Below are 71,901 nucleotides of genomic sequence, written 5' to 3'. Positions count from 1 at the left end.
TTCCTTCCTCTCTCCTCTCCCTCTCTCTCCTCTTCCTCTCTCTTCTCTCCTCTCCCTCTCTCTCCTCTTCCTCTCTCTTCCCTCCTCTCCCTCTCTCTCCTCTTCCTCTCTCTTACCTCCTCTCCCTCTCTCTCCTCTTCCTCTCTCTTCCTTCCTCTCCCTCTCTCTCCTCTTCCTCTCTCTTCCCTCCTCTCCCTCTCTCTCCTCTTCCTCTCTCTTACCTCCTCTCCCTCTCTCCTCTCCCCCTTTCCACCATCCTCTCCTTCTCTTTCCTCTCCCTCTCTTCCTTCCTCTCTCCTCTCCCTCTCTCTCCTCTTCCTCTCTCTTACCTCCTCTCCCTCTCTCTCCTCTTCCTCTCTCTTCCCTCCTCTCCCTCTCTCTCCTCTTCCTCTCTTACCTCCTCTCCCTCTCTCCTCTCCCCCTTTCCACCATCCTCCTTCTCTTTCCTCTCCCTCCCTTCCTCTCCCCCTCTCTTCTCTCCTCTTTTCCCTCCTCTCTCATCCGTCCGCTCCCTCTCTCTCCTCCTCTCTTCCTTCCTCTCCCTCTCTCTTCTCCTCTTTTCTCTCTCTCTCTCTCTCCCTCTCTCTTTCTCATCTCTTTCTATTGCTTGGATCGGATCCATCAGCCGCAACCTAAATACATAAGCGGAGAAATGGAGGCTGGATCCCCCGATGGCCGGGCTTAATTTAGCACATATTAATTCGGCTAAGTGGGGAGAATCTTAACCAGCCAGTCCGTGTGAATCTGTCCTTTTCCTCCTCTCTGGGCCCCCGGGACGACACGACATCCAGGAGCCGACGACCGCGAAGAGAGGGAGAGATGGAGGGAGCGGGAGGGAGAGAAGGGGGGATGAATAAGAGCCGTTTTCTCCCACACATCACGCGGCCGAGACCTTGAGCCGCTCGCTGTCCTCGCGTCCGTCTCACACACACCACACACACACACACACACACACACACAGCACACACAACCTGAACCTCGTCCATCAGCCGCGAGGTAAACGGGCTGATTTATCCCCGCCGAGGAAGCCCTCTGGTCTCCCCAGGCGTAAACCAGCCATCCCATTGATAAACCCCCGCCGCGTCCTCGTCACATCTGTCCCCACCCGTCCTGACACCCCGCGTCCTATCGCCGCCAAGGGCGAGGTAAGTGCAGCGGGACGAAAGAGAGAGAGGGAGAGAGGGGGAGAGAGGGGGAGAGAGGGGGAGAGAGAGAGGGTGAGAGAGAGGGTGAGAGAGAGGGGGAGAGAGGGAGAGAGAGAGAGGGAGAGAGAGAAAGCTAATCTCTACTGCAAATTAGCATTAGCATCAGCAGAAGCAGCCATGCGTGGTCAGTGGAGACCGACTGTGGAGAATCGCGGAGCAGCGATTTAACAGGACACCGCGTAGCCGGCCGCCAAGGTTATCTCTTACATCCTGTCCGGCCGCGCCTTGGGACCCGTTTGCGGTCGCGGCCCTTGTTAGATTTCAGAAGCGGTTTGTAACTGAAATGGAGCCCTGATTCTGGGGGACTGCGCACTCCGCAGCGTCTCACATCTGGGCGAACCGAGACCGTCTCTCTCTCTCCCAGCCCCCCTCGCTAGCTCCTAACGTTTTGAGCCGCTGCTGCCCCGCCCTCCCTCCCTCCCTCCCGGCTGGTTGCGCTGTCCCCTCAGCCGAAACGAACGGCGACTCATCGCTGGAGGTCCTGCTGGCCGAGCCGTGTGGGCAGCTGTGCTGGATCTAGTGTGTGTGTGTGTGTGTGTGTGTGTGTGTGTGTGTGTGTGTGTGTGTGTGTGTGTGTGTGTGTGTGTGTGTGTGTGTGTGTGTGTGTGTGTGTGTGTGTGTGTGTGTGTGTGTGTGTGTGTGTGTGTGTGTGTGTGTGTGTGTCCGCTGAGAGGCTGCTTTTCACTCGCCACGCTTGTCCTGCTGCCGCCCCTGCCCTCAGCCTCTCATTGGCTGTCTGCCTCACCGCTCCACATGGAGGAGGACGGCTACTGACACACACACACACACACACACACACATACACTACACTACACTACACACACACACACACACAATTACAGTACACACAAGCTCAGATTCATCACACATACTCACACACATCCTCTCTCTCTCTCTCTCTCTCTCTCTCACACACACCTCACACACTCACTCTCACGTACACGCACACACACACACACCCACCCACACACACAGACACAGTAACACACAGATGACATACTCCAGCATATGCCAGCCCGTCTCCCTGGCCTCCGCCCCCCCCCCCCCTCCCCCCCCCTCCCCCCTGTCATGCCTGCATGTCTCACCTCACCATCCAGCTACTTTGTAAAATTGTTGTCACTTTTTTGTGTTCTTACTAAAACTATCATGATGGAATATGGGGTCTGAGATTGGACCTCAAAAAAAATAGTTTGAGGTAAGTCATGTTCACTTTGGCTTCCTTCATCGGTGTGATTGTGTGTTTATGGTGGTGGTTTTTTCATTGTAGCGCTCACATACAGTAGCTATCATCTTATGCTTTTGAGCTTTTAGATCTGGTGTTTCATAGTGGCTGCGGTTTAGATGACTGCGTCGTGTGATCTCAGTCATCCATTTTGTTTCTGCTTGTTTCACAGTGTGTTCCCTGCTATCCTAATCCTCCCTGTCACATCCTGGTATTATTAATGCATGTGTGTGTAGTGTCTACCTTACTAGCTCAGAACATTTAATGCAATAGTAGTAATGCATTACAAACATATGTGTATTATAGTATGTAATCATTAGTTCTTGATTTCCTTTTCGGTCTAGCTTGGACAAGTAGGATTATATACTCTTACCTGTCTTGAATGTTTCCTAGAGGTGAATGTTTTAACAGAGTGAATTGGCTGGGAGGAGGAGGAGGAGGAGGAGGAAGAGGAGAAAGAGGGGAAGGAGGAGGAAGAGGAGGAGGGTGGAGGAGGGGAAGGAGGAAGAGGAGGAGGAGGGGAAGGAGGAGGGACAGGAAGAGGAGGAGGAGGAGGAGAAGAGGAGGAGGAAGGGGGAGGAGGAGAAAGAGGAGGAGGGTGGAGGAGGGGAAGGAGTAGGAGGAGGAGGAGGGACAGGAAGAGGAGGAGGAGGAGGAGGAAGAGGGGAAGGAGGAGGGACAGGAAGAGGGGGCGGAGGAGGAGGGGAAAAGGAGGAGGAGGAAGAGGGGAAGGAGGAGGGACAGGAAGAAGAGGAGGAGGAGGAGGAGGGAAAGAGGAGGAGGAAGGAGGAGGAGGAGGAAGAGGGGAAGGAGGAGGGACAGGAAGAGGGGGCGGAGGAGGAGGGGAAGAGGAGGAAGGAGGAGGAGGAGGAAGAGGGGAAGGAGGAGGGACAGGAAGAGGAGGAGGAGGGGGAGGGGAAGAGGAGGAAGAGGGGAAGGAGGAGGGACAGGAAGAGGAGGAGGAGGAGGAGGGGAAGAGGAGGAGGAGGAAGAGGGGAAGGAGGAGAAGGAGGAGGGACTAACTCATTTTATTGCTGGATTGATTAGGCGCTCGGTTTTCATTGATTGGCCGTGATTATTTGCTCAAGCTACTCTTAGAATGAAATCAATCAATTCACACATCTTTATTATTCTCTGAGGAAACTGTGGTTCAACCTAACCAGGGTACTTTACATCATTTCACAGCCTTGCCCTGATTCTCCTGCAGAAAGGGGATATTAGAAATTCACACAGATCTTAGTGTCTTATTGAAACCTTTTGCAGATATGTCACCAGGGAAGAGAAGGCTATGAAGCACAGAGCAGGATTCACCCTGGAAGAACCATAGATTCATGGTTATTCACCGTCATCACAAACATTCTCTTTAGCTCCTCCTCCTCTTCCTCCTCCTCTTCCCCTCCTCCTCCTCTTCCTGTCCCCTCCTCCTCCTCTTCCTCCTTCCCCTCCTCCACCCTCCTCCTCTTCCTCCTCCTTCCCCCCTTCCTCCTCCTCTCTCCTCTCCCTCCTCCTCCTCCTCCTCCTCCCCCCAGCCAATTCACTCTGTTAAAACGTGTTGTTCCTCCCTCTGCATATTAAAGAGCAGCTATAATGGAGCCGGTAATGATTTGAAATCACCATCGTCTGCAGAGCGAGGGTTCAAATGGAACCACTTTCAAGTGAATGAGCTTTTATAACTGTGGGGGCTTTAGTGAGGTAGAACTCAATTAGAAGATTTTATCATTTTATTGAAATGTCTGGGTTGGGCTGGAGATGCTTTTACCAGTAGGTTGTCCATTGTCTGTCTTAGAAAGTTTGCAGAATACTTATCTCTTTCTTAACTCTTCCTTGATGACTTAAATTTAAAAAAGATATTACTTAGAGTACATCTTTTATCTTTGTCTATGATGTTTTCACATTTTAGAGAGTAGAGAATGGGTAGAATCTGATGGAAAGGAACAGGAATAAGAGAGAGATTGAGACTTTGTTACACACACACACACACACACACACACACACGCACACACACGCACGCTCACACATGCGCACGCGCCACATATAGCCTATAACTGATGAAATGGGTGATTTGGGTTAATTGGGGGTCTTGGCAACCCCCTCTAATGCAGTGACCTGCTTCATTAGAGAAGTAACCTTCACCCCTCTAACTGACTCAGAACGGCGCCACGCTGGGGATCCCCCACCAGAGCAGTGTGAATCCCTCCCTGTGTTTACACGGGATCGCCACGAGTCCCCAAATGACAGCTTGCTGCCGTCACCGTTCAAACACGCCCCCAAACTCACCAATGTAAAGAGACTATTTACTATATACACAGAACCGGGAGCGCACGAGTCAACACACGTACAGGAAGTTTGCTCTCCTGTCCTGAACATGTTATGTCGTCATCAGCGCGCAGAAAGGAACGTTTAGGCCGGGCCTCTGTGGAGGCGCAAGGCGTGCTCTTCAATCAATCAAAGCTTTATTTGTATAGCGCATTTCATACCCTGAGGCAACACAACGCTCTTTACAGAGAACAAAGGAGGTGGGCATACGACCCACCCCTACATATTCCAGAGGGAAGCAAAAAACCAGTAATCACCCAGGGGCCAGATAAGTGAGCTGTAGAAGTTCTTCCCTGACCCCTCTCAACGAGGCGATGGAGCGAGCTCCTGGAGTGCTCTGTCTATTCTATTGTCCTGCAGAGTGTCGTTCAGAGCCTATGAAGCGCAGCTGTCTGATCATACTGGTGTATAATGTGTAACCGGACCCTAATGTCCCCCCCCCCCCCCCCCTACAGGATCATTCAGAGTTACGTGCTGAGAGAGGAGACGGGGGCTCTGTCCACCGAGGCGTCGGACTTTAACAAAGCCAACTTGGGCCGGCGGGGGGGCATCATGGCCTCCCTGTACACCTCCCACCCGGCCGACAGCGGCCTGACCCTCGACCTCTCGCTGGAGATCAACAGGAAATTGCAGGCCGTCCTGGAGGACACGCTGCTGAAGAACATCACTCTCAAGGTGGGTCCCCCCCCACCCCACGTCGGCTCCCCGAGGGGGAAGTCAGCTTGTTAAATCCACCCAGCTGGTCCAATCTAGGTATGAGCGCGTTCACGGTAAAAGGGGAGGTATTTGCACTAAATAACCAATAGTTAGTGTGGATATTAGTGTGGATATTTGGACACTGACGGGGCTAATAGTGTGGACGGCAAGCACGCATAACCACCACCATCCACCGCATTTTACACAAGAGGAGCAATACTATAGAAATATGAACTATGATTTGTATGTTCTCCGCATCACCCACAGCCTACATGAAACGAGGCAAAATGCAAATGCTTTGCCTGCATAGCCTACAGTCTGCGGGACTGTAAACGCAATAAAAAAAATAGGGTTCAAGCAGCTGACATTCCGCAATCTGTAGATGTATCTAATATCAGGGAAAGACAGGTTTTGTCAGTCTGTAAACAGAAACGGAGGTTTCCCCCTCCCCATTTATCTCTCTCTCTCTCCCTATTTATATCTGTCTCTCTCTCTCTCCCTATTTCTCTCTCTCTCCTTATTTCTCTCTCTATCTCTTTACCTATTTTTCTCTATCGCTCAACCCCTTATTGTTCTCTCACTATCTCTCCCTATTTCTCTCTCTCCCCCATCGCTGTCTCTCCCCATCTCTCTCTCCCTCTCTCTCCCTATTTCTCTTTCTCCTTATCGCTCTCTCTCCCTATTTCTCTCTTTCTTTCTTTCACTCTCTGCCTGTTTATCTCTGTCTCTTTCTGTATTTGTAAAACACACACACACACACACACTTTCCTGTCACTGTTCTCTTTTCAGATCATTGTGAATTTGTCTTTCTGGACAGTGTGTGACAGTTATTGTCTCTCTAAATTAGTGTGTTCTCCCTCTCTGCGTATCCCTGTCTGTCAGTTTGCATTCTTCACTGAATTAAATTGTCATTTTCTGTCACTCTGTCACTGTCTCTCTTTCTCTCTCAACTGCTGTGGCATGCCAAATGTTGTCAACACCTGCCAGACAGACAGACAGATGGCATCATCGGTCTGTCTGTTTTTTGTTTGTTTTCTGTCTGTCTGGCTGAACAAGTCTTAAGACCAATGACATATCGGGTACTAGTACTGTGTGTGTCCTGCATTCATGACGCCAGTGATCTAGAAATGTAAACACTTGCTTGAAATGTTGAAAAAATGCTCTTACTGCCAAAAACTTTCCTTCCAGCGGTCTGTAAAAAGTCTTCCTAAACAAACCTCACCATTTGCACACTGAGTATTTTTTAATTCGCTCACTGAAGTTCCATATGGGATCTTAATGTCCGATGCCATTTTCCAAGATAATTGATCGGTCAGCGGGCAGTGTTTCATACGTTTTGATCCGTAATCTGGAACCTGCCCCGGAGCAGGTTAGTGCGGCAGTATAAGTTACCATGGCGATATAGCACGGTGAAAAGTGATCCACCTTTGTGATACAGATGAACCAGGTTTGAACCTGAAGTTATCGCGCTAACCCTGTAATCCTGTTTGGTAGTACAGGGCTCTGGCATAGTGACATCAGGCCACGCCACGGGGCCACCACTTCCTGTCTCTCTCCCTGGGTGTTATTGGCATGGTAAACATGCATTTACATTGCCAAAACAGAAAGAGCCCCCCCTCCCCTATTTATCTTTCTCTCTCTCTCTTTTCCTATTTCCCTCTTTCTCTCATTTCCTATTTCACTCTTTCTCTCTTTTCCTATTTCACTCTTTCTCTCTCTCTCTCTCTCTCTCTCCCCCTACACTATTTCTCTCTCTCTCTCTCTCTCTCTCTCTCTCTCCCTCTCTTTCTCTCTCTCCCTATCTCTCTCTCCCCATTTTTCTCTCTCTCTCACTCTCTCTCTCCATCTGTTTATCTAAATTCCATTTTCAGTTCCTTGTGAATGTGTCTTTCTGGACAGTGTGTGACAGTTATTGTCTCTCTTTCTAAATGAAGTGTGTTCTCCCTCTCTGCGTATCCCAGTCAGTTTGCATTCTTCACTTAATGAAGTTGTCCTTTTCTGTCACTCTGTCACTGTCTTTTTTTCTCTCTCAACTGCAGTGGCATGCCAAATGTCTGCCAGACACACACAGACACAGGCAGACAGGCAGACAGGCAGGCAGACAGACAGACAGACAGACAGGCAGACAGACACGCAGACACACAGACAGTCAGGCAGACAGACAGGCAGACAGGCAGACAGGCAGGCAGGCAGACAGACAGACAGACGGCATAATCGGTCTGTCTGTCCTGTCCCTCTGTCTTTCCGTCTGTCTGGCCGAACAAGTCTCAAGACCACTGACATATCAGCTACTAGTATACACCCTGCAGTCATGACGCTGGAGATCTAGAAATGTAAACCCTTGCGTGATGTTGAAAAGCGCTCTTCCTGCCCCAAGCTTTCCGTAGTCTGTCTGATACATAGACATTCTAACTAGCGCAGGAATAAAGCTAGCATTCAGGATATAGGCTGGTGTTCAGTACCGTAGTGTTGAGGAAGTAGGCTTGTGTTCAGCACGCTTACTAATCACTTCTACTACTCTACCCTTCCTCGAGGTCAGCGATGTTGTTTATAAAACACAGCGGTATGTAATCTTATCCCCACTGACTTCACGGCGTTCAGCATCACCATATCAGGTCAGGGACTACCTCCAGGGAAGGGAGGATTCAGAGAAGAGAAGGGCCTTGATTGGTCCGTAGACATTCTAAAGGAAGTGTTCAACGCAACAAGCCAACTCCCTTTCAAAAGAGTTCCAAAACAATGTCGGCCATGTCAGTTTGAGGTAAACGGCATGAGTGAGACAGTCCAGTATATGGGTTAAGCAACACAAGGTAGAAGTGGGACACGGCGTGCCACGATATAATGTTACAGCTGCAGCATGCTACGATATATAATGTTACCGCTGTCGATCAATGCAATCCTGCGAACGGCATGTCACGGCTGAAAACGGTGGCCTCGATAGCTTTGAACGAGACATGGTATCAGTTCTTAGTGTGACCTCACTACCCCCTCACCCTAGTGGGTAATGAGGGAAAAAAAAAAATGTTAAAAATCGTCCAGTTCAACGTAGGCCGTGGCAGTGGTCGTCCCCAAGAAGGACGTCACGAGGAGCCCCCTTGTGTGACCTAGGTTTGACCCATTTCCTGGTACCAGACGGAGACCAGCGTATGAATGGAGAATGTACGGTTAGAGGACGAGAGGCAGAACAGCTTGTGATTGGAGGATGTTGGAGGACGAGAGGGAGAATTCCAGAGCAGTGGTTCTGAATCCCCCGGGGTCTGGCTGGTGATTACTGTCTGCTTCCAGGATGGGGACGCAATCAAGCAGTCTCAGGGGACAGAACAGCAGCTGGGCATCAATCCCTGCCACAAATACTGCCATGCACCCTCTCGCTCTCTCTCTGTCTTTCTCTCTCTTTCTCGTACTCTCTCTCTGTCTTTCTCTCTCTTTCTCTCTCTGTCTTTCTCTCTTTCTCGTGCTCTCTCTCTGTCTTTCTCTCTCTTTCTCGTGCTCTCTCTCTGTCTTTCTCTCTCTTTCTCGTGCTCTCTCTCTGTCTTTCTCTGTCTCTCGTGCTCTCTCTGTCTTTCTCTCTCTTTTTCGTGCTCTCTCTCTGTCTTTCTCTCTCTTTCTCCTGCTCTCTCTCTTTCTCTGTCTCTTTCTCGTGCTCTCTCTCTCTGTCTTTCTCTCTTTCTCGTGCTCTCTCTCTGTCTTTCTCTCTCTTTCTCTCGCTGTCTTTCTCTCTCTTTCTCGTGCTCTCTCTGTCTTTCTCTCTCTCTCTTTCTCGTGCTCTCTCTCTGTCTTTCTCTCTCTCTCTCTCCTGCTCTCTCTCTCTGTCTTTCTCTGTCTCTTTCTCGTGCTCTCTCTCTGTCTTTCTCTCTCTTTCTCGTACTCTCTCTCTGTCTTTCTCTCTCTTTCTCTCTCTGTCTTTCTCTCTCTCTCTCCTGCTCTCTCTCTCTGTCTTTCTCTGTCTCTTTCTTGTACTCTCTCTCTGTCTTTCTCTCTTTCTCGTGCTCTCTCTGTCTTTCTCTCTCTTTCTCGTGCTCTCTCTGTCTTTCTCTCTCTTTCTCGTGCTCTCTCTGTCTTTCTCTGTCTCTTTCTTGTGCTCTCTCTCTCTGTCTTTCTCTGTCTCTTTCTCGTGCTCTCTCTCTCTGTCTTTCTCTCTTTCTCTCGCTGTCTTTCTCTCTTTCTCGTGCTCTCTCTCTGTCTTTCTCTGTCTCTTTCTCGTGCTCTCTCTCTCTGTCTTTCTCTGTCTCTTTCTCGTGCTCTCTCTCTGTCTTTCTCTCTCTCTTTCTCGTGCTCTCTCTCTGTCTTTCTCTCTCTTTCCAGCTCACAAAAACTTGCTTTGACTCCTTTTCTCATTAATTTCATTGCCTTTTTCGTCTGCGTCTCTTTCTCACACCCCGCTCTGTTTCTGTCTCCGTCCCAGGTCTCCTGACCTAGAAAGAGAACGACTCTGAGAGACCTCCCATAGAATCGTACCAACATAGAATATTATACTGTTTAAATGAGTCAGTTTCCTAATGTTTCTCTCTCTCTCTCTCTCTCTCTCTCTGTCTCCCCCCCCCCCCCCCCTCTCTCTCTCTCTCTCGCTCTCTCTCAACAGGAGAATCTCCAGACCCTAGGGGCGGAGATCGAGAGACTTATTAAGCAGCAAAGAGAACCAGATGATGGGGCGAGAAGGAAGTGACACGTGCCAGATGACAGGAAGAAGAAGAAGTGCTGGACCAAGTGAAGAGGGAATAAGGGGAGTCTCCATCCATCATGTTTATGCCACAGCGAGACTCGAAATGAGACACACACACACACACACACACTCAAATGCATCCATTGTACATCCTCGAACCTTAAACGAGGGACCGATTTGAATGTTTAAGTGCCAGTAGCGCCTGTGTTCTTCTTGAAGACCCCCACGAGGTCATCTTCTGTCCGATGAGGGAGGGGCTTACAGTACTTCACCTGAACAATCAGTGGTCCGTCCACGTCGTCTCCATCACTAATAGGATTGGATGTGTGATCGTCTGACCAATGGGTGGCTGCGCTGACCTCCATTCAGCTCACCCACTATGCTCCTGGCCAATAGAAATGCAGTGCATTCGACTCACGCTAGAGCAAACAAGTTGGCCGGACAGTCCTGTTTGACCAATCAAGAGAGGAGACCGACCCCATGGAATGAACAATCCTGGACATCCATCTTAAAAACAACACTAAAAACAGAAGAATACATGAACTTGTACACCAATCTAATGCCAATGTTAAATCAACTGTGCAAAAAAAAAAAAAAGAAATTCAACAACGGCAACCAATGAAGCTAATTATTTGGTACCTGTCCCAAACCAACTCTGTGTCATCTTAATGCACTTCCTCGAGCCGGAGAGTTTGAAGTCCTCCAGTGTCTACGTGCCGAAGGGATTTCTTTCGCTTTGTTAATGTCTGCGTACAGCCCAGGCCAGCATGCTGGCTTCCCTGTCCTCCGGAAGTCCTTCGTGCCAATCGCTGAACGTGTTGTTTAATGACCCGCTGGCGTGGGTCATTAACTAGACGTCTGCTCCGTCGCTGCTCACACTCCCTGGATGCCTTTGCACCATGTCCTCGTTTCCCCCCACTCCAGAAGCCCCTGTAGCAAAGGACCTAGATTTGAAATGTTACAGGACCCTTGAGCATAACTAGAATTCTTTTTGAAATATTGACACCCAATTTTTCGTTAAATTTGAGTTTTTAGTGCCCCCCCCCCCCCCGAGTGGGGATTCTCCTGTTCAGTCTACATTCTGCGTATCACTAAAGACCACCTCTGCACTTGCCAGTCAATGATTGAACATGATTTATTTATTTTGTACGTTGTTCTTGCCATTTATTCGAAATACATTGTAATGAAATCTGAATGTTATTTTAGAGTATTGTTCTTTTTGGAGGTCATGTCCAAACCTAATTTCTCTTTATTCTTTTGTCCAGTCGCCAAATTTCTATTTATTTGATTTTATCTGTGATACAACCCAGGCCCTGTAGTGCATGGAGGTTAGTAGCTAGTTTAAACGGCTCTGAGGGGGAGAAGGGTACCGCTATCCTTAATGGCGTCATCTGAAGAGAGCCAGTGGAATGAGCCTATGTAAATATCCGGGGTAAAAGTGCAATTCTGTTGTAGTTATAGGTTCTTTCTCCTGTGTGTGTGTGTGTGTGTGTGTGCGCGTGTGTGTGTGTGCGCTTTAACTGGCGTGTAAGCCTGTGTGTGTGCATGACTGTTTGGGGGGGTGGGGGGGGGGGTTGCGTTAAGGTGTGTGTGTGCGCGCGTTTGTGTGTGTGTGTCTGTCTTTCTGTCTGTGTGCACGTGCGTACTCGTGTGTGTCAAAGGTGTTGACCCTGAGGACTGTTGCCCGGGCGTCAACATTTCCATGTTGAATGAGATCAGAGTTGACACACCTGCAGCACAGTGGCTGACCCAGGCTGTTTGGAGTGCACATATATCATATCAGTCACTAACATGAAACTTCCTGAGGCGTGGCTGCATTATCGTACACACACATGTACACACACACAAACACACACACACACACATACATACACACTCCAGTATGAAGGACACACAGACAGCATTCCGATGAAGGACCAGCTGTGAGTGCGGTCTTACAGTACTAGTTTCTGCTTGTGTCCCTGTATTTATTCATTCAAACTAAACTATTGTGAGGAAGTCGCCCACTCTCTTTGATTTGGAGGAATGTGTGTGTCCCTCATTGGTTCATACGAATCAGATGGGTTTGGGGTAAGCATGTCCAAGAGCAAGTTAGGTATCTGCCTATGTTTCTTACACCATCCCCTTCAATTGAAAGTGAACAAGTGCACATTACAGAGAGCTGGGTGGAACATGACATTGTCCAGTAGGTCTACAGTCCCCAACCTGAGCTCGATATCGATTCTGTTTTGAAAAAAGGAAAGTTAATTGACATGCTCTGTTGCTTGGCGACCACGGGAAGTACAGTATCTATGGGCCAACACTAGTTTGAGTACACTTCAGTCACACGCTTCCGTACTTAACCTTGAATTGAACACCTTGAACACCAATGTTGCATCAGCCGCTTGACACATATCAGTCCACACGCAGCCCATGGGTCGTCGGCGTATTCTGTTTGGCGCCGAGCAATCGAAAATGAATTACAAACTACTGTACGTGATTACATTAACATTCTGAAAAGGCTGGCGAACTTCTCATCATCGTGCACTACGAGCCCCGACAGCGTGGGCCGCCGGCCTCCACACCTGGCAGTTGTTTTGAAGGCTGCTGGGATGAACGCGTCATTCTGAAGTGGCAATACTAAACCCATTTGTGATTTGAACTAGTGGTGTAGTGCTCTCTCTGGTGAATGTATTTCCCTCATGTTGTGCATTTTGAAGCGTGATTATAAAACACTCGCCCTTGTTTTGTCCAGAGAACAACCACAACATTGCAAGAACAACAATGCAGTGTTCAGTGAAAAACGACAGGCTGTATTTGCCTGGGACGCCGGTAACTTCTAAGTCTATCAAAAGAGAAATATGAAAAACTAGAGTGTAGGCTATGTTCAACCAACCTTACAAAAAATGAAGAGATATTGTTTGACTATTTGAAAATTGATGTGAAGTGACTAAAGCAAGATGTCTGTGTTCTCTGTTGACTCGTCGGCTGTCTGATATGCTACCAATGCTCTGTATAATTTGGAATATTCCAACTGTGATTATATTATACATTTGTAGATATAATATTCTATACAATGGTCAAATGTTTTTTTTTCAAGGAACGCTGATCCTGGAGTAATTCTGTATATATGGTGTTGACAGGGAATAAAAGATCAATCTCTTTTTCTCTCTACATTCTTGTCTTGTGTTGTACATGTATTTTATACCGTTGAACTAACTGACAACACTGCATGTACCCTCCATTTGACACAAGAACTGACCGGAACATTCAGGTCAGGTAGGAAAGTTTTTTTTTTTTTTTTGTCCATTTTATACAGTTAATAACGTATCTTTCCAACTACAACACACATCCACACCCATATCAGGTGTGCAGGTAATGTATTTTAAATATTTACAGACATGAGGTATGTTTTCTTTTTAGACAGTGCAAACAAATGTGTGACATTACAGGCCCCATGCACAGTATACATACAACAAACCTATACTGGTAGTAGGGATACCGAACCCTTGCCCTTTCCTTCCACCCACCGGTCGAACGAGGAGCTAATGACACCTTTGGTCCAACTTGGCAGAGGTTTGACTCCTGCTTAGTCAACTCTGCCTGATAAGAGAACCAAAAATGTAATCTCCATGTTTGTAATGAATTGTCTTTTAATTAGACGTTAACTGTGCTTAAGGTATTCTAACTAAGTCAGATTTATTTGTCACGTACACATCATACATAAAACCTGCTATCAAAGGAAGGGTTGGACATCAGCACCTACTTTAGGGTTCAGAGTTTGTACCTTTATACCAGGGTTCAGGGTTATACCTTGCATACCAGGGTTCAGGGTTATACCTTTATACCAGGGTTCAGGGTTATACCTTTATACCAGGGTTCAGAGTTTGTACCTTTATACCAGGGTTCAGGGTTATACCTTTATACCAGGGTTCAGGGTTATACCTTGCATACCAGGGTTCAGAGTTTGTACCTTTATACCAGGGTTCAGGGTTATACCTTGCATACCAGGGTTCAGAGTTTGTACCTTTATACCAGGGTTCAGGGTTATACCTTGCATACCAGGGTTCAGAGTTTGTACCTTTATACCAGGGTTCAGGGTTATACCTTGCATACCAGGGTTCAGGGTTATACCTTTATACCAGGGTTCAGGGTTATACCTTTATACCAGGGTTCAGGGTTATACCTTTATACCAGGGTTCAGGGTTATACCTTTATACCAGGGTTCAGGGTTATACCTTTATACCAGGGTTCAGGGTTATACCTTGCAGACCAGGGTTCAGGGTTTGTACCTTTATACCAGGGTTCAGGGTTTGTACCTTTATACCAGGGTTTAGGGTTTACACCTTTATACCAAAGAGGGCTTCCCTTAGTCCTGAGGGGGGGTGGGGGCATTTCAGTCGAACAGTTCAGTCGCAGGACAGGGCTTCTCATCACACGTGTTTTTCCAAACAACCCCTGATTTTGTAGGCCTACATTTATACCCGCACTGTCAAAGAGCAATAATACTAGCCAGCTTATAACCATAACAAACACAGCAGTGTTTACTCTGTACTTTCCCAAGCGAACATCTCCTCCTTCCTTTCCGGCCCAGACACAACACACACACTCAAGTTCTCTAGAATACAAACCTTCTTTCCCCCTGGTCATCGTAAAAATCACTGGTCTGTCAGTGGATTGGTAACAGCGGTGAGAAGCTAATGTTTTCAATTATCCTAGCGTGACAAAAATGTCCTCAAGCCAGGGGACGAAGGAAGGTCGCATTTTTGGAGAAATTAAACGGGGGCAATACACAAACAAATTCAATATTTATACCCATATTGTACCTACATGCAGGTTGCAAGCTTATTACCAAGGACTATAATGGTGACGGGGGGGGGGGAGGGTGCTTGTACTTGTACATCAAGCTGCCTCACGCTAAGGAATCAGGAGATGGGCTCCTGCCCTATGGGCCACTGGGCTCCAGAACCACTGGTCCTCAAGGCTACTTACTTCATAACGGTGACTTGCTCCTTCCAGTCTTTCAACGTCATGTAGGCCTAGTTCCTCTTTATGTTCAGAGCTGTTAACTTCCTCTTAGACAAAATGTTTAATCAACCTACTAACCTTTTCAACATGTCAATAATCATGCACCGCACAGTACTGATTACTGAGATGCTGAAAAGGTTCAAGCTTTAAAGGAGTAGTAAAGGGAAAATGCATGTTTAGCCCTGTTTTAAGGTTACTTATGATCATTATATGTCAGAACGCTAACTAACACCCAGGTGAGTTTCTTGTCTTTGAAATCGAGAGTTTAACATGTTTTTGAATGATTTTTCAAGATGCCCACCCACATCCATTGTATGACCAAAACGGTGGTAGAGCAATTATCAGACTTTCTCAAAAGTGCTAGTTTTGTCAACGTTTTGATCTGAACCATTGTATATGATCATAAGTAAAACAGGGCTAAACATGCATTTTCCCTTTACTACTCCTTTAAGAGTTCAGCATTCAAAAGATGTAATAATATTGACAGTTTCTTGGCAGCTGTCCATTATGTGCTAAGTTCCTCAAACTAGACGTTGAGCTCTTTGTAGTTGGAGACTACAGCTGTAGTTGATGTCCTGTTTGCAGGGGGCTCAAGCTGAGCTCAACTAAAAGGCAACCACAAGCACTGTACCCTTATACTGGCTTCAAGCCTAACCCTTATAAATACTGGATTAAAGCCTAGAGCCCATACAAAGAGCATGCCTAGCCTGTATTCTGTCTGTTCTGTCAAGCCCAAGACTTCGTCACAAATCCCCTTTTGAAGCCAAGTGTTTTTGGATGATGTTTTAACCAACTACGACAGATAGTCACCACAATAATACTGTCGTTTTTCCAAGTTGATTCAGAATGTGCGGAGATGGAACTCCAGTATTTTTAGAATGAGAAGCGAGTCTTCCTCCAGGGGCGTCGGAGCGTGCCCAGTTCAAGCATCCCATTCATCCCGATGGGGTATTGCGTAAACTGACAGAGACTATTTCTGGCTCCCTCAGATAAGCGACTCTGACTGTCTTATCAGCCTGGATGACCACCTCTGAATTTATAAACCTCTGCCTGTGTCCTTCTGACATGGAAACCATGACAATACGGCAGCACCCTGGGTAAGAGAACACACACGCACGCATGCACACACAGACACACACACACTCCACTGGTTTGAACACCACACACATATGCACACAATATGTTTCTTCTTAAGGGAGCAAGAACTGTATAAATGCAGAACTGTTATGAGGTTTTTAATGATGAACATTGTTCCTTCTGCTTTTACATTTGATATTTGCCTTATTTTATACCAGTAATTTATATAGCTGGTACCCCCCCGCCCCCCCCATTTCTCCTGCTACATCCCTGCTCATATCACACAACTCGCACATTCCGCCTTAAATAGCTTTTGCTTACTGGGAGAAGCAATACAATATCCATTTCCCAGGAGAACTAATAAAGCAATTATTTAGATTTACAGAGTTATAGGAAATCAATTTGACCTTTTGACCTCTGAGCTTTTGACCCCTGTTATTGCTGTAAACAGGAATGAACTGGACACCAACTATATCTGTTGGTGTGTGAGAGGGAGAGCGTGTGTGTGTGTGTGTGTGTGTGTGTGTGTGTGTGTGTGTGTGTGTGTGTGTGTGTGCGTGTGTGTGAGCGTGTGTGTGAGCGTGTGTGTGAGCGTGTGTGTGAGCGTGTGTGCTGGCGTGTGTGAGCATGTGTGTGTGAGCTTGCGTGTGTGTGTGTGTGTGTGTGTGTGTGTGTGTGTGTGAGCGTGAGCGTGTGTGCTGGCGTGTGTGAGCATGTGTGTGTCAGCTTGCGTGTGTGCATTGTTGAAATTGAATAACTGTATTCGTCTTATCGACAGCCAGGGCGTATGGATGAGCAGATGGAGAGAGAGGCAGGCCAGGTTCATGTGGGGATCTGCAGATGGACAGACAGGTAGCCCAGAGCCTGCTGCCTGCGTCACCTCAACACTGGCGTGATGAAGCAGGAAAAACAAACGCTGGAATTTTATCTCGTCCAATAGCGTCCTCGGGATGACATCGAAAAAAAAGTGTTTGCCGACTGATGGCGCTCCAGGGAGATTGGAGCTCTCCACATTCAGACGTGTAACAGGCCACTATTTTTTACCCCCCATCAACCTCTTGAACTTGTTCTCTCTCTATTAATACACACGGCTAGTCAATTGAACAGGTAAAATTAGCCAGTGCTGTTTTATATTTTTAAGGGTGCACTTGAAAGCCAGCAGGGTGTACTGTAATAAAGTGCTTGTGTTGATTGCCTACAATACAGTACCTACACCAGATGGTGTTTAGGGCAGGGGGGAGTTGTTGGCAAAGCAGAAACAGTTGGCTGTCTAGAGAACAATACAGTGTGTGGGCTTAATCATATTTTCTCTACATGTTAAAACCCCCACGAGCGGCACAAACTGCAGTCCCCGTTGTAAGGAAAAAAACAATTAAGCTGATTTGATGAGGAGAGTAGCTACAGGGGTGAGCTGCATTAGTCAAATGACTTCACAGTCACAGCTGGGCACTTTTGTGGAGAGGTAAAAATCCCCCTGGCCCTGGTTATAATCAATGAATGTGCTTATAGGGAGATTTAAGCTTCAGAAAAAAGAAGCAAGAGCAATTGTCTGTGTCTGAGTGCCTGAGAGTGTGTGCGTGTGTGTGTTTGCGTGTGTGTGCTTGTTAAACCCAGATGTCCCCACAAAGATGGTGAAACAAGACAAATGTGTCCTGTTGGGGCTATTTTGATGAGCCCTTACGGCTTAGGGTTTAGGGCTATGGTTAGGGGTTAGGGATGGGGATTAATGGTAATGTTTAGGGCTTTTCTGGGGTTATATTAGGGTTAGCGTTAAGGTTAGGTTTAAGGTTAGGGTTAAGGTTAGAGTTAGGGGTCAAAGTTTATGTTTAGGGTTAGGTTTACGTGTGTGTGTGTGTGTGTGTGTGTGTGTGTGTGTGTGTGTGTGTGTGTGTGTGTGTGTGTGTGTGTCAACAATGACCATTTCAGAGTCCCTCTTTAAAGTGGTGCAGCCACTTCTATACAGTATGTGACAGTACGTGACATGTGTCCATCTGTCCATGTGTGTCCATCTGTCCATGTGTGTCCATCTGTCCATGTGTGTCCGTTTGTGGCATGAGATTTAGCCAATACCGTTGCCCACCAGTAGAGGGCAGGAGTGATTTTGGGAGAAATCTCAAGATTTCAAGATTTCTTTATTGTTCATACAAGTATAAGTCAGTAACATGCTTGGGTTCTCGCTACTCAGCCTCGCACCAACAACAGAATAATAATTCAGCAAGACTGTCTGTAGAAAAGAACAGACAGAGCAGCACACGTAAAATGAAAATCAGAGACAAACATTCTTTCATAATTTATCCTGGCCAGTTGAGACAGAACAGCGTTGTGTCACCTGTTCTTTTCTAAAGACAGCCTTGCTGAATGAATTACTCTACCTTTGAGTCCAGCACCATACTTGTTGTGTATTAATTCAAGGTGATTGATACTGTAAGTGATTAATGGAATATGGAGCCACAGAACTAATTGTTATTGTGTAGTAATAGGGGTGTTGTCCGGTTTTGATAGCGACTATATAACATTCGTGCGCTCTCTGTCGTGCGCTCCCCTTGAAGATGGATTGGTGCATGTTCTGGACCGCTGAGAGGACCAAGTAATAAAGAATGCTTTTCTTCAAATACGTACAGTTCTGTCTCCGCCTCCACATGTGTGTCTAGGACATAACAATACTCCTAGTATTCTTGAAGCGCGCCCTACCTCCAACCTATACAATAGGACAGTGCATACAATACAAGAAAAGTGAAAGTATGGTGCGTAAAGTGTGCGTCTGAGTCTTCACAGCCTGAGTCTGAGTGTGTCTGTGTCACAGGCAGGCAGGCAGCAGCCCATGAGTGTCCATTGTTCAATTATCATAAAAAGACATGCAACGTATGAATGTGAATGAATGTTGGTGGTGGTCGGAGGGGCTGATTGGGAGCCACGCTTCTGTCAGTCTGCCGCAGGGCAGCTGTGGCTACAGATGTATCTGACCACCACCGGTATGACTGTGTCTGAATGAATACTGGACTCTGTAAAGCTCTCTGGGTATCATGAAGGGCGCTATAAATCCAACTTGATTGATTGGTTGCTTGGTGGAAAAAGCTGTCGAGGAGCTTACAGGGTTTCATCTTTGTTTATTGGATTGAAGATAGTTTCATATTTACACTTCCTAGTTCCTCTTCCTGTAGTCTTCAACCCGCAGTGAAGTGAGACCAGAGGCCGGAACTGCAGTCACATTCATACAGCTTGTGATGACCATGTAACAAGAGTCTCCTACTTGTGTATCTTGGACTGAATTAAAACAAAGCAGCTAAAATAGAGCATAAACATTTTGTTAAAACATGCTTCTCTCCTTCTCTCTGATCACTGATGTCTGCACAGCCGAAATCTCTATCGATATGCATGCAATTTATGTTAATTATTCTTCAAATGGGTGATCGATGCCTCCATCTGTGAGCCCATTCTACCAAACCGCTCGGATACAAGCTTCCTGCCAAACAAGTAATATCTAATAACCAGGTGGTCCTTTGCCAGGAGCCCGTCGACGATGCTTGCTATGACTGTTGTTTTTAAAAGCAAGGCTTTCACTCGAATATATTAGCTTGGGCAATCATATTTAAACAAGGTTCATTAGATTAAACAGCACAGCTCGATTCTATTCCGCTGTTTTGGACTACTTTGAATGTGCGAGGGAGGGTCTCTTGGGAAGGCGGCATTAGCTGAGCACAAAAACAATACTGTGCGGCTCAAGAGCTGATTAATAAGGCCCAGCTGTGGGCGGAGAGAGAACAGTTCTCCCTTAAGAGCCACTCAACGCTGCTTGTGCTGTTTAGCATGCGGTAATAAGCTTCTCCACAGCGGGTATAGGCTCTGTGCACCAGCTCCACTACTTCCTGAAAGTCACTTGGCATCTTTATTTCCTGTCCTATATGATTGGATTAAGTGATTAATCAGGTGTGAGGCAGACCCAGTGCACACCTGATTAATCACTTAATCCAATCATATAGGACAGGAAATAAAGATGCCAAGTGACTTTCAGGAAGTAGTGGAGCTGGTGCACAGAGCCTATTATCGTGGAAGCATCTATTGTGATAGAGAAGATTATTCACAACATCCATGATGAAATGTATCATCCCTACATTTTGAATGGGTGAGCAGCCACCTGTTCATATACAGGGAAAGATGACCCAATGACCTTTGTAATGACCTGTATGTAATGGGTGCCTAGAAACCAGTATGTAAACCTGGAGAGTCTGTGACCCAAGATGTTGACAAACTTTCTTTCTTTTTTGGATTGTGTGTGTGTGTGTGTGTGTGGGGGGGGGGGGGGGGGGCAGCAATTTGATATACTAGATAATTGTTAATTGATGTGAAGTGTTGGAGATGTGTTATATCTTGTCACATACCTAGATTTGATGACTAGACATTTTGCCACAACAATTACCGGTAGGTCATAATCTGTAAATACAGTACCATCTTGCATTAGGTCTACCGTTGCATTTCAACATGCAACATTATAGTCAAGTTTGTGGACTGTTAGTTCTTTGATAATTTCTTTGAACAACTGGCTACCTTCAGAGAAAATACACAATCAAATATTTAATCATGAGCAGACAGTATGATTGATGAAATGCAAAGCTACTGGGTAATTCATTATGCACAATCTAAATATTTTTCTTGGCACTAAGTTGCAGTGAAAACTGTGTGTGGCAATTAACCCCCCATTCTTTAGTTTCAACTGGTGCTCTGAGGGGTGGAGTTATGGAACTGGAAGCATTATCAGATTCTCCAGGGCTAGGCCTTCTGTCTGGATGCCAGGACCTTAGGGCTAGGCCTACTGTCTGGATGACAGGACCTTAGGGCTAGGCCTTCTGTCTGGATGCCAGGACCTTAGGGCTAGGCCTACTGTCTGGATGACAGGACCTTCTGTCCATGATTATATTCTGAGGAGTAAACAGTGTAAACTAAATCTGACACAATGTATGAAGAAAACATGTTGCATTTCACAAAAATTATACTAGCCTATAGGTATATTGGATAGGGTATGTTGGATAGGGTATATTGGATAGGGTATATTGGATAGGGTATATTGGATAGGGTATATTGGATAGGGTATGTTGGATAGGGTATATTGGATAGGGTATGTTGGATAGGGTATATTGGATAGGGTATGTTGGATAGGGTATATTGGATAGGGTATGTTGGATAGGGTATATTGGATAGGGTATGTTGGATAGGGTATATTGGATAGGGTATATTGGGTAGGGTATATTGGATAGGGTATATTGGATAGGGTATGTTGGATAGGGTATATTGGATAGGGTATATTGGATAGGGTATATTGGATAGGGTATGTTGGATAGGGTATATTGGATAGGGTATATTGGATAGGGTATATTGGATAGGGTATATTGGATAGGGTATGTTGGATAGGGTATATTGGATAGGGTATATTGGATAGGGTATATTGGATAGGGTATGTTGGATAGGGTATATTGGATAGGGTATATTGGATAGGGTATGTTGGATAGGGTATATTGGATAGGGTATGTTGGATAGGGTATGTTGGATAGGGTATATTGGATAGGGTATATTGGATAGGGTATATTGGATAGGGTATATTGGATAGGGTATGTTGGATAGGGTATATTGGATAGGGTATGACACCAAAGTCCCACTGGCATCACTTGTGTGTGCTGAAATTATTAAGTAGCATGGATTGACGAAATATTAAAACACAAGATTTCCATAGTTTCTCCTCAAACGTACAGCTGCTGGAACACAATATAATTCTAACTATTCCATAAAAATAATGGTTAATAAAATATAAAACAATTCAAATTACATAAATACGAATGTATAACAAACCCTCTGAATAATAATTCTCATGAATATTAATTAAAGGAACTGAAGAAACACTACTAAAATGAAACTTTATTGCACACTAGACAACTACCACCATAATACAATAAGGTACAAATGCATGGACAGAGAGAGAGAGAGGCAGAGAGGGCGAGAGAGACAGACGGGGGGGGGAGAGACAGACGGGGAGAGAGAGAGGCAGAGAGGGCGAGAGAGACAGACGGGGGGGGGGGGGGAGAGGCAGAGAGGGCGAGAGAGACAGACAGGGGGGGGAGAGAGAGGCAGAGAGGGCGAGAGAGACAGACAGGGGGGGGGGAGAGAGAGGCAGAGAGGGCGAGAGAGACAGACGGGGGGGGGGGGGAGAGGCAGAGAGGGCGAGAGAGACAGACAGGGGGGGGAGAGAGAGGCAGAGAGGGCGAGAGAGACAGACAGGGGGGGGGGGAGAGAGAGGCAGAGAGGGCGAGAGAGACAGACAGGGGGGGGGGGGCACAGATAGGGAGGGGGAAAGAGAGAATTAAAAAGCGAGCAGAAAAATAACAAGCACTTCTGTGTGGAAGTGCACATTAGTTCACCATCCTTCTCTTAGTAGTCTATCATTCATATGTCTGCCTATCTCTTCACGTATAGGCTAATCTGTACAAAGCGCTGAATAAATACTGCTTATTTAACATAAATATGTTTAATATAAACTATTTATTTATTTCGTACAATATGTACTTTACGTAGACAAAAGCATAGGTAAAACAGAATATGGATAGTCTTATTGAAAATGTATTTACATTAATGTATCAGTTTAAACATCAAGTGCACGGTTAGAGCTGCGCCTTTGCAACAATTTTAGACTGCTTCGAGTTGACTATGTTTGAACATACTGATGACAGGTAGCTTGCAGGAGTGTCATACTGTCTCAGAAAGGCATATATATTGAATATTTAATACATCACTGTTCTTACCAAGTTGCGCACATTGACGGTGTGGTGGCTGGTCTTAATTTGCGCACAATTACGCACAGATGATTCTGATCGTTGCATCACCGGATTGAAAAATCCTCACACCTGCGCCTCAGATTGGGATAGTTTAGCGCTCCCCTCCAGGCTGCTGTCGCTATGGTCCAACCCATTGCACTCCGACCATGTCCCCAGGATCACGCTTGGCTCCAGTGAGTTCACAAAGCCGCCGGAGCAACGCGAAAGGTCGCAAGAGCTAACGTGAAGCCTCCGGTCCGCTTGTCTCGGGCAGCAGAGCCTCTTGAAAGCCTTTCTGAAATCTGGACTGCGACAGTAGATGATGGGGTTGAAGGCAGAGTTGACATATCCCAGCCAGTTGAAGAACACGAACAGGTCTTTGTCCACAACCTCGGAGGAAAACACTCGGACGACGTTGACGATGAAGAAGGGCAGCCAGCAAAGAGTGAACGTGCCCATAATGATGCCCAGCGTCTTGAGTGCCTTTTGTTCCTTTAACGCAAGCATTTTCGAGGGTCTCTTTTTATTTGTTTTATACTTGGGGTCACCGTTGAGGTTATTGTGAAACCTCCCCTCACACTTGTCGATCTTCATCAGTTGTTTTTTCGCCTCTCTATACACTCGGGCATAGACAAATATCATCACCATTAAAGGAATGTAGAAAGAGATTATAGAGGAAGAGATGGCATATGCCCGGTTGGTAATAAAGTCGCAGCATTCCGGATCCTCATAACAAGCTGTATCCTCACTGTCCCGCGACCAGTGCATTAAAATGGGTAGGAAAGAGACCAGCGCGGAGATAGCCCACACGCTGCACACTATCACTTTCGCCCTCGCTTTGGTGAGCAAGCTTTGGTATCGGAAAGGCGAAGTGATGGCGACATACCTGTCTATCGCAATGACACACAGCGTCTCGATGCTGGCAGTGACGCACAGAACATCCACAGATATCCAGAACTCGCAGAAGAAGGATCCGTAGAGCCACGCGCCTCGGACCTCCAGCGCAGCGCCGAATGGCACCACCAATAAACCCATGATAAGGTCCGCGCTCGCCAGGGACACAATAAATACGTTGGTCAGCGTCTGTAGTCTCTGGTTCTTGGCGATAGCAACTATGACCAATATATTACCTATAACAATTATTAAAACTATGAAACCCATAACCAATCCCATTCCGACCATCCACTGTTCTGATGCGCCAGCGCCCGGGGCGTTGACGTCCACCGTCCCGCTGTTTGTGCCATTCTCGTGTAATAATAAGTTCATATATGACTGACCATCCCCCATGATGGGCAGTGCGATGCACATGTATTATTCCTGGTCATCAAGGCCGTTTGCGGAGTCCCTGGTCCTCGTTCCCCTCGCGCGCCATCTGGATACGGTGTCCGGTCTGCTCGAACGGTGAAGTGTCGGAGGAGTGACATCATCGGTCTGAGCGACCAATTGCAAGACTACGGTTGTTTTGCAAGCATATCATTTCATATAACAATGAACTTCTGAAGACGACACGCTTTTGCCACAGTGCATAAAACAACTGAACTGGAACTTGACAATGTATGTAGTCTATAAGACTGAATAAATAGACAAGTGTTACGTTTTTATACAGCAACATGCCTTATAAACACTTGTCTATTTAGTCAAATCTAATTTTCACCATGTCTCTATATATTTCCAAAGACATAGGCTTTCTGGCTCCAGTGCGAGGTTAGGATGGCCATCAGGGCGCTGGTTTCCCTATTAAAAGCTGAACAGGCCGATCCAGAAAGAGGTCTTTTTTGCAGTAGGAAGCTGTTACCGGTGATACGATCATAATTGCCCCTCCGCGGCGGGGACAGAGAACATCAGGCGGTGGCTGGACTTCCCCCCAGTCAGTCTACCGCATCTAGCCTACATTCCTGGTGTAAGTGGCACTGGAACAGTCATACACTATGTCTACAGACAGAGACGTCTTTTACTTTGGAATAATATTAAACTAAAACAACCAAATTCAAGTCACAGCAAGAAAAATGTGTTCCCACTTGTAGGTAATTAGAATGTATATCTTTAATTTTCCCCCCACCCCATGAAATTGAGCGGATGGGGATTCATGTGACCCCTGTACCTAAGTGAGTGTGGCGTAGCCTACATTCTGCGTCCATGCATCCGTCACACATGTACCACCAGAATCCACCACTGGGGGGCACTCACCACAATTCATTTTCCCATTGCCAAGTACATTTTGATTTGTACATAAACTATGCTTGGTGTCTCAGTAAAAGTCTAGTCTATTCTACTCAGAAGCCTGTCTACTTTCAGAGCTTGAGGTGTTTAGGTGCGTGTTCATAGACCCTATAGAATGCATTGAGCAGATCCACTATGGCGACAGTAACACTATCCAGACAGCAGAGGGAGGCATAGACCGTGTTTCAAGAAGGTAGGCTACTCCTGAGAGGAAACAAACTGTCATGGACACATTTTAAATGAACAGTGGATTATTATACAATCTTATTGAGTTTTTTGTCCTACAGAAAATTAAAATCGCTTGAGGTTCTTTTTATATTAGCCTATTTTATTCACTACTTACTTTCAAATAAATGTTTACATTTTAGACCTAACAAAAAATATGATGGGCCTAAGAAAATGCCGGCTTTATAGATAAATGTAAAGTAGAAAAGTGCACTCCTCTCCCACACTTCCACATGCTGACGAGATGCATCATGGGTAGGGGATGACAGATCCACTGGACACTTGTTAAGCTTCTTGGATGATAAACAAGGATAAACAATTCATAAAATCCAGGGAATGGGGAAGTTGAGCTTAGATCTTAAAAATATGGAACCAAAGAATTTTTCTCATCCTACAGGTTCTCCCAATCAATGTATCAAAACCGTAGCAGGACTGTTGCCCTGATTGAACTTGGTTACATGACTTTAAAGGTGCCACCATGGGTGCCACAGATTGTTTTGCGACAATCAGCGGCCATTTTGCCAATTCTGAAAAGTACTTATGCAGTTAGTTACTTCTGTCTTATGTTAGCTACATTGATCGCTTACACAAATTGTTTAATGATATCATTGAGCTAAAAAAACACATGATATCCATAGACGAATAGAATAGTTAGCTACTACTGTGTTGTTTAAGCACAACGTTGCGCATGCGCACTTCGACTGAATGCTGCGTCCCGGGGGCGCGAGTTTTAAAAGGTAATAAATGTCAATGTATTATCTTTCTGAGTAGACTGTTTGGACGATTCAGCTTACTTTTAGTAAATCTAATTGGATAATTAGCACCAGACATGTTTGTAAAGGTCCAAATATCGCGATGTATTGCTTTAAATTAAAAAAAAATATATATGTGTAACCTTTTAAGACAGAGAATGAGCTCAGAAGTCAAGCACTAGAGTTCATGACCTGACCGGACTTGACCTAACATTAGAACGCCCCATGAAGGGCCACTGTAGAGATGGAACTGTGACCCAAGTTGAATATCACGTTAAACGTGGAAAGCAAGGGGGGGTTGGTGAATCGCCCCCATACGACTGATAACTTTACCCAAGATCTGAAGACCCAAGTTAGCTTTCGAAACAAGTGCCTTAGTGCTTGGATCAATTGATCAATAGACTGGAAACTTACTGGATATGAGCGATAGACAGTTGAATAAAACTCAAATGACAGACAAAATGTATCTTTTTTTCCAGGAGGTCCATAACCACATCTCTATCCACCACTAGACGGTCACTGGTATCACTGGTTCCACTTTTATTTTCAGAAATCCTCATACAAACCCCCCCCCCCCTTGCAATGCTTTTAAATTGGAGAAAAAACAGACCCCAGACACAGTCCCAAGGTTGGTTTATTTAAGATGTTCCCCCAGCTGTGTATGGTGGGCGTAGGGGCTTTTAGCATTTGGGCTATTCAGGTTAGAAATAAGTGGTTGGGGGGCAGATGGAGAGAGTGGTTTTAATAAAAACGAAATCATTTTGTTCCCTGTATTTTTCTTACCGAACCAATCTTTGGCAAACATGATTGGGTTTTAATGACCTAATTATCAGGAAAGTTTTGGATGTATTTACTTCAAGATTCACTGGAATACAGCCACTTTGCCTCAAAATATCTTCCATGTCTGTAAAACAGGGCTCTTTTGCGAAGAGAGACAAAGGTCTGTCTAAATAAAGGAGACAAATGTATCTCTCTGCATGCTTGCTCATGATAACACGCATCTGTGATGTAATTGTGTGTGAATGATAATCATTCTTGGAACAAAAAAAAAGTGAATTCTCGGAATCTCAGATAGGGATGATATGAACCAAATGGTCGCTCCTGGTTTTGTGCTGGGAGGGACACATTCTGTTGCCGAGAGTAAAGAAGGAGACAGGCCAAGGGAGACAAAACAAAACAAACCCTGGTGGAGGAACAGGATGGAGATGGAGCACATCAAAGAGTGTCTGGCTTTTCATCAGCTGTCTTGCCCTCTGCTTCCTGTCACAACAGACACACCCACCGCAGACTGGTCACCAGGGCTACATGTGGGAATGTTACATGATTCAACACAGGGCACCCTCTTACACATACCTGATGTGAGATAGTGTTGGGCACAGATACACACACACACACACACACACACACACACACACACACACACACTTCACAGTAGAGAGTCCGTCTGAAACAGCTGTGAGAATTCAGGCACGCTGGGTGATGGTAATGCTATCTCCAGTAGACTCCCACTTGCCCTCTCACTCCGATATCACCTTAATGGAACTCACTCGACCGAATTACAGAGACTGGAAATGTTGCAAGAGTGGATAAAGGTTTTTGCATTTGTGATTTTCTCCTCCACTAATCCTCCTATGGCGTTATCTGACCTCATTAAACATCCTCTGAGATTCTCCAGACTTTTTGTGTCTGAGTTTTAATAATTTCTCCCAGAAATAACTGAATACATTTTTAGTTTTCAAAAGTTTTATTGGAATTTAAAGGTTTGACTCCTTTTAATACAGATGACTATTTGAAACAATATTTGATAGGGATGCACAATATTATCGGTGGCGATAATTACTGGCCAGATAATGGGAAATGTATATTATTATCCTATGTATTTATCGGCTACATGAAAATTAAGCCAAAATGATCAGCTCAATAATACGAAGCCAGTGTTGCTATAGCAACTCAATCTTTGACACTATGACTGTAGATGTAGCCTTAATTTGTTCGCATGAAAGGAGGTCAGATTCACTCTTGGCTATAGACATTACACATTGTGCACTATTACAGATTTTGTTCTCACTTTCTTTTGTAGAACTTCACTAGACATCAGAAGTGTTGTGTTAATAATAGTGATGTCAGGTAGATTTGGTTATAGATCAGCACTGTGGAATATAAAATCATCCATCTTTGCTCACTACATCTTTCTTACCCTCAGGTGTGCATAACCTACAGGTTATCAACTTCTTTTTCATACAAAAACGTGTTATCGGCCATGAGAAGCAAGTAAATATCAGTTATCGATATCGGTTGGAAAAATGCATATCATCATGCATCACAATATTTTATAGTGTTTATAGATTAGATACTTTTCATTATATGTTCTTAGTTACCCACCAACTCTTTTGTACTTGTATATTTCATTTAGTATTTTATACACTGCAGTATGTGTGTATGTTCCTGTCTGTCCAAGGCTTTTTACATAAGGGTGGACAGGTCTGGGATGTTGCTTGGCAGCGTACAGTAGCATAACATTTACACTCCAGAAACAGAGCCTAGCAACAAAATGTGTGTTAGAGACACTAGCTTTAACTCTCCATAGGCCTGCAAAAAACAGGCCAGTGCTTTACATTTGTGTGTACGCGTAGTGTGTGAGTGTGTGCGTTTGATTGTGCATAATCAGTATTGTGTGTCAGGTATTCCATGTGAAGAGATCAACATGCACATTCTCAAACATGTTTGTGGTGCTGGGAGTAGATCCATTTAGAAAGACCTTTCAAATGAAAATGGCATACACTTTTCTCTGCTTTATTCTGTCAACGTTTCAGTTTCAATATCCATCAAGACAGTCGTGACGTTTCAGCTTAGACAGTCCTGTCCTGATAAAAGTCTAAGCCAAAACGTTGACAGAATAAAGCAGAGAAAAGTGTCCACAGGATTATGCAATTTTTATGCATACTGATACTGCAGATCAGATTCTTATTTGGAATAACTGTGCAAAAAAATAAGAGTTGCATACAAAATACATAAACATAGAAAACCATTAACACATGGTAGCAGTGTTGAGTCTCCCAAGTGGAAAACCATGTAAGTCAGTCATCCATGGACACAGATGTCCTGTTTCTGCGTCCTACAGAGCTCCTCACTTCCACTGGGACATGTCCAGCACTCCTAAGGTTCATGTCGCATGTCCAGTAACCTCTGCGTGTTGCTGAGTGCACCTGCAGTGAGCCTGAAAAGGTACTGTGAGGTGGTTTTGCCGTTCATCTGTGTAGAATTCCCTGGATTGTCGTTTTCTGCATTCGTCTTCCTGCAGTGCGGGTCTCTGGCACACTAGGCTAGCACACTAGGCTAGCACACTAGGCTAGCACGTTCGGCTGTCCAACACCATGTCTGTAGTCATGAATCAAAGCAAAGAGAATCAGAAGTCCACACTAGTTTGGTTAAATACCGTTTATTACTTTTCCCTTATCTCATTGCATTGTTTAGAGATAAGACGATGGCAATCATATTCATAACAATAGCATTTCTGGAGACATCTCAATTTTGGCAAGAAAAAAAATGGTTGAAACAGAAAATCACAAAAAGCTTGAAACATGGGTTCTTAAGCTTTATATGGAGCCCTTATGAAGCCCATCAGATGCTATGTCCTATAGATATGTCCTATATAGATGTGCTATAGAGATGTCCTATAGATATGTCTTATATAGATGTTCTATAGAGACTCTCCTATAGAGAGCCAGATGCAACCGCTGAGGTCAGCTGAGCCGTGAGCCACCGTTTACAGTATAAAAGAGGCACTTTGTTTATCATTTCAAGTTATTGTAAGAATCCAAATATGTGACGAAAGGCAGCATGCTGTCACTGGTATTTCACACCTTTCTGACGCCCGTCCCTCTAGATACTACAGGTTTGTTTAAGGTGTTCGGCCATCATTACTTCAGACCAGCAATAGGCACAACGGTGCAGCAATATTTCCAGGAGTTCATTAGTCAAAATGAATACAGTAAATTCAATGTCGGTAAATATATTATTATATTCAAAATATTTTATTTTATATCATATTTTAAACAAAAAACCTAACCTATTATATTCAAAGTCAAACTCATTAAATGTTGTGAAATAAATTAGTGAATTTCAATTCTTACTTTGAATACGTATTTGAAAATAACTAAATTGCTATTGCTGAAATGTCATGGAATGCATTCCTTCCATTCTTTGTGTTTATAGCTGTTCTTCTATGCAGCTCATGACTGAAAACATATTGAAGCCAAGCAGGTAAATGTGCGTAAACCATATTTTGGGGACCCAGAGACTTATATTAACTTGTTGAAAATGAGCATAATATGGGACCTTTAAGAAATCATTTCAGAGTGTGTAGAACTGTGCTATGTAAACTTAAGTGTGACCTTACATGCCCTCACTCAAACACACAGAGAAGAGGACTAGATTGTAAACTTTGGTGACATCATCTTTCAAAACAGAGATGGAGGGCCAAAAGCAGAACAAGGACATCTGGACAGAGCTAACCATACCAAAGAAAAAAAGATCAGTGTAAACACCCCAAAAAATGGATCCTTGTTTCTTTCTTTCTCTGAGATATCCTCACTCTGTGTGCTATTAATCCAGCCATATTAGACCACTGATAAATCAAATAAGAAGGCAGAAGAAGGACATTAAAGGAGTATTTGAACACAGCCTGGTTCCAGTTCTACAGTCCACTCAGGCCCAGAGAGAGGAAGGAGCTGAAGGGATTTGGTTTCAAAGGGCATGAGCCAGTGTCACAGTGACTTCTCCCTCTCCAGGGGCGGGGCCTATCCGGAGGGACTGGGAGAAGGAGGCGGCTTTCATCATACAGGCCCCGCCCCCTGCCAGACAGCAGTACACCCATACGCTGAGGGTGAGAGAAGGGCAGGGCTCCGTCGCCCTGGTAACCGTGGGGAGCTTGGTGGAGATGGAGAGGGCTTGAGAAAGATCCAGAATGTCCCCAGTAACCACCTGCCCCTCAAGCAACCACTCATTACCTACAAAGGACAGGAAATACACACACACACACACACACACACACACACACACACACACACACACACACACACACACACACACACACACACACACACACACACACACACACACACACACACACACACAACTTCATTTCATGTTCCCTTACAACAGGACAGATCAAATCAAACTCATCATAACTCATTACCACTGGCAAATTCAATCTGAGCATAATCTTGGAGCTGGCGGCAACATTTCACTCTACAGTTGAAATCTTGAATCTTCAAACAGTTTGTTTTTCCTAATGAGGTCTGCTGCTGATGAGCTGGGAAAGCAAACCAGCCAACTAGTGAGGGTGGGACAAAATATCGCCGTATCGTGGCCTCTCACAATACAATTATTGATACACGTCATAGTTATATCTGTAGTCCTTCCTTTAAACATTTTAACTCATGCTTTCTGAGCAGTTTGGCCTTTTGGCACTTTATTTTACACTGGAATATGTTCTGTTTGTTTCATTGTTCACCACAACCGGCAACAACTATGCTGCAATGAATGAATGAAAAACATTATTCTTCCTTTTGCCTTTATAGTGATATTTTATTTCAGTTAACACAAATATTGTGATGTATCGTTAATTAATTCTCTTACAATGTATTGATTATCGGAGAATCACTGTTTTGTGATACCATCGGTATCAGGGAAAAATATTGTAATCTTGTCGTATCGCGAGTTACCGTGTGATTCCCACCCCTACCAGCTAGGCTATATAAAAGTTCTCCTCCCTCATCTACTGCTGTGAATCATAATTGGAATGCTTTAATTGATCACGTCAACAGGAAAAACTGGTCTACTCAAGTCCATGATATGAAATCTTTTCTGTATTGTGTGTGTGTGTGTGTGTGTTGTTTTAAGCGGTGTAGCTCTTCTATATGTGACGTGTGTCCGTTCGTAGCATGAGATTTAGACCAATCCGGAGGAGTAATACCGTAGCACACCAGAGGCCAGTAGAGATTGCTCATACCTAACCCTTCACCACCTGGGTGTGATTTTATATGTATAGATGTTGGTTTCCCCATAGCACAGGGGCACATTAACACTCCCCCAGGTACAGTACTGCACGCCATCTTACATGTATATAAGGAGTGACACAAACAACAATCCTCCATCAAATCCGTCCTCAAACCTACTGTATGTGAAAAGTCCGACACCTCGCTATTTTTTGACAGCCTGCCAATCAAACTGAAATGCGAAATAAGAGATGCCTGACGGTACAAAGTGGTGTGATTACAGGGTGTGCTGGACTGCTTTTTTCCGCTTTTTGTGCACTGAGTCACGTTAAGACTCCGCCCACTCGGGTCAGAGCCAGTCGAGGCCAGTGTACCGCTCTCCGGGCCACCCACCTGCACCCACGGGTGTCTCTAGCCAACTCAGGGGGCTGAAATGCAAAATGTAGCCAATGACATAAGAGTAAAAAGGATTACAACGACAATATGAAGCCTATTTTCAACTTGTAGGCTAGACATTGTGGGACTTCATAAAACAAACAATGCAAACTCCAGCAATCAAAGTTAGCCCTACATCTGAATTCATCACGCTTGTCCCCTGCTATTTTCACAGAATACAAACTAGTTGCCATCTTCCTGCGCTGTGCAAAGATGGTCCACACCAGGTTAAAAATTGTAGGCATGGCAACAAGTTAGAAAATGGGTATGAATTCAAAATTAGTAGCAGAGTATTAGTAGCATTAGTAGAACATGAGTGGAGACCTATTTGTTTGCATGGTTGTCGAACAAATCGTCATATCTCGAACACTACAAGTCACACAGCTTAGATACTTACACTGTCCATGTCAGCACACTCGTGGGAACATTTTGATATATATTATGTGAATGTGCTGTTAAAACTGTAGGAGTGACAGGAATTGACAAAATCTGTGAACATTTTGAAAAAACTACCACACTAAGAACTGAACATTCCACACATCCACTTCAATGTTTAAAAAGCTACAAATCAAACTTAAATTACATAAAAATTATAAAGTCGGAATACATCCTTAAAAGAGCTAAAGGTCTTGAACATTTTAAACTTTGAAGGAGGTTGCTAGCACAAAAAAAAGACGAAGGAGATTATTATTATTATTATTATTATTATTGGCCGCGTTTCCCGAAAACCTTCTAAGCGCTAAGAAGCTCTTTAAGTCTTCTTAAGGCTCCCGTTTGCTTGTTTCGGGAGCCTTAAGAAGATTCAAAGAGCTTCTTAGCGCTAAGAAGGTTTCGGGAAACCCGGCCATCATCTGATATGAATCCATTAAATGCTAATTATAGATTAGCGGCCATATGCAACTTAATTTCTTGACATCCCTGCCCCTGCACTGATCGGATCAATGCATTGTGTTTATTTTCAGAACTGCAGAATCACTGAAACCGCACTCCGAGCATCCTTTTATTGTCTCCCATATGGAAACAGTCTAAAATTAGAAACCCAACCTCATCATTTCATTCGAGGACATTACTCATAGTTCGTCTTTGTGTGCATGCTGACAGCTATGCAACACAACGCTGTGGAATAGCCGGCTTGTTAGAACTACATTGTATTCAAAGTATTGAGAGTTGTATTTGATGACTTCCTAAACAATAAAATGTTCCCAAGTACTCAAAACTGTGTATGTAGGCTAAATAACCAATTCTGAGTAATAAATAAGTAAAACATATCCACGTATAGTGAAATATTCAAGACTACGAGCGATAATGAAATGTGTGCATGCAGGGACAGGGCAGTCTATGGGAAACAAGGTGTGCTCTCCCTCACCCTCGGCAGACAGAGCCCAAAAGCTGGGCGCCTCTTCGGTGAGCTTGGTCCCCTCCGGCAGAGACAGGGTCACCTCCATGGTGACGGTCTGCCCGGGTGATGCCGCCACTGGTGCCATGCTGATCCTAGGGGCTGATTTGGGAAGTTTGGGGAGTGTAGGGGGAGCGGAGGGTCTAGCCGGGGCGGAGTCTACAGTCTCTGTGATGACAGGGAACTGAGGGGACGGGGACGGGGACAAACACAAAAAAGTTGAGTCTAAAAATGATCATCTGTGTCAAAGCTATCAGTCCAGGACACAACAAAGCTTAGCGGCAGTCCCATACTTGAGAATTCATTACTCGTATTCTGACATCAAACACCTTTAATACTTTAATAGTGCCATTCAATCCGTCTCAATTTAATATAAAATCTTATCAGGAAAGCCGCATATATTTAAACATCAAAGCTATCGAAATGAGAGATGAGAGAACACAAACACACAGGCAATGATGGAAAGACTGATTTTGTGCTTTCAAGTACTCAAAGTGTGAACTAGACGCAAGAATTGTTTTAGCTTGTGCCAAGTGTTCAAAGCTTGGGACACACAACTATTACGGTTGTGTGTAGAACACACTCACTCACTCACGCACACACACGCACGCACGCACGCACACACACACACACATCCACACACACACACACACACACACACACACACACACACACACACACACACACACACACACACAAACACACACAGAGCTCACCAGGGACACGGTCTTGGTATCCAGGTCTAGGATTTTGATTTGATGGTTGTTGGTGTCAGCCACATAAAGCACCTTGCCCCCCTCCCCCACGCAGAGCCCCCCAGGCTCGTTAAAACTGGACTCCAAGAAGCCCGGGCCCAGCGTGTCCCCAGCCTCCCCCGTCCCGGCCAACACCCCGCACTGCTTGGTCTCCGGGTCCACCACTTTGATCTGAAACACACACACACACACACACACACACACACACACACACACACACACACACACACACACACACACACGGCAAAAAACATTCAAAATACTAAATAGTTTGTGCTGGCTTCAGATGTGGTGGCAGTAAAAAGCCTGTGTTAAAATTACAGAGTTGCTGAATCTGAATTCCAGTTCACCCCCTGAATCAAAATGTAACGTGAAATATGGACATAATGGTTATGGGTATGTAAACATAATAATAAACACATAATTTAGTACACTTGTTATAGGAATGTAAACATAATAATAAACATAATTTAGTACACGTCATCCCTTTAATCAATCCAATGTTGTTTATCAAAGATGAATTAACAGCTCGTCCCCCTTTTAAACTGGCCTTGTGGTTGTAGGAGTCGGCCACGTAGAGCAGCCCTCGTTGGGGGGCCCAGGCCACGCCGAGGGGGTGCTGCAGCTTGGCGTCCAGTCCCTTCCCATCCACATCCCCGAAGGCGAAGAGGTTCTGCTCCCAAACGGCACATCATGAACCACAGAGAAAGTACAAGCATTCAGTTCCATAAAGCTGGATTCAATTCCCTTCAGGCACCTATCTGAGCCTGTCTGTTGGCAGGAGTAACAGAGGTTCTGTCTAGAGGAAATTGCAATACAATTTGTTAATGGAATCTAATCTAAAATTGGCTTATAAAAATGCATGAAGTTGAAACTCTTCATCCGACAAATAAGCAGCAAGAGTTGTCGTTCCAAGTGACCCCACATTAAGGTTTTCCCATACAAATTATGAACGGTTTCCAAATCCATAGCCTTAATATGAGCCTCTCTAAAATGTTGGCACAACATTTGTGTGGTGTGGAGTGAGTGTAGGGGGCTGGGTAAGAGGACAGGAGTGTAATACATGTCATATTGGTGTTTGGTTTCTGTATAAGTGGCGAACCCTAAAGCCCTTTCTCATCTCTAAGTGTCCAAGGAGTTGGGAGCAGATTGGAGTTGGACAACGCAATTTTACATTCAATATCTTTTTGAGGATGTTTCTAATGTTATAATTCAAATGATTGTTGACCAAAACATTTCCCAAATTCTGATGGTAATATACACCAGTATTTACATGTTCTATAAGGCACATCCACTATGGTAAGCTTGTGATACATCATATTAAAACAAGGAACCAGCCTGTACACAAAGTTCTGTGAGGTGGGCATTTCCTTATGAAGTCTGCTGCGGTGAGCGCAGAAAGTAAACTAGCCAAGTACGGTATATATATATAAAGTTCTCCTCCCTCATCTACTGCTGGGAATCATAATCGGAATGCTTTCATTGATCTTGTAAACCAATAAACCAATAATTTCAATTTCACTCAATTATGAAACCAATCTATTTTCATTGTCTGCCTCATAAAATAAATGTCATTCAAAACTCCTCTGGTGAGCTAAACTCTTCAGCTAAACTCCTCTGGTGAGCTAAACTCTTCAGCTAAACTCCTCTGGTTAGCTAAACTCCTCTGGTGAGCTAAACTCCTCTGGTGAGCTAAACTCCTCTGGTGAGCTAAACTCCCCTGGTGAGCTAAACTCCTCTGGTTAGCTAAACTCCTCTGGTTAGCTACGCATGTTTTGTTACTAGTTGCCACTGGTCCAGTATGGCGGTGCGGTTCTCTTTGGTTCTCTCCTTCCCTTATAAAGAACCTGGGCTGAGTTTCCCAGAGGCATTGTAGCGCTACGTTCATCGTAAGCTATGGCGTTCATCATAGCGCTACGATGCCTCTGGGAAACTCAGCCCTGGTCACTCGGGTGGGAGGAAGACCAGGAAGTGTTTCTGTGGAGAACAGAAACCCTAGGCTGACTAGAGGGGTAAGGACTGCTCGTTCAAGCACAGAGAGATTGCCTGGAATGACTCGGCCTGCTCCCGTCTACCGTCTCAAGACCCAATATGGAGACACCTTAAGCCAGACCCCGGTCAAATAGAGTTTACAGAATACTTGTCATGCGTGCATGATTTTGTTAATCCAGCACGATGGACCGATCCAGAGAGTGCGAATTGAGGTCAACTCCTGTAACGGCATCACATTCATATACTTTCAAATAAATATTTAATACACAGCATTTGATATGAGCCAGATCTCTGTATACCATGCCCTCCTGCTGAGTTTAAAAGCCGGGCCTTAGAACAAAGAAAAATATTATTCCTCCCCAATCTACTGATGGGCCAATAGGACTCAAAACCTTGCCGTTGGACTTGTTATTAAGGAAGTAAACATCTCAGTCGGATGTCTTCCAGTAACTGTATCACCTGAGCCAATAAGAGTAATTTGTCATTCGGTTCACAGGTAGCAAGAGTGCCTGTCCAATGTCACTTAGGTGTTGTTTGATGTGGTTTAATATTTCACCGTGCTTATGTAACAGGTGTCTCTTGCTCACAATGTTGTTTGCCTTTGTTACAATTCTGTCTCTGTAAATGCGTTCCATACTTGGAAGCGTGATCCCTAACTGCTTACTGGCTGTTGTGACAGTCTTCCTGACAGAGCCTTTCTGTGCTTCGGTGGCATTACCAAACCAGCAACTGATACAGAAGGTCAGGACACTTTCAATAAAAGCACTGTAAAACATTTTGAGCATCTTGTTGTGAACGTTAACGGACAGCAGTTTCTTTAAGAAGTACATTCTTTGTTGTATCTTCTCCGAAGGTCGGACCACAGGTCCAATTTCAGTTTAGCATCTAGCACTGATTTCATATGATATCAGGGAAAGCCAAAGAGGGTTTTATTGATCTGTAAAAAGTCTTCCTAAAAGAACCTCTCACTATTTGCGCACTGAGATTACTCTTTAATTCGCTCACTGAAGTTCCATATGGGATCTTAACGTCCATATGCCATTTTCCAAGATAATTGATCGGTCAGCGGGCAGTGTTTCATACGTTTTGATCCGTAATCTGGAACCTAACCTGCCCCGGAGCAGGTTAGCTTGGCAGCATAATACCATCCACCTTCGTGATACAGATGAACCAGGTTTGAACCTGAAGTTATCGTGCTAACCCTGTAATCCTGTTTCGTAGTACAGAGCCACGGTCTCTACTCAACCCATTCTCCAATCTAATCTGACGCGCCCGATCGTTTGTTAACACAGAACCCATCTGCCGTCCTTGGACAATGTTTGGAAGAGGACGGGCACTTTCAAAATATACTTGGCATGGTGATTGGATGAACCATCTGCCTATCACTGTATGACGACGGGCTCATCGTCATAGGCTGCCGTCACACCTAAACCACGCCCGTAGCTCTCACCGGTAGCTCTTCCTCATGTACCAATGATTGCATTTTGATCGGCGCACACACCGATTTATGTTGAGCCTGGCCAGACTGATCCGTGTGTGAATAAACAGAAGGTGAGCTTGCGAGATCAGGAGGGTCTCACGAGGCTAACCCGAATGCCCCCCCCCCTCCCCAAACCTCCCCTCCCCCCCGTAAATGGTAAATGGACTGCACTTATATAGCGCTTCTCCACCTTAGCGGCACTCAAAGCGCTTTACAATGGCCTCTCATTCACCCATTCACACACACATTCACACACCAATGGAGGCAGCTGCCATGCAAGGTGCTAACCTGCTCATTGGGAGCAATTTGGGGTTAGGTGTCTTGCTCAAGGACACTTCGACATGTGGACAGTCGGAGCTGGGATTCGAACCGCTGACCCTTCGATCATTGAACGACTCGCTCCACCAACTGAGCTACAGCCGCCCCGCCCCGTGCATAAAACCCATCTCTAACTTCAGCTCCCTCTTTAGTCCCTCTCTAGTGGCTCCCTGGCTCCCATAAACATTCACAAGAATGCTTGAAATGAAGTGTTTGATGCTCAAATGTTCCTGGGGGCGGATCCCCAGACCTCCCCCTTCCTATAATGTCCCCCACGGGAGTCTACCACCAGGCCTGAAAAAAACAACCTGAGGGTAAACACTATCTTCATTACAAGACTTAAATATTTTACGGCTCCAGTCAGATTTTTCAACGTATTTCTTGCCTAAAAACGTCTCTTTTGATAGCAAAGGTTGCCGACCCCTGCCCTAGACCCACCCCTCCGGGCGCCACGAGTACGCAGACGCAGACACTCACCGTGGGGTCTCTCTCGCCGCCCACCAGCGCTTTGACGGCCCCGTCCTTCAGGGCCAGGGAGCGCACCGTGCTGCTCTCGCTGTCGGCCACGTACAGGCAGCCGCGGGGCGCCTCGGGGGCGGCCGCCAGGCCCGAGGGCTGAGCGAAGCCCGCCTTGCGCGGGTAGGCGTTGTTACGGTTCTCCTCGCTGCCGCTGCCCGCCCAGCGCACACATGTGCCTGCTCTGGATTCACTGGAGGGGGAGGAGGAGGAGGAGGAGGGGAAGAGAGGGGAGGGGGAGGAGGAGGAGGAGGGGAAGAGAGGGGAGGAGGAGGAGGACGAGGAGGAGGAGGAGGGGAAGAGAGGGGAGGAGGAGGGGAAGAGAGGGGAGGGGGAGGAGGAGGAGGAGAAGAGAGGGGAGGAGGGGAAGAGAAGGGAGGAGGAGGAGGAGGAGAAGAGAGTCGAGGGGGAGGAGGAGGAGGAGGAGGGGAAGAGAGGGAAGGAGGAGGAGGAGGGGAAGAGAAGGGAGGAGGAGGAGGAGGGAGAGAGGGGAGGGGGAGAAGGAGGAGGGGACATCGTAACCATCACTTGATCGGTCTATTACAGTTTTCAAACCTAAGAGTGTGCCAGGCTAGGTCCATTAAGCACTGACACTCTAGGTATTTTAAATTATTTCATGTAGTGTTTAGACCAGGGGCCCCCAATATGGGATCAGATCTCCTCACTGAACTGGACCAGCTAACATAGAGAACAGCAGAACAGTTGTCGTGTGTCAGTTTCTCACCTCGCTTTGGGCAGCTTCCCCTCCGCCAGGAACAGAGCCCAGATCTGGTGGGTCCCTGCCATGGCTATCCACAGCACATTATCCTCCTCACCACCTACACACACGCACACACACACACACACGCACACACACGCACACAGAAGAGATAACTCTTGGTCATAACATGTTATTAATCAATATATTGAGCAGCTCACAACTCATAAAACTCATAAAACCCAACTCCTAGTATAAGCTTATCAAAGCACAAATCCCAACTACAACTTTTTTATTGGACCCGCTAAGAACAGTCACATCTACACCATTAAATATGGAGGAACACTGGGCACAGTTGGCACCTCTAGCACCTGAATTATGTCCATCTCTGAAGCAGAGAGCTTTGTACTGAGAGGGGGGGATACGGCCCACGGCAGTAGACTTAAAACATTCATGACCCCTTCATGAATATGCAGTGACTCCACGTAGATGTACGTCCGTAGATTTAAGGGTCCAATAAATGTGACCGTTGAGAGAAACATGAGAATTTAAGACCTTTTCACTCAGCAGCTTGAGATGCATGTGTACGGTTAAGTTGCCTGCCTCAAAGGTAAAATGACCAAGCTGTGGCTCTGCTGATTATGTGGCTTGTAAATGCTGCCTTAAAGGCATGCACCCATGGCGGGTACTGTATTAGACCACAACAAAAGTCAACATACAGTACTCCATACAGTATATTCCATATATTCCAAATATCCTGGTGTATTGAGCCAGCAGGCTTTGATAGACAACGTGTGTCACACTACTGGATATGAATTCTTCCATGACAACAAGAGAGGAGGAAACGGTGCCGAATGACAAAAATGTTAAAAACGAATTGAGAGCAGTTTTCTTTTTACATTAATTTAAGATAAACATACAAGTTAAATAGCAGTGTCACCTCAACTTGCCACACACCCACACACACGTACTGTATGTACACTCAACAATAATTGAGCACACATTTTCATGCGAACATACGCGTACACACAGACACAAACATTTAAACCGAATGCTCATTCTGCCTGATGATGCCAGTCAACTGGAATGTTTCGCAGGATAAGCAACAGGCCAAGTTTGACCTTAATGGAACAATCAGCGTGTTTGTGTGTGTGTGAGTGTTTGTGTGTGTGTGAGTGTTTGTGTGAGTGTGTGCTTCAGCTCCTCTCTCTCTCATTTATACCACCTGCTCAGTGAACACACGCACGCACACACGCACGCACGCACACACGCACACGCACACGCACACACACACACACACACACACACACACACTGCCTTAGGCTGGACAAATAGGCCACAATCAGAATGCCTTGACAGCATCACATTATTACGTATATCAAAACAACCGACATGAGAAGTAACAACTTCAGAGATAAAGGATCTGAGAAAGAACCTCAAAAGAAGAAACTTCACAGACTGATAAACTAGACTGGGAGAGTTTGGGGTGAATTACAAAAAAAATATCAAAAATGAAAAACAAACTCCCCAAGGCAGAATAATACAAGTGAACTATTATTATGAGGAATTACATTTTATGAGATGAAAAAATAAGGAAGAATGTGAGCATAATTTTGAAGAGGGCTTTTTGATTTAAATTTACTTTAACACGCCCTCAGAGGAAATCCTCTGGCAGCCAAATCATCCCATAACAAGCGCTCATCCAAATCCTCAGGTTAGGAGGAGTGAGACCTTGCGTCTGTGTGCTTCTCAGGATGTTGACCCCACCGAAAGAACAGACGAGCATTTTCCAAATAAGCTTGAGAAGAGAACCAATCCTATATTTCACCCCTAAATAGTAAATGGACGGCACTTATATAGCGCTTTTCCACCTTAGCGGCACTCAAAGCGCTTTACAATGGCCTCTCATTCACTCATTCACACACACACTCGCACACCAATGGCGGTAGCTGCCATGCAAGGTGCTAACCTGCTCATTGGGAGCAATTTGGGGTTAGGCGTCTTGCTCAAGGACAATTCGACATGTGGACAGTAGGAGCTGGGATTCGAACCGCTGACCCTTCGATCACTGAACGATCCACTCTACCAACTGAGCTACAGCCGCCCCCTACTCCTTGAGACTGCGCTAGACTAATGCGGCTTTACAGGAAGCAGCTCCTGGAGACATGGCTAGATTGGCCCCACTGGGCCTCATCTATTCCCATTTATTAGTGCTTGTACTCACCTGCTGTGCCAAGGGCCACATCCCAAGGGGAGCTGATTGGCTGCTGGGGTCCCATGGCCCCACCCTCCTTGTCTGTGCCCTGAACCCCCACACCAGCTACAGTGCTCACACGCCCCTCCAAGAGGTCAATCTGAGAGAGAGAGAGAGAGAGAGAGAGAGAGAGAGAGAGAGAGAGAGAGAGAGAGAGATTAAGAGTCAGTGAGTGAGTGAGTGAGTGAGTGAGTGAGTGAGTGAGTGAGTGAGTGAGATGGCTCAAATCAGTGCCTCAGTCCGGTACAGTCACGAGAACTTTGGATGTCCCAGTTTTGCCGTCCTTTCCAAGTGTCCCTGCTTTCCTCATAACCCAGATGATACGGTTCTATTCCGAAGTGGCTGGAATGAGGCTGTAATTGGGTGGATGTGTGGCGAGTCACCTTGCGTATCAGATGGTTCTCAGTGTCAGCCACGTACACCGTGTCACCTTTGATGGCGACCCCCTGGGGAGAGCAGAAGGAGGCTTCGAACAGGTCGCCATCTTGTCTTCCACTCTCAGGCCCTGTGACGTCATATGAAGTGAGGTTGTTACATCGGGGTGCATCATCAAATTTGTTCCCAGTTTATATATTCTAGGACGTGTTGGACAACAAAATCCCCATAGAGACAGATAACAAAGCTAAGTTAAAAATGTGGACTTCACTAATCAAATCAAACTTTATTTGTATAGCGCATTTCATACACAGAGGCAACACAATGCGCTTTACCGACAGCAATGGTGGACATAGATCCTACCCCTACATATTCCAGAGGGAAGCAAAAAAAACAGCTCACCCAGGGGCCAGAAAAGTGAGCTGTATAAAATCTTCCCTGTCCTCTCTCAACGAGAAGATCGAGCAAGCTCCTAGAAAATGCTTGTCTATTGGCTAAGAACATTTACGGCGCAATAAACATGGCCTAATACTTTATAGGAAAGGCATGACGATCAGTAGAGCATATAAATAGTTAGATGTTGCCTACTGTACATGGTAGGCCTACCGGCTGGATTTCAAAATGGGTCAACTAGCATATGCATCCAATTTTAGGCTAATCTTGAAAGGCTGTGATGTCTCAAGCAGCTGCTAAGCTTTGTGGAATGCTTACCCAGCTTCCTCTTATAACATGAAGTACCTGCCCAATAATACACGCCACCAGCACTCAATTCTCTCTCACAGCAATCATAACATTATGGAACCTTAATCCTAACTTGACCCTAACCAAAGCCTTGCTGTTTAATAAGTATGTAAGTAAGTATCCTTGAGAACCAATGTTTCTCAAGCCTAGCGGCCCATAGGACAGGAGCCTATCTCCTGATTCCTTAGCGTGAGGCAGCTTGATGTACAAGTGCACCCCCTGGACATGACGCTAGTATGTCGCAGGGATTTACCCCTAATCCAACCCTTGATGCTGAGTGCCAAGCAGGGAGGCATTGGGTACCATTTTTTATAGCCTCTGGTATGACTCGGTCGGGGATCGAACCCACAACCTCTCAATCTCAGGACGGACACTCTAACCACAAGGCCACTGAGTAGTCAATACAGCCACCGTAAATCTTATTAAACTGTAACCCAAACCAAACCCTCGTTCTTAACTTCCTCAAACCCCTCTTCTCAAACTCCAAACTTAAACTAACCAACTTACCTAACCTAAATAACAAACTTAACCTAACCCAATCTCTACACAACCCTAACCTAACCCCCCTCTCGTCCTCACCAACCCATACCTCCTACGGCGTGAAGCACCTCTCCAGTGTTGGACACCACCAGCACCCTGTGGTGCCCGGTGTCGGCGATGGCCAGCCTCTTCCCGCCGGCGTCCGCCGCCACCTTCCCGGGGAACGAGAGGAGGGTGGGGGGCAGGGTGTCCCTGTAGAGCCTGATCCCCACCGGGTGGTCCCTCAGCAGACCCAGGTCCCCGTAGTGTCGGAGGGCGGCGTCGGCGAAGAGGGAGAGCCGGTCGCGGTGGCCCTCGCCCACCAGGGACAGGAGCAGGTTTCCGCGGGGCCCCAGGAGGACCAGGGTGGGCCAGCACGCCACCTCCAGCTCCTGCCACAGACGCGCGTCGCCGTCGTTCACCACCGGGTGGCCGATGTCGTAGCGCAGCACGGCGCTGCGGACGTTGTGCAGGACCTGGAGAGCAGCGGGGGGAATTCTAGTTTATGACTATTCATTTATTCCTTCGTTGTAGGGCTGGGTATCGAGTCGAATTTCAAGAATCGATTCGATTCCGATTCACAAGGTTCGGAATCGATTATCACGATTCAATTCGATTCAATTCGATTTGATTCAATATCGATTCGGTTAGTGTTAATAAAACCTTCTTTTTTTTTTTTTTAGCTGTAACCTTAATTACATGACTGCCAAGTTATGCAACACATCAATACTAGGGCTGGGTATCGATACTGATTTCCAAAAATGAAAGAATTAATGAACTATTCATTCCTTCATTTATTCATTCATTCATTAAATAAAAGATCGATTTTGGGATTCATGAATCGATTCTGAATCATTTGATTCAGAATCGATTAATCGATTTTTTAAACCCAGCCCTACTTCATTGGCATTGACTGTTTGTCGACGCCGTTGGCCGCTGGTTTTCCTGGGGTCTGAACACCCAACATTCAACACACAAAGTAGTAGTGTTGGTAGTAGTAATAACAACATAGTGTTTGGATTTGGGGGATTTTACTGGACTGGGTGTTCTGGCCCAGTCCAGTATTAGCACAACCAAGTCCATACGAAAACAAAACAAACAACTTTTATTGTCATACAGTGGATTTTACACAGCATACGGTAATGATGCACACACAGAGTGACAGTTGTGTCCACTGATGGAATTCTCTGCTCTTAACCAATCCTGTCATCCTTCCTCCAAGGACAGCGGGGAGCAGACAGTAGGCAGCGTGCATGCTGGGACGCGCCACGGGGACCAACCAAGCGCTCCTGTCCGTCTTCCGTCAGGGACGGACACCGTTAGCGTTCTGTTCTTCTGCATGTTTTTCATATTGGGTTCTTTTGGGAGGAAACCCTTGCGAACACAGGGAGAGCATGCAAACTGCGCACGGAAAGACCCAGGACCTTCTTGCTTGCTTAGCCGGTAGACAAACATACTCCTGGAGCTTGCTCGATCGCCTCGTTGAGAGGGGTCAGGGAAGAATTTTTACAGCTCACTTATCTGGCCCCCGGGTGATTACTGTTTTTTTGCTTCCCTCTGGAATATGTAGGGGTGGGATGTCTGCCCACCTCCCTTGTTCTCTGTAAAGCGCATTGTGTTGCCTCTGGGTATGAAATGCGCTATATAAATAAAGCTTTGATTGATGATTGATTGATTGCTGTGAGGCGACAGTCCTAGGTACTACGCCACCATGCTGCTGCGCGGGAGCCATTTTGGGGGTTCAGTGTTTTTCTCAAGGACACTTCAGCATTAATGCTCCAAACTATTGTTTTCATATCGGCCTTGAATCTGCCGATCTCTAATGTTAATGTACCCTGGTGTCACTTACTTCCTGTTTCACTTAACAATTGAATCAGTATGGATCTCTGACCTTACTCCTGTAGACAAGCTCAAGGCTGAATTAATTTCATGGACTGGCCAGTCAGCAGGCTCTGACACGCCATAGGGTTGGTCGAGCTACAGTATGTTGATTGACATGTGGGCCCTCTGGTTTACATCATGTGATTCCTTGTTCTGATCGGAGGTCGATCCAACTGTCTGTGATCTATGGCCATTGAGAGTGCCCAGAGACTCAAATTCTTTCCATCAGCCAGACTGACTAGGAAGTGAAATGTGAGCTTATCGATCAGCCTTGTTGACCACTGCCCTGTCTGGACTGCACTAGAGCTATAGCCTGAACAATACTGAGATCCAAAGTCCAGATGTGTCAAATACTGGTTTTAAAGAAATTAATTTATAATAAGCCGAAATAGGCTCACGTTTATCCTCAGAAGGACTACAATGGTCAAAGATTAGATTCTAATCTAAATGATAGGTGATTTAAAATAAGTGTGCACTACAGAGGTTCATCAACTTCACTTGTTTTTGTTAATTGTAGTAAAATCTACAGAAATTTCTTTCTTTTTTTTTTTTTTATAATTGAAACTCACCTTTTCATTAGGAAATTTGGCAGAGTGGACACCCACAATCACCAGACCATCTGAGAGAGAGAGAGAGAGAGAGAGAGAGAGAGAGAGAGAGAGAGAGAGAACATGTGACGAAGGCAGATGACAAACAGAACTATATCTGGATTTATGTACTGTTCTAAAGTCCCTTGGGATCTCTTCATACTTATAATACCTATTAAAATGTCAAGAGCAATATTTCATGCTTTGCCGTGTGCACCTAAATGTACCCGAATGAGCTATGATTTGTCTAAGTGTGAAACACACTCCTGAATGGGAAACATAATTAAAAAATAGCTTTACCTGGTCACGCAATCTGTACAGGAAAAGTCTGGCCTACAGCTACGGTTCTTTCCAGTTCAAGAGTTTGGTAAAAAAATAATAATTATGGATGGAACCTCATATTCTAGAATCATTCGAACGGTGTGAGTTATGGCGTTAATACTGCAGAATCATTCAACCCAATGGTTAAAGCATTCTATTTGTATTTTATTTTATTTAACCTTCATTTATCCATGGAGGGAACCAATCGAGACCAAGGTGACATTTGCAATGGTGCCCTGGTTACAAGCATTCAACAGTATTTAAAATCATAAAACCATAAAAGATCATAAAACACAAAAACATACATCCAGTTACAAGCTCAGCTGACAAACGATCACCATTCAAAACATGCACAGAACTCAACCTCAAACACAATGTTAACATTGTTATCAATAAAAAGAGACAAAAAAGAGACCCTAGCCTGTTGAAGGTTTTTCTCATTTCATAGGGAGACCAATTAGGAATCTAGATACCTTAAGCTCTGTGTCATCTTAGGACAGAGCTAAACTCCTAACGGCCACACAGAGCAGATAGTTAGAGCTGAGGCTGAGAGAGAGAGAGAGAGAGAGAGAGAGAGAGAGAGAGAGAGAGAACAGAACGAGACTTTCCACTCTGCACCTCAACAGACCCTAAAAGTCATCACTATCAGACAGGACACATGCTCATAAAAAGTTCCTAGATGTAGGAAAGTGTGCGAGATGAAATCACATATGTTTAATCGCCTGGTCTCCGGTTCAGCGTACAGTCTTAGAAGACTCACCAATATGTAGATGCAACTAATGTGTGACCTATTGTTGGGGGCAAGTGCCTTGCTCAAGGGCACAACGGTAGGCAATTATTGACATCACTCCACCCAGCATCTCTCCAGACACCGGCTACCACTGATTAGTTTCCGCTGTGTGTAATGCCTTTCAGGTTTGAAGCTTAAGCTATGTTCTTTACTTCTTTATTTATTGTAAATAAATTGTATATATCCCACGTATATTTTGTATATCATATTTCTCATTGGTGTATGTATTCTATGCTTTTAGTTTGGTTGTCTTTAGTGCACTTTCTCTTCTTTTTTGTAATAGTAGGCTACACATACCAATATATCTATTATAGCCGAGTATGCATTTGTTATTGTACAACTCATTTGTCAATCTATTTTAGCTTATGATACTGTCTATATCTTGTAATGTGGTTCTGTATAACCCGCCCCCTGACGTCACTAGCCAATTAGGGGCGCGCACTATTAAAGGTGCGTCACCCATGGGTGCGGTAAGACTTTGACAAACGCCGCTTGAGACGAAACGTCTCAATAAATCACCCAGCATCGAGAGCTTGAGTGTGCGGCTTCTTTTCCTTTTCTAGTGTATTTCACCGTTACCGGCTCCTCTCCGGTGTGCATTTTGTTTTTCCTCAAAAAAGTTTAATTCAGATTCAGATTCAGACAACTTTATTGATCCCACGTGAGGCATTTCATTTGTAGCTTGCTCAACTAACAAAAACATTTGAACAACAACAACAACATACAACAACAATATTCCATGCTATACACAGTCCAGTAAAACAGGCAACAAGGTTGTTGTCGGGAACATTTGTCAAAAAGTCAAAAAGATAGTTCTGTCAAGGACAGTGTATAGGCTACTTAAAGTGATTACCGTCTGAATTAAGAAGTCTGATAGCCGAGGGAATAAAAGATTTAGAGTGACAGTTGGTCTTACTCAAAGGAACATGATAACGGAGGCCAGGATGTAACAGCGAAAACTGCTGAGACAGAGCAAGGAGAGGTTGGTTAATGATGCTCTTCGCCTTCTTGACCACCTGGTCCTCCCAGAGAGAACACAGGTCTCTCTGTCTGAATCCAGTTATTTTGGAGCACACTCTGACTATATTCTGTAGGCTGTTCTTATCTTTAATGGATAGACCTCTGGCAACCCCAGGGTACGGCCGTTTTCAGCATGGGTTACTGTACTTTCCAAGAGTTCGTTAGCTTGTTTGGCTCCTTCCTGTTCTAATGTGGTCGCCACTCATTCCGTTGTGTTTTGTCTAATGAAACTGAAATGTCAAAGACACTTTTTTTGCACCAATTTCCTGTTACTTACAGTACCCCCGGGACATGAACACACAGCTTTTGATAGATGGAAAGGACAGGAAAAAGCATATTTGCAGCGTTCCTTTGACCATTAAAATTCATAACCTGTGTGTCAAAAAGTACAATCACATTTGGTGGGAAAGGTAACCAATTTAAAGTATAACACAACCTATTAAGCTCCATTTTTACTTAGAAAGTAAAAATGTACTTTCATTTTCAAAAATAACAAGCTTTAAGTTTTGTTTGTTCATTTCATAATTACTGACCACCTGTCTGCAGAGGTTTAAGCACTGGCTGCATTAGGGCCTACACATGTAACAAGACGAGGGAGACATGGAAGAGAAGTGGATAGAAACTCCACGGACACTACAGGGGGTTGGGGGGCGGGGCCATTCTGTTTCCTCGGACGATCTTGCTGAAGAGCTAACGATAGGCACTGACAAGACGTGATTACGCTGCTTCCCAAGCTAAAATAAGCAAGGTGTTCGGCAAGGTACAATGCAGTGCTTGTCCTGGGCCTCTGCTCATTGAGTGTGTGTGTATTTTGAGCTACTCAGATAGCAGCCACACCGGAGCAGAGGAACACTTTTAGCTATGCATACTTTCACTAACCTAGTGAACCCTGATGTTCTGATGCCCTGCTCTCTGGTCCCTCCAAGAACCCTGACTCTGAATACCAGTTGTTACAGAGCCGATGTACTGATACTGTACGCCTCAATCTTTACCATCGGGTCTGTGTTCTTACCTTCTTTGTGTGACTTATAGGCATTTATGTCTATAAGAGGGGTCAGGTCAGGGAATAATTTTTACAGCTCACTTATCTGGCCCCCTGGGTGATTACTGTTTTTTTGCTTCCCTCTGGAATATGTAGAGAGTGGGTCGTATGCCCTCCTCCCTTGTTCTCTGTAAAGCGCATTGTGTTGCCTCTGGGTATGAAATGCGCTATACAAATAAAGCTTTGATTTGATTTGATTTATGCCATCCCAGAAACTAACAAATGATTCAACTAACCACACTTTATAAGCAGGCAGCCAATAATAAAATCAGGCTTTATAGTGGCTAGAAGGGACTGAGGGTAAAAACTGCTTAAGCTTTCCAAAACCAGAGTTGATAGCAACTGCTGCTGGCTACCCAGAGAGGAACGTGGGAACTTTGTTCATGTGTGCAGGTTTGCACTTTTGTCCAACTTTGACCAACCGGCTGAGTTTATCCTTCACATGCCATGTACACACTACGTTTTCACACTGATTGCTTATTCATAGCATGAGAAAGGCTTTCATATTTGAGATGGAAGCAAAAAAAGTGATTGAAGTCAGGTGTGTGTGTGTGTGTGTGTGTGTGTGTGTGTGTGTGTGTGTGTGTGTGGGTGTGTGTGTGTGCTTGTGTGTGTGCACCTACCTTTTACAGAGTGCCTCTTCTCCAGGTGGTGCAGGTCAGGCAGGATGTGCATGCAGTTGATGCAGCAATAGGTGAAGAAGTCCAGTACCACCACTTTACCAGAGAGCTCCTTTGCTAGAGACAGTGGGCCCTCTGTGTTCAGCCAATCCAGGCCTGGAGCAAAACAACAACAAATACAAGGAACAGGTTAGCCTATTAATCCTTTCATACTCAACAAGCTGCAGAAATTCATTTTGAAAGACAGTCAGTTCAGAGGTTTCACAAACACCAGGGTCAGTCATTATGTTGAGTTTATCTGTATCAAGCATAATATTGGAGCCAGCACCAACATTTCACTGTGAATGTAGGCTACACCGTACATTACATGTGACAAATAAAGGAATCTTGAATCGTGAGCAATAGCAGTGGCTACTCTTGGGAATTGGGATGGGAGATATCTGCGACAACAAAAATCCCACTGCACTCCAAATAAACTTTCTATCCTATTCTGAAAGTCTGGCAAATATTTGTGGATTGATTCCTAGCATGCAATACAAGCAGTGGTGTAGTTCTGTATCCATGAACACACAGTAGGCCCACTTCTGTAACCACCACTAATGTAACATGTCTGCAATCTAGCCATAAGAGTAGCCTATATACCCACTTCCTTAGTCACCACTACACCCATGTTCACAGGACCCCACAAGCTGCAACCTGTCAAGATATGTTGGTCATGTGCATGTGCTGAAAGTGAGCAGCAACTGCGCATGCTCACAAACAGCCCGAGAGAGAATGTGCAGGTTACTGTATATGCATCTACCTTCCTCAAAATCGTGAATCTTCAAATCTTCTTTTTCGTCTAGTTTTCTCAAATACTGGTAAACGAGATTCTCTCTCTCCTGTTGGGTTGTGGCGTCTTCTAGGGCGTCGTCCAGCTGACTCTGAATAGGAAATAAGGCAGAAAGGCTGCACTGAGACGCCATCTTTCCTAAATCAAACCGGTTGTGCTATCCTATAGATTCGCACCGGTATTTTCGACCCCAAAGATATAGGGCTTTTTCTATAAATCAGAGTAATAATGACCATTTTGAATGCATATTAATTCAAGATGTTATAAATATATATTAACACATGAACATTTACATTATATGTGTGCCCCGGTTACACTATCGTTAAAAAAATAATAAATATATATATGGAAAGTGCTGATGTGTTTTGTAACATTGCATAACAAGAACAGTGTCGGAGCAGAGCTTTATTTGTGTGCCGACATTACAGATCGAACCGTGTTGCTAAACATTTAGGAGAAAACAGTGATTTGAATGATTAGGACGGCTGTATGAACCACTCTGTTATGATAACATACCGGAACAACACAGGATGTTCAGAAACATTGCTCCCTGGCACCCGGATCCAACAATTTCAAACAATCAAGGTGTTTGAAAACATTAGAGGCAATTCCTTCTGCATGTGGAAATGTCACAGCAAGACGACTCTGAAAATGATATTTGGGAATATAAACCCCTTAAGAAAACAAAAAGACAATCGACATCTGAACCTACCAACAACGATGGACCCGTGGCCAAGAAAAGAATAGCTTCCAAACGAATAACAAAGGGAGAAACTGCTGCTAAGCAAGTAAAAAGTAATATCAAGCCCTCGAGTAATGTTAGAGGTCACAAAACAACATCAAATGTGTCCATTCAGCCACCTTCAACCACCTCTCCACAGTCAATCGGCGGGCCCCTCACAATTGATAATGTGGATTTGGACAACAACCCATTATCTTCTGGAGGCTTCTGCCCTATATGCCAGATGCCATTCTCCATGTTAGTGGCACAGTCCCTCCAAAGGTGGCATGTCACTGAATGTCTCGACACCCCAGGAGATGACAGCAAAGGTATGGCTAGTTCGCTGCAAGTTGCAGGGGAACCCTTAACCTAGGGCACAGTAATTACTAACTGCATAGAAATAGTAGTAATATTGTAGTGAGCTGCAATGTAACTACATGATATTCGAGTTAAGTGGTATAAGATGTTACAAGTTGAGGTACCTTGCTACAGTAGGGAGAGGGCTGTAGAGGGAGGGCTTTCCAAGTGGATGTAGCAAACAAAACAGCTGACCTGTTAAAAGCCGTAATACAGTGCAATTAATATATAAGTTAATATGCAAATAACGTTGTTACTACAGGTTTTTGCTATACAGTTACATCCTAATTAATGTATGTATACGTGTTGCCACACTACAACGTCCCACACATGCATTGCATATTTCACATTCACTCCTATGCTCATACCACTGTGATAAATTGTAGGCTAAGTCTTTAATCTTTATTTTCTCTGATACACAGAATGCCCAGATGGTGTCCAGTGTTCCTCCACAATTCAAAGCCACTACAAGAGATACAGCCACGCAGTGCTGGCTCACAGCCGAGCGACCAATGACGTGGCTCACAGCAGAGCGACCAATGACGTGGCTCACAGCAAAGCGATCAATGAAGCAGTGCTTCTCAGCTTGTCTCAGACGTCCAATGAGTCGCCTAGCTGCAGCTTCTCTGCAGAGAAAGGCGCCGATGAGATGAGCAGCGTCGGATCTGTCAGTTCCCAGGATAGTGATTTGAACATCTTCACTCCGTCCAGTCCCAGTGTCTCTCCCGTTAACATACATTGTGGAACTTCGACCCCCTCAAAGCCAACGAATGCTCTTCTGCTCCTGCGGTCCCCTGGCCTAGAGGACATCAGAAAGAAGAAAGGCTGGTCATCTACTGTCAAAGGCCGGAAGTCTACTAAAGCCTCGCAAGGAAGTCAAACTAAAGTTTTAACCCCCGTTAACGCAGACTGTGAAAGTCCAGCGATAAAAGGAGGCTTTGTCAAAGCTCAGCCCTCTCCTTTGAGCGATGATGGTTTCTCCTACTCCCCTCTCTCTGAATATCCTCCAGATCTCAACGTCAACACGACCAAACTAAGAAAAGAACTGTTTCCATTAAGGAGTGCGTCTGAACATGAGAACGATGACGACTCGGTGATTCTGCCCGACGACTCGCTGTCAATGTCAGTTGACCAAGAGTTCTTCTCTGGTGACACGCAGGTGAGGTTAGTTAGCTCATCAGCTGATATCAATCAGACGGCCAGGTCCACAGCTGCAAATGAAAATGTTTTTAACTCCTCTTTGAGAGTTGAAATAGAAGAGCTCGCAGACGTTAACTGCAACGGGACCAGCTCTGGGCTCCAGTCCCCACAGAGCATAGTGTTAGAGCGCCTCAGAGAACGTATTTCAGACCCAAACAGCCGTGGTACACTACATTCCAATAGTTTTACTGAGTGCCCCGCTCATATTAAAACCGAAGAAACCTCAGCATATACTCAACAAGTGCCTTCCTCTTCTCAAATCTCCTCCAGCCAACTGTCTCAAGGAAGCATGGCCCCCAGGAAGGGCCAGACCAAGGCAGGGCCAGCCTCCGGCCTTAAGCAGATGGACATTGGGGTATTTTTTGGTCTCAAACCTCTAAAAGAGAAGGAGGCTGAGGGCGCAGCGCCAGAACGGAAGCCAGGCGCCGTGTCTGGAAGGGCCAGGAGGGGGGGCGCTGGCGGGCGTCAGGGGAGACGTGGGGGTGCTGGCGTCGGTGTGGCTGAGCCAGATGGGACCACTGGTGCCAGTGTGGCTGAGCCGGAACAGACCACGGGTGACGTTAATACCCAGAGTACCCGGGGAGAAGGACGCAGAGGTGGAAGGAGGAGGTGGAGGAACTGGGGGAGAACTGACGGAGAGGAACCCAAGCGCTGTCCGTTCTATAAGAAGATTCCAGGTGAGGAACCGGGAGTTTTTAGTCGGAACGTGCAATGTCCTCATGAAATGTCTGGGCTACGAGGTTGAAACTATAGCCTAGCTATCATTAGCTGCATTTTAGGTGTTTTAGATCAAATTTGAATTATTTAGTGTCAGTCTTATTTAAAATGCATTTTCTTTGTTTAGGGACTAAGTTTGTCGTGGATGCTTTCCAATATGGGGTGGTAGATGGCGTCACCGCCTACTTCCTCACCCACTTCCACTCGGATCACTACGGAGGGCTGAAGAAGAACTCCACATTTCCCATCTATTGCAACAAGGTACGCCTGTCATCCTACAAGGGCAGAATGTAACATCAGTATTTCCACTAGGTCCTCATTACAGCCCAGCCCTTGGGTACACAGTCCCTGAGTACAATGATTTTCATCCATTTGTTTCGATCGTTAGTGACTGATTTAAGATCTCGGAAGTAAACTTGGAGTGTAACAACAACAACAACGGCGGCAACATCACAATGTATAAGTGGAAGTAGATGATACAGGACAGACATGCTCAATTTAATGTCGCCCTTAACAGAAAAAAAATCCCTTTAGCCACTTATTCGCATTGCCAACTGCAAGAAAAGCTGTATGGAATCTCTACTTGCTGCTAACTGGCTGATTTGAAAGACTTTTCTCCGCAACTGCTCTCACTCAGCATGCGAGTTGTAAATCTTCCCATAGAGTTGTAATTCTCTTTCTAGGATTTACTTGCAGTAAATCATGTCACCGACTGTCATATCCAATTGGTGATGAGGATGCATGTCATAACGGGTAGCTTTCTCTCATGAAATGGGTCAGGGCTTGCTAGCAGTGGGCCAAGGACAGTCCCATAGGGTTGAGGCTAAAACGGGCTAGTGGCCTGAAAGGAGGTTATGTTTATGTGACAGCTCAGAAGATATTTTCTCAGAACCCTAAGGGGAAATTACATGTAGGCCATGAATCAAGTTCTCATATCCTTTAAGAAAAACAACAACCTTTGTTCTACTTGTTAAGTGATTTTTCCAATAGGAAAGAGGTAGATTGATGTAGCCCGGCACCGCCATTCTGATCACGTGATCTCCGCAAATCAGTCTGGTAACGCTTACATTTAGACAGATTTTCACCCGGTCTGTTCTCGACCGGGCCAATCACAACCGTTTATCAAATATGGGGCTTGTTTGATACAATGACTGTACCCACGTGATACGATGATATGATGACTAACCCACGTTTCGGCGCTCTGATTAATTATAAGTCAATCCAATTGCATCCAGAGGCATTTTGATCTGTCAGTTGATAAAATTAATTCAGCATTTCCAGACCCTTCACATTTTTTTCGAATTGAGACTAAGACTAAGATTGATGTGCTAAGACGGTATGAAAAACAACATTTTAGTACCATACTCTAGGGAGATATACTTACCCCTTAGCCAGAGGGGTATATCCCCCTCCTTCAAATCTGTTTACCAAGCGCCGTATGCCATGTTCCTAACCCTTGTCTTCTGACTGAAGGAGTGGACATCTTGCTCTTACCCAGTACTAGCATATCTCGAACCCACCCCCCACACACCTTCCCCCTCTAAAATGTGTTGCCGCCGCACTTCAAAAACATCATTACGCCCTCCCTGAACCAGGAGGTATGAACACAGAAAAAGAGGAGAGGCGGTTGCTGATGTGGATGTCAGCAGACGGGTGGATGTATTTGACAGCTGTCCGTTGTCCTCAGATCACAGGGAACCTGGTGAAGAGTAAACTGAAGGTGCAGGAGGAGTACGTCCACGTCCTGCCCATGAACACGGAGGTCACGGTGGGAGGAGTCAGGGTCATCCTGCTGGAGGCCAACCAGTGAGTCAGCTGAGCCTGCCGCTTACAATTCTGTTGTGTTCCATCGTTCCTCTGTATGAAACGCAGGAAAATAAGCCGTTTGTGTTCGTTGGCTTCAGGCCTGCTTAGTTGTTTTGTGTTATCAGTGTTACCGTTTGTTCATGTGTTTGTGACACTTCTGTCGTTCTTCCTTCCGTTTTCTTCTGCTCTTAAAATCTCCCTCCCTCCCCCGCTGCCTCCCCCGGTGTGGACTGTACCCCTCCCCCCCCCGCTGCCTCCCCCGCTGTGTACGTTAGCTGTCCAGGTGCTGCCATGCTGCTGTTCTTCTTGCCAGATGGACAGGTTGTCCTCCATGTGGGAGACTTCAGAGCTAACCCCTCCATGGAGCACTACCCTGAGCTACTGAGCTGTAGGGTGCAGACTCTCTACCTGGACACCACGTTAGTCACGCACACACACACACGTTTTCATATTTTATTTGGATCCCCAGTAAAATATTATAATTGTTTTTTTCATACATTATTTATACCTTTATGTACATTATGTACACTGCTAATGTATTCCTCACGACTGTCTAGAATTACCCATAAACGCTATCAAACCAGTGCTGCAGTAATGTAACTTGAATATCAATTTTCACTGACTGGAAGTGTCCCGGTCTGTAGTCCACCTTTCAATCATACTACTGTGTCATTACAGCTACTGTGGACCTCTCTAGCTCACTATCTGTCCTCCTCCGGGACTGTAGCCTTGAAGGCACCCTGCTGTAGACAGACAGACTTACACACACACACACACACACACACACACACACACACACACACACACACAGCCTAAAAATCCCCATCACATCCTGTACTGTCATGAAGCCATGTTGATTGTACCTTCCTCTCCAACACACACACACCTGTAGTTCCTGTAACTCTTACTCTCCAGTCTCCACTCTCAATGTATTTCTCATTCTCTCTCTTTCCCTATACTCACAGCTACTGCAGTCCTGAATACACCTTCCCCCCTCAAAAGGACGTCATCAGCTTCGCAGCCAACACGGCGTTCGAGCGCGTCACCCTCAACCCCCGTACTCTGATCGTGTGTGGCTCCTACTCCGTGGGCAAGGAGAAAGTGTTTCTGGGTGAGTGGAGGGTTCCTCTCGTGGTCTCGGATTATCACGCCTAGGATTATCTTAAAACCACCGGATGAATTGAAATACTGACCACAGATCAGTTGTCAGACAAGTGAACTGAGAAGCTCTGTGTGCAGAGGGCAGGTGGGCGTCCGGTCGAGAACTAGGACACTTGACCTTGCGACTTTTGCGTCATGGATCACACTCTAATCCCCCTCTGGATCGTCTGGGAGTGAATTCTTCCGAAGATTTAGCAGAGTTGTTTTGAATGTGCCGTGGAGTCAGTGTGGCTGCTGTAGTTTGTGGATTAGTTTGAAATGTCAAAGAAATGCCACTCTGCCTCCAGCAGCATGTCCTTGGTTTGAACGAGTTATATCCTGTCCTTTGTTGTGAGGCCGTCACACCTCCCTCCCTCCCGCCCTCCCTACCTCACTTGACACAAACACACGCACATATATGCCCTTGCACACAACAGACACACAAACGTGTGCACACACACCCAACTCCTAATGCTGAAAGGGACCATCTCTTGTGCAGAAGACCCTGAGCTTAATCACGCTTTGCTTTCAGATATGACATAATACCCCCGGGCGGCATTGTTGCCAGTCTACATAATGTCTGGATATTAAATAAACATTTGAATGTAATACACGGTTCCCACTTAATATTCTTATCTGTCCTGTAGCTCTGGCAGAGGTGCTGGGATCTAAAGTGTGCATGTCACGGGACAAGTTCAACACCATGTGCTGTCTGGAGTCGGAGCGCGTCAGACAACTCATCACCACTGACTGGAAGGCAGCCCAGGTCCACGTACTTCCCATGATGCAACTCGGCTTCAAAGTAGGTCCACGTATCATTTCGACACCCCCCACTTTGGTCTAATGGAGGATAACGAGGTCATGAAAAGGAATGTGTTTACTAGAATGGGCTTTTTACAAACATAGAATGTGTTTTAACAGGGACACTTATGCTTAGATGTGACCATTTTCAATATCTATCAATCAATCAATCAAAGCTTTATTTGTATAGCGCATTTCATACCCAGAGGCAACACAATGCGCTTTACAGAGAACAAGGGAGGTGGGCATACGACCCACCCCTACATATTCCAGAGGGAAGCAAAAAAACAGTAATCACCCGGGGGCCAGATAAGTGAGCTGTAAAAATTCTTCCCTGACCCCTCTCAACAAGGCGATCGAGCAAGCTCCTGGAGTATGTTTGTCTACCGGCTAATATATTGCCACAGTCCAAAGTTTCCAAAGTTGATCACAACGGTGCTCTATTTATACTGTCTGTGTGCCTGTCTTGAGTGAGGTGGTTCATTGATCTCTGAAACGATGAAATGAAACAATCCAAGTACTCTTTCCTTCAGTGTGGGGGTAAATATTGATGATCTACCCGTCTATTGACTGATTTTGTTTATGACTTGGTTAATGGTCACTGAGCTGAGGCTAAATTCTACTCTCGTTCAGTTCTGCCCTGTAAGGTGTTCATTCAAATAATAATGCAAATATATCACGCGCGGAAGTTTGAATAATTAAGGTGCTAATTACAGTGACCAAGTGCAAGCACAGCACCTCACTCGGAAGAACTAAAACATTTAAAGCTGCCATCTGCAGTCCCCTAGATAATTCTCAACTTTGGCATTATTACAAGGCAGATCCATTACCACTGTTCAGCACAGAAGTGCTGATTCTAAACCAGACGTTTTCTGGAAAAATTAAAAACCCTTATCGGGCATATGGTATCACTGAGATACTCCTGGACAAAATAACCGTTATTTCACTTTGAAATGGATCTTCTGAGGCTGCTCCACTTTTTACATGAATATTTATTAGGACTTTTGAACGTTTGATTAATTTGCCGCTCATCGGAAATTCATTTTGACGCTGCAGAAGTAAAGTGATTAATCATGAATGGCCTTATTGACTAACGCAATTATGCAGTTACCAGTTACCGTGGCTTTTGTGCTCTCTGTATTTCCTGGGCCACATTGGGGGAAGAGAAATAAAAAAAATGGAGAAAAAGAAATCATTCACAAAGTTTTTGTACTCAACTATTTGTTGAAGGGAAACTTACTTCAGTTCAGATGCATCTGAGAGACCTACTTGTCCTCTAAAAGCCTCATCAAGCCCCATAATAAACATCTGAACACTAACCGGCACGGACTACCTGAAGAAATACGTCAAAACCATCACTTCATATTTCACAGATAACTATGTATTTACTCATAAAAAGTACCATAAAACATTTTGAACGATGTTGGCCTCAATAGGTCTTCAATAAGACTAAGGAATGTTATGTTATGTTATTTTTATTCATAATGCGCCCCCCAACCAACTGTTACATCAGCCTGGGGCGCAGCCCAGGTACAAAAAGAGACAAACAAAAACAAAGGACTGCAAATGAACAGATTAACAAGAAACGCCAGGAATTGGAGACATTGAATTGACACTAGTCACACTGACTGAACCCTCTTTTGTCATTTCCAGAAACTTCAGGCTCACCTGGGTCGGTTCTCGGGCCAGTACGACCAGCTAGTGGCCTTCAAGCCCACAGGCTGGACCTTCAGTCAGAACGCAGAGGCCGTGGAGAACGTCCTGCCACAGACCGATGGCAACATCTCCATCTACGGTACGACCCCCAACTATCAACTGTCAAATCCATTACATTTTCCTGTCTTAAGGAATCCTATGTTGTGTTGGTCGGCCATGACGGTGTCTCTGTGGCAGCAGTCGGCTCTCCTTGTGTTTTTATTTTATGAGACGGGCGATTGAAGAGGAAGACTTCAAGGCTCAGGCTACTTTCTCTGATGGCTGAAACATGGCGTTGCCATGTCAGTGTCTTAGGAGGTTTAAGAGGAGCACTTGCTGAAAAATATTTCACTCGTCTCGACTTACCCCTTTCTCGAACGATTATTCTCTAAATGTCATTTTGACCGGGCCAATCAGGAACTTTGTTTTGACTGCTATTCTGCCCCTCAGTAGAACGTAGTTTCTTTGGCAAAACCTTGAATCCCGATGCAACAAGCAGTGACGTTAACGTTGGTACAATAAACACAGCCAAAAGTGCAGTATTGCAGAAATAGACTCAATAATAATATGCACAGAGTTTCACAGAGGAAAATACATTTTCGCCGTTCTTACGAATGGATTTAGCAAACGTTTTGTTACGCTTGGCTGAATGAGTTGATCTGTCATGACAAGTCCTCCCGCCCGTTTGTGATGGGGGGAATGCCAGACTGATCTGTGGAGTTAAACTGAATGTGAGCTTCCTAGATCAGGATGGTCTCACGAGGCTACATAGTTACAGCATCAATGTACGCCTGTTACACATGGTAAATGGTAAATGGACTGCACTTATATAGCGCTATTCCACCTTAGCGGCACTCAAAGCACTTTACAATGGCCTCTCATTCACCCATTCACACACACATTCACACACCAATGGCGGTAGCTGCCATGCAAGGTGCTAACCTGCTCATTGGGAGCAATTTGGGGTTAGGTGTCTTGCTCAAGGACACTTCGACATGTGGACAGTCGGAGCTGGGATTCGAACCGCTGACCTTACGATCACTGAACGACCCGCTCTACCAACTGAGCTACAGCCGCCCCTCACATGAGCTTACTGTATGTGGCATGCACTGCATGTTATGTAAAGGTGTATAGTTAGACTTTCAACGGTGTAGTATGTGAGAGGCTGTTGTGGTGACGGGGAACATTATCTAATCTAAGTGAATGGCGGCTTTATCTATGGACCGGGGTAGGGCGCTAGCACTTTACACTGGCATGTATGGTATGTGATGTATGAGTGACAGTCCTCTCGTGTGTGTGTGTGTGTGTATGTGTATGTGTGTGTGTGTGTGTGTGTGTGTGAGAGAGTGAGCAAGAATGCATGGTCATTTCATCCATCCTAACCTTGGTCAAATGCACGCACACACACACACACACACACACACGCAAACGAACATTTCCCCAGCTTCCCCTCTCGGTGTTGGGTCAGGGGGTGTGTTGAGTCAGGGGGTGTGTTGGGTCAGGGGGTGTGTTGGGTCAGGGGGTGTGTTGGGTCAGGGGGTGTGTTGAGTCAGGGGGTGTGTTGAGTCAGGGGGTGTGTTGAGTCAGGGGGTGTGTTGAGTCAGGGGGTGTGTTGGGTCAGGGGGTGTGTTAGTCGGGGGGGGCGCGTGGAGTCGGGGGGCGCGTGGAGTCGGGGGGCGCGTGGAGTCGGGGGGCGCGTGGAGTCGGGGGGCGCGTGGAGTCGGGGGGCGCGTGGAGTCGGGGGGCGCGTGGAGTCGGGGGGTGTGTTGAGTCAGGCGGGGTGTTGAGTCAGGCGGGGTGTTGAGTCGGGGGGTGTGTGGAGTCAGGGGGTGTGTGGAGTCGGGGGGTGTGTTGAGTCGGGGGGTGCGTTGTCGGGGGGTGCGTTGTCGGGGGGTGCGTTGAGTCGGGGGGTGCGTTGAGTCGGGGGGTGCGTTGAGTCAGGCGGTGTGTTGAGTCAGGGGGTGTGTTGAGTCAGGGGGTGTGTTGAGTCAGGGGGTGTGTTGAGTCAGGGGGTGTGTTGGGTCAGGGGGTGTGTTGAGTCAGGTGGTGTGTTCTATAGGCCGTGACTTCAGCTGATATCATTGATTCTGTCTTTTCCTTTTTTCTTTGCCTTATCGAAATCTGCTGAATATCTCTTCAAAACACCAGCTGTCCTGCGTCCACAGCCCAAAGTCAGCAGACGGATGGGGTTTGACCCGCAGAGACAGACAGACAGACAGACAGACAGACAGACAGACAGACAGACAGACAGGCAGGCAGACAGGCAGACAGACAGACAGACAGACAGACAGGCAGGCAGACAGACGGCACTCGTCTGCAGCTCCGCAAACACTAGGGTTTTATTTTCCTCCTCTCAGCATCTCTTCTCTTGCTCTTTCTTTGCTCACGCCTCCCCCTTGTCCTCTGTTCATCGCTCGCTCTCTCTCTCATACACACACACACACACACACACACACCCCCCCCCCTCTCTCTTTCTCTCTCTTTCACACACAGACAAACACCTGCCTCTCTCTCCCTCTCTCTCTTTCACACACACCTACCTCTCTCTCTCTCTCTCTCTCTCTCTCTCTCTCTCTTGCTTCCTCCATTTGCCCCATTTCTCCACGGGGAATAGGGGTCACATTCACTTCATCTCTCCCCTCATCCATCACCTAGAAGGCCTAGTGGGTTAGGACCTCTGGCCTAGAATATCACCCTGGACTAGAATATCACCCTGGACTAGAATATCACCCTGGACTAGGCAGATGTTTCCAACACACTTCAGGTTAGTTTTATATATCGCACCAGAAATGTGTATGTTTAGGACTTCTGGAGAGTGCAGCTGATTTGGGCAACTGTTACTGCGGGATTTGTACTGAACCGTGCTCAGCTCCACCCACCCACAAACTTGGAACCAAAAGTAGGTCTTAATACAAGAGACCGACCATTTCGATTTTAACACTTGATGTCGCCATGCCTTGAAGTTAACGCTGCACTAAAATGTCACTTTCAATTTGATTTCTCGAGCAGCGTCATTTGAAAACCGTGCCCATGACCACCCTCCAGCTGCACAGTCACAAAAAAGGAACAGTTGAAACTTCGGGGGGGAGAAATTTCTCTAATTGCTATCTGTCTTTATCCCCCAGAGCAGAGTCTGGCGCTCCATCTTTACTAATGCCTCCGCAGCACTTTAATAGGATACGGTAGACATCTGGCTTCTTGACAGGTTTTTACCCCTCTAACCAAAGAGATAGCATTTTATTCATTGGGACTCGATAGCACGTAATGGGAGAAGATTAAGGAAATGATGGTGTAGCCATTAAGAGAGCGCATCCATAATTCAGGAGTCTGAAGAGTTCTCCGTCGCGTCCTGAGCTGCTTCATGGGACCGGAAGCTCGGCTGGGGCAGATAACTGCCCCTTTCGTAGCTTGATGCATCTGGAAACGGGAATCGTCGACGTGGCCCATGTACCTCCAAACGCCTTGAAAAGCGGGTTGATATTGCTGATTCTTATCTTTCCTTTCTGCTCTTGAGAGGGAGTGGGGTGGCCATTTTAGCCCTTGGGAAGGATCAGGACATCCAGTTTGGAATTGGGCCTGTGTTGTTGACCCGAGTGTGTGACTAAAGGGAAATATTGTCTGCTCGTTACTGCCAGGACCAAAACACAACAAAGCATTTGGCAGTGACGCTATCTCACCCCGCTCTGCCTCCAGTTGTGTCTCTCATACCGAGTCTCAACCTCAACCTTCCCTGTTGTAGTTCAGATAAGACGTCGTACTGTAGGTACAGTACAATGATTTACAATCCAACTTGCAGGTGGGTTTGGTGCCATGTAACGCGGACGTATTATTTATTCTCACACGAGGGGAGGTGGGTGGGTGGGGGGTGTAGCCACAAGTGACACACACATTGCCCACAGTGAGCGGCGACACGGCACACAGCACACACACTAGGGCTGCACGATTAATCGTGAATTAATCGAAATCGCGATTATGACCTCCGCGATTAACTAATCGCAAAAGGCCGCAATTAATGTGATTTAATAATTTTGCTTTGAATTGAGTGTGCTAGGACTACACGGACGAATCACAGGCGCTTATGCTGTCTGACCAATCACATGCGTTCCCGCTGAGTGCGCTGTGCGCGGCAATTTCACTGAGAAGACAGATAGCAGTAGGTCAAGACAAGTGTCAAGAGTACCCGCAGCCGTGAGTAGTGAAAAAATGAGTGAAAACGAGGTCAGTGAGTTGGTAGCAAGAAAGGGATCAACGTCCGTGATTTGGGAGCATTTTGGTTACGTAAAAGATGGTCCCTCAAGTCCAGCAGGTCATATGCAAACTGTGCAGAGCTAAAGCTATTACTTTGAAATATTAATCGCAATTATTAATCGCAATTACCATTTTGAAGCAAATAATCGCAATTATTATCTTTTTGTCATAATCGTGCAGCCCTAACACACACATGCAATTTTCTGGGCATCGCTGGTGGAGATTGTTCCCTGCATTTCTCCCATCCAAGCTGCCCTCCAGGGGCAGCCAGGAGCAGTGGGCAGCCATCGTTCATGGCGCCCAGGGACCAAGTCCAAGTGCTCAGTCCACGTCCTGGTCAGGCTGAAGACTGAAGAAAGAGCATCTTGTTCTTCTGCATGTTTTTATTGGGTTCTTTGGGAGGAAACCCTTGTGAACACGGGGAAAACGTGAACTCCGCACAGAAAGGCCCGGAGACCTTCTTGCTGTGAGGTGACAGTAGTAGGTACTGCTCCACCGTACCGCACGTGAGCGATTTTGGGGTTCAGTGTCTTGCTCATGCACACTTTAGCAAAATGCTGGCAGTTGGGATTGAGCCAGCCTGGGGACCTTGCGATCCCTAGCCGGCCACCCTACCTCCCGAGCTACGTGGGAGGAAAATTCAGATCTTCTCTGATCACCATAAGTGTACAGGGTGGGGTCTGGATAAGCGGGCTATCTCACTCTCACAGATATCCTCTTCTTCTGTAGGTGTCCCCTACAGCGAGCACAGCAGCTTCCTGGAGCTGAAACGTTTTGTGCAGTGGCTGCGACCCCTGAAGATCATCCCGACGGTCAATGTCGGAAGCCGGGACAGCAGGAAGGCCATGGAGAAGTGCTTCAGAGAGTGGCTAATGGAGGCTAACGGTGATGCTAACTGAGTCCATAGTGAGACATGGTACCCTGGTGTTAGCCTAGCAGGCTTAGACTAACATTGTAGGACTCAACAGGACAAAGCATTAGCTGGGAATGGCTGTACCTCAATAGCTGGTATGAGAATAGCAGCTCACCATACACTTCACCAGATAGAATAGCCCAAACTGGCCCCAGGTCAGTACGTCTGCGTCTGCCTCTCCAAGATCTTAAGCAAAGCTACAGTATTCTCTTGTAATAGCAAATACTTGACATATTGGTATTTTAACACCAGTTCAGTTCCATTCCTTGCTGGTATGCAAAACCTGCTTACCTGGGTGGGTGAACCATTTCAACTGAAGATGTGAATGTAAATTAATGTTGAGATGCAATGCTTGTAGAGTTATGAATTGAATTATGGTTCATCTCTGACAAACTGAAATTATTGTAATTTGATGAACCTGACTGTGTTTGTCTACACTACACTTTTAGAATTGTGAGCCAATGCTCTGCCTAGTCATGGAAAACGTTATTTTAATTCATTCAGATTTACACGGTCACATCTTGAAATGAATGCACATTATGACCTACTTCTGCATAGTCAATGGAAGAAAAAGTGCTGCCTTTAAATATGTTCATGTAATCTGCCGTTCCGTCTATTGTCCAGGTTTAACTTAAATTGTTGAACACAATTTTATGAAGTATAATAGTTTTATTATGCATCTTGAATAAATAATTTGGGATCTCTAATCCGTTCTGTTGTAATACATGGTTAAATAATCATGTGGTAGGACTCATTGCCCGCCAATCTTTTAATTAAACTGGAAATGGAGGGAAATTACTCTCGAGTCTTCTACATTTATTCAGTCATCTACATTCATTTTAATCAGAGAACGTGAGTCTCAACAACTGAAGAGGTGAAAGGGGAGCAGAGTATCTGTCATGATTCATCCATTGGAATCAGGCACTTCCATCTGTGAGTCTTGAGAAATCATCTTTTGCATACAGGTGCATCTCAAAAAATTTGAATATTGTGGAAAGCTCATTATTTTCCGTAATTTAATTCAAAAAGTGAAACTTTCATATTATTATATATATATTCATTACACATGAAGTGAAATATTTCAAGGCTGATTGCCTCCATGCCACACTCCATGTTGATGCAGTAATTTGTGCAAAAGGAGCCCCGACCAAGTATTGAGTGTATAAATGAACATACTGAACATACTGTACAATCATAAAAATTAAAACAAAAAAGGCTTGAAATATTTCACTTTGTGTAATGAATCTAGAATGCATGAAAGTTTCACTTTTTCATCCTAAACATGGTTTTCCTTTTTGTGCTAGCAAATTACACGTTCCAGCATTGTCGAGTAATGCAAGCCTAGGTGTGTGAGTGTGTTTAGTATTGTACGCACACAAAAATGCTATGCATGCAACAGCCCAAAAGGTTAGTTGGCAAAAAAATTCACGACGGATGCTTGCTCATCTTTCTTTGCCATCTAATTTGAGGAAGGTCGTATGTTAACAAGATCTACGTTTAAAAAAAAAAAAATCTCGAGAGCTTTTATGAGTCTCTCTGGAGGTCAGTGGAAGCCAGGGGGCGAGATGTTCATATGACACAAGTAATGAATATTACGCAACGTTGAAATGTCACAGGAGTTGTGTGGGGATGTTTGGGTGTAGAAAGCAGCCACTGAGGGGCCGTTATGACTGGATGGAGGATGTGGCCAGGGTTAAAACCAATCAGAGCTGACCTTTTGCGGGACAGGAGATTGTGTGTGTGTCTGGACAAAGCATACAGTACAAATGTGTTTCCAAGTTTGGGGTGTTTGTATGATTGATGTGGGCATGTGTAACTGGTGAGGAGGGGATCAGACCAAGTTCTTTCTCCATGGGAACCCCAGCATCTACCCCTGGACCGAAGACAAATTCACAGAGACCTTGGGGATGATATTTTGACTTTTTGGTCACAGGCAGGGCGACTCGTAACACGAGAATTGTTCCCTAACATTCTACACACTATACATCTCTCTTCCAGTATGTATTTGTGCACAGTTTGTGATCATTTAGGCATTAAACTTAAAGGTGCACTATGCGGTTTATCTCAGAAGCACTTTTGTTATATATTTTTATAGTTCTCATTACAACTCATTCATTACCTGAGTCACACTAAAATGAAATAAATCCGTAATCTCTGGAAATCGCATGACTGTAATAAGTGCATCCAACCATTTTGAGTTGCCAGCTTAAAATGATTGGATGGCTTACCTGCCCGTCAACCTAGCTAAGAGTGTAATTTGCTTTCCCCCAGTTTGAAGGAGTGGCTTTGGGGGAAGGCCTGAAGGGAGGGGCAGGGATTTTGTCGGTTTCATTTCTCAAAATCTTTCAAAAGTCTAACAGGAAATAACAAATGGCTCATCTTTAAGTGTGCATGAGCATAGGGGTTTATCTGGTTTTCCTAACTTTATTTTCCCTAACTTGTTCCGCATCCTCTGAAGCTGATGAGGACACGCCGAGATGCTGCAAGGACATAGCCTATATAAAAACAAACATGGCCGCCCTTACTTGTTCCACATTCCTCTGGTTTGATGGTAGAATGGATCGTCCGGAGGGGGGGGGGACTTCGCTACACATCAACCAATCACAGCACTAGGCAGCTACTGGATCAGACCTGGACACAGGTCAGGCTGATTTACAAATTCGGACTGAGTAGTGGAGCTACTCGGACAGCAACAGTGGGCGTGCTCCACATATCGCAATACTGGAATTGTTCAATGCTCAATGCCGCGTGCCTCCTGGCGACCAAACGACTCCGCTGTGAGCATGACGTGTAGCGGAGTTCCCTCCCCGTCTCCCTCCGGACGATCCATTCCAGCATCATCCGTTCCTCTGAGGATGATGAGGATGTGCCGAGATGCTGCAAGGACATAGCCTATATAAAAACAAACATGGCCGCCATTCACCCTCCCTCACATTGCTGCTCTTTCACCTCACTCTGGTTTTTTATCACTCTGATTTTTATTTTCGTCCCTCTTTACAAGGTGACCAATCAATGAAATGACACAATTAAACCTGTCCCTCCTCTGCTCTGCTAGCCAGGGGGAATTCTAATTTCAACGCCGGCCCCATTCTCTCTCGACCAGTGCATGGCATTTCAGTGTCTGGCAAAGATCAAATCCATTGAAGTTTAAGACTCAGACATTATTGTAAATCCTTTCTCATCTTGAGTGAAAGGAGAGGATTGGCCGGTGTAGAGACGACCTGATAGATGTCAACCCGGGTTGGAGGAAAGGAGGTGTGAGAGCCGGGACTTGCAGGTTGTGGATTAGTAGGGCCAGAGTTAGACTTGAGATCCATTAGTAATATTCTGACTGAACATTACAACGGATCAAAGACCCTCTAACATGCGGCTGAACCATAAAAATGCTTTTGAAAGCAACTTTTAAATCAATGGAAAATGTTTTGGGCGTGGTACAAGCATTGCTTGTACCACAGGCTGAGAAAGGCATAAACGCCGAAACGTCCACATTAATTGTGTCCATAACGAATTAAACCTCTTTTTGTAATAAAACGTGAGTGCTGGGACCTCTATTTTTCATTGTGGTACAAGCATTGACATGAGTGGTTAATTAAAGAGCTATAGGTTAGCTGTAATGATCATGCATATTCAGTACCAGTGTGACTTCCTGTTCCGTCCGTCATCACCCCATCCTACAAAACCCTTTGAGGCTTGAAACTCACCAACTTTCTCTTTGTCAAAGACAGCCACCTGCTGGTACAAATTATAAGATGATCAGACATAAATACAACATTGTTGCTATGTGTACTGTAGGTCTAATTCCATAATGGACATTGTTATTATAGACAGTCTTATTTGTAGAGTAGATTGGTGGAACAAACAATGTTGTGAAGAGTCCCTACCTACAATCTTAAGATATGGGATATTTTTCATGCGATGGACACGGGTACTGGCCGTACTGTAAGGTGACAACAAGGAATATTCTTTCAAATGGTGGCACATCTAGCCTAGCTAAAGCCCAACATTCAGTAGCCTACCTGCAGCACACATCACAATGTCCACCAGAACTATCAGTTTGTTAGTTGTGTGCATAAAAATGAAGAATGTATGGAAAAGCAAAATGATCAGTATCCATCAATGCATAATCATAGCTATATTTATTATACTGATTTAGCATGTGGAATGAGGAAACTGGTAGCTGACATTGTGGCTTCTATAATATGCTAAAATCAAAACATAACATCTAACACCCCATGTTAAACCTGTATAATCACACATTCACATGTAAAGGACACATTTAAAATACAATACACAGTGAGCAGCTTCATTTTAAAAGTTTGGTCATGTGAAAAGGGTCCTTTTAAAGTGTCAACGTTCTTAAAAAGGAATACATTTCACAGCCCCATTAAAACGAGGGTGTGCACAGAGTAATTAAACTCATTCACTTGAATAAATTGAACCATTAAGTGGGGACAGACTCAAGATTAGAACATAGTTTAGGAACTTTTGTTAAGATTCATGTTTAATACTAAGCCTATGTTAAAATTGATTTCTGAGACAGTAGTGCAAACATCTCAGGCAGCAGAAGTAAGTTCCTCTTCAGTTCTCCTTCACTGAAAGGAAGGAATTGGACTGCTGATTATTATTTTTTTGTCTACTTATCTACCATGGCTTTTACCTACCCTGTGTTATTAGAGCAGTGCCTGTGTCTGCTCTTTAGGGGGCGGTATTAGACAGGCGTGTAGACAGATAACTACAGTGTATACCTTGTGTCGAAATACTATTTGAAATTCTTTGTTACTTTAGCTTTCACTTGAATCAGCAGTTGGGTCGACACATCGGGTCCATTGTGTCAGACAAGAACAATCAAGTAAAGATGATTGAAAGGGTTTCAAGCAGTGTTTTGACCCAGGTCAGGTTTACTTTAGGAGTTTATTAAATTAAAACTGCCCTTGTCAAATGTTTGCCGTCAATGTTTCCCCACAGCGCCCACATCTCTTTTGTTTGTTTTCTTTAAAAAAAAAAAAGAACACCTTCCCAGTAAAGGTGTTTTCCTAGATGCCGAAAGCGAGAAATGGGCACATGGCCCAACCAACTGCCAGTTATAGAACAGGAAACACATTTCCAGTAGACAGAACAAAGATTAGGGATTGGCTACAATTACATGAATCATATAGGGTGTGGACTCTGATAGGAGGCAAACATGGTAAATTATGAGACACATTAAAATAGGACTTTAAAGATGAGAAGGCAATCTGACATGTGCCCAGTAGGCGGAAGTTGATCCCCATATCTACAGGCCCAGCACAATTCCGGAACAGAATAGATTCATAGATCTTTAGGAGTTCATTGAGAGTTCATACAGTCATGATAATACAGCAGATGTTTTCACAGATGTTTCGACGCAAGGGAACCCTTTACATTTAGATAATACACATTATGTTTGGTGTAACTGCAACCAATCATCCAACACTCAACACTGTGGGTTGACAACGCTGTACTCTGAGCCTCTGAGCACAACAATCAGATGTCGGGTTCAGGTGGATGGTTGTCTTATCGATGGGGAAGTCTCTAGAGCACCAGTTTGGTTCTCACTCACAGGAATGGAGAGCAGAGTGCAAAGGCTTTGATCCCGGTAAACGCAAGACGGTCAGTTTCACCTGCGAACAGTGAATAGGAATGATTGGGAGTAAGGCATCGGTTGTACACACAAACACAAAACATACGTGTGTGTGTGTGGGGGGGGGGTCTGTCATTTTATTTCTATAGCATTCATACAAATCAATGTAGCACATAGTGCTTTACATAAAAGGAGATGGATAAAAACATAAATTATGTAAACTCAATGATACTTAAAAATAACTAAAACATAAGATAAAATAACAAATTAAGAACAGTTTAAGATATTAACACAAGTAAAGATATGTGGTAAAAGCAATATTAAATAGGTTTGTTTTAAGATCTTGCTACCACGGTCTCAAAGGTATAGTTACCATGGTCTCAGACATTCTCATGTCCACTGGCAGGGTGTTACGGCATGTGGTACTTGTACAGTAGGTGGCGCTGTGTTTTGTTTGTGTTCTAGCCCTTGTGTTACAGACAAAAAGTCTCCAGCCGCCCTGCCTCTGCACCTGATGCTGGTTGGGACCAGGCCCCCAGGATTCAAAATCTAAACTGAAGCCCTATTGAACCGCGCCATCTTTGAAAAAAACGCGTCATTGATACCTTTTGACGTCAAAGGTATCAGTGACGTGTTTTTTTCAAAGATGGCGCGGTTCAATAGGGCTTCACTCTTTCGAGCAGTAGGTGATTGGAGTGACCCTATCCATGGTTGGGACTGATCACTGACTCCGCCCCCTTACCACCGCCAGCTATGTTTTTTAGCTTAGTATAAAAAGCTCCCTGTTTTTGGATGTTCTCTCTTTTCACTTCTCCATGCACATGCTTCTCTTGGTGGTATATGGGAAGGTCCAGGTCTTGGGGCAAGTCAGACAGAGGCCTCTATACACTTAGCCACATGTAGGAGAATTTGTTAAATACACCAGGCTAGAGGGGGTATAACACCTTTGTAAGTTTTGGTTAGTGTAGCTTAGTTAGTCGGGACTTGCAGCTAGAGCCCTGCAAACCCGACGGGACCCGACACCATAGACAGATTAGGGCCGGGTTCGGGACGAATATTTAATGTATGGCTAGGGTTCGGGTAAGGTTCGGGCTCGACACACGTAATGTAGCGTTCCCGCTAAAGCTGAGCGCGTGGGTGTTGTCGAGATGGACAAGCTAAAAGATCAGCTAGCAAAGGGAGAACTTCTCAAAGTTCCAATGCTAGCTAGACTTGCGCGCTACGTGTTGAGTATACCCGCAAGCACCAGCTCAAGCGAGGGAAATTTCAGCACCGCAGGCCGAATGCTGGAGGAGAGGAAAACAGCGCTGAAGCCAGCAACAGTGGATGGAATTAACTATAAATCGTTTTGCCTTTGACTGCAACTTTGGATTTAGCCGGTTGGTGATTTGTTAGGAATTTTTAGAATATAAACGCAAGCAGGTTTGTAGGCTACGTTGCTCACGGCGAACTTGTGAGTCTGAGGGTTTTCTGTATGCTTAGGCCTAGCCTACTTAAAGGAGTAGTAAATGGAAAATGCATGTTTAGCCCTGTTTTAAGGTTACTTATGATCATATACAATGGTTCAGATCAAAACGTTGACAAAGCTAGCATTTTCGAGAAAGTTGATAATTGCTCTACCACCGTTTTGGTCATACTATGGATGTGGATGGGCATCTTGAAAAATCATTCAAAAACATGTTAAACTCTCGATTTCAAAGACAAGAAGCTCACCGAGGGGGTAATTGGTGTCCGTTGGTGTTCTGACATCAAATTCACCGCAAAGTATGAATCCTGTAGGGCATGGATTCGCGCGGCGACCCATTGATCCCGCGGCGAGATTGGCCGAACTGGGCGGCGCTAATTTTCTCGCTGTGCCCGGTGTGAACACAGCATTAGTCCTGGCTCTAGGAACCATTAAAAGCTGTACCCAAGGACCTGAGGGACCTACTACTGTAGGTGTATATTTTAA

At 45.2% G+C, this 71,901-nt stretch overlaps 5 protein-coding genes across 6 annotated transcripts in view; 2 read left to right on the top strand and 3 right to left on the bottom strand.

Moving 5' to 3' along the window:
• Positions 1-11,631, top strand: part of ccdc186 (coiled-coil domain-containing protein 186) — a 32,160-nt gene extending 20,529 nt beyond the window's left edge. For both annotated transcript variants that reach the window (XM_084459695.1, XM_084459694.1), the window contains exons 15-16: positions 5,199-5,418; positions 10,022-11,631. In XM_084459695.1, coding sequence (XP_084315821.1) covers positions 5,199-5,418; positions 10,022-10,105 — 304 coding nt within the window. In that variant the 3' untranslated portion in view covers positions 10,106-11,631. The remainder of the gene's footprint in view (positions 1-5,198; positions 5,419-10,021) is intronic.
• Positions 11,632-23,070: 11,439 nt separating this feature from the next.
• adrb1 (adrenoceptor beta 1) lies at positions 23,071-24,210 on the bottom strand (the record flags this gene model as incomplete). Its single annotated transcript, XM_084459832.1, has 1 exon — positions 23,071-24,210. The coding sequence occupies exon 1, from the start codon at positions 24,166-24,168 to the stop codon at positions 23,071-23,073; it is 1,098 nt and encodes a 365-aa protein (XP_084315958.1). The 5' UTR covers positions 24,169-24,210.
• A 6,341-nt stretch (positions 24,211-30,551) lies between these two features.
• nhlrc2 (NHL repeat containing 2) lies at positions 30,552-50,886 on the bottom strand (the record flags this gene model as incomplete). Its single annotated transcript, XM_084459955.1, has 12 exons — positions 30,552-31,192; positions 33,984-34,197; positions 34,730-34,939; positions 35,319-35,441; positions 39,036-39,267; positions 39,799-39,892; positions 41,996-42,125; positions 42,409-42,530; positions 43,731-44,136; positions 46,111-46,160; positions 49,925-50,077; positions 50,724-50,886. The coding sequence occupies 12 exons, from the start codon at positions 50,884-50,886 to the stop codon at positions 30,930-30,932; spliced, it is 2,160 nt and encodes a 719-aa protein (XP_084316081.1). The 3' UTR covers positions 30,552-30,929.
• A 296-nt stretch (positions 50,887-51,182) lies between these two features.
• dclre1a (DNA cross-link repair 1A (PSO2 homolog, S. cerevisiae)) lies at positions 51,183-64,968 on the top strand. Its single transcript, XM_084459683.1, has 9 exons — positions 51,183-51,803; positions 52,254-53,708; positions 53,876-54,009; positions 55,436-55,554; positions 55,830-55,973; positions 56,520-56,665; positions 57,342-57,496; positions 59,149-59,290; positions 64,168-64,968. The coding sequence occupies exons 1-9, from the start codon at positions 51,380-51,382 to the stop codon at positions 64,335-64,337; spliced, it is 2,889 nt and encodes a 962-aa protein (XP_084315809.1). The 5' UTR covers positions 51,183-51,379; the 3' UTR covers positions 64,338-64,968.
• A 4,477-nt stretch (positions 64,969-69,445) lies between these two features.
• The window catches only part of LOC311326853 (pleckstrin homology domain-containing family S member 1-like), a gene marked incomplete at its 5' end in the record, with an annotated part of 15,964 nt that continues 13,508 nt past the window's right edge, over positions 69,446-71,901 (bottom strand). The window contains one exon of the mRNA XM_084459831.1: positions 69,446-69,990. Coding sequence (XP_084315957.1) covers positions 69,922-69,990 — 69 coding nt within the window. The 3' untranslated portion in view covers positions 69,446-69,921. The remainder of the gene's footprint in view (positions 69,991-71,901) is intronic.

Source organism: Borostomias antarcticus, assembly GCF_949987555.1.
Source record: "Borostomias antarcticus genome assembly, chromosome: 29".
Lineage (NCBI taxonomy): Eukaryota > Metazoa > Chordata > Actinopteri > Stomiiformes > Stomiidae > Borostomias > Borostomias antarcticus.
This window is presented reverse-complemented; position numbering and strand designations above follow the sequence as displayed.

What these genes read in the sequence shown, in the direction of transcription:
- dclre1a (XM_084459683.1), top strand. Translation starts at nt 51,380, where the DNA reads ATGTCACAGCAAGACGACTCTGAAAATGATATTTGGGAATATAAACCC. An exon ending in TTCCCATCTATTGCAACAAG is followed by an intron (nt 54,010 to 55,435) that starts GTACGCCTGTCA and finishes CGTTGTCCTCAG; the next exon opens with ATCACAGGGAACCTGGTGAA. An exon ending in TGATGCAACTCGGCTTCAAA is followed by an intron (nt 57,497 to 59,148) that starts GTAGGTCCACGT and finishes TGTCATTTCCAG; the next exon opens with AAACTTCAGGCTCACCTGGG.